The following is a 72,089-nucleotide window of genomic DNA, read 5'->3' as shown; positions in this document are numbered from 1 at the left end:
CTGCGCTTTAAACAGAACTCTAAGACTATCACAGAGCAGGTGCATTTATATGAAGACTTGATTACACACAGGTGGATTCTATTTATCATCATCAGTCATTTAGGTCAACACTGGATCATTCAGAGATCCTCACTGAACTTCTGGAGTGAGTTTGCTGCACTGAAATTAAAGGGGCCGAATAATATTGCACGCCCCACTTTTCAGTTTTTTATTTCTAAAAAAAGTTTAAAATATCCAATAATTTTCGTTCCACTTCACGATTGTGTCCCACTTCTTGTTAATTCTTCACAAAAATTACAATTTCATATCTTTATGTTTGAAGCCTGAAATGTGGCAAAAGGTTGAAAAGTTCAAATACTTTTGCAAGGCACTGTATAAGAGTCCACTCTCTCAATGTTCATACCCTGGATGTTCACTGATGGAGGTGTGTGTCTGCACCTGTGGAAATCCACCACCAGTTCTTTGGTCTTCCCTGCGTTTATCTGAAGGTGGTTCTGCAGACACCAGTCCACAAGTCCTGAATAGGTTCTCTGTACTCGCTGTCCTCCTCATTGGTTATGAGGCCGACGATCGCTGAGTCATCAGAGAACTTCTGGAGGTGACAGGTCGGTGAGCTCTACATGAAGTCAGCAGTGTACAGGGTGAAGAGGAACGGTGCCAAGACCGTTCCTTGAGGTGCTCCTGTGCTTCTAACCACCATATCAGAGACACAGTCCTGTGCCCTCACATACTGTGGTCAGTTGGTGAGGTAGTCCAGTATCCAGTTCGACAGGTGACTGTCCACTCCACAATGTCCCAGCTTGTCCTTTAGGAGCCCTGGCTGTATGGTGAAAAAAAAGGTAAAGGTGCACATATTTGTCACTGAACAGTGTACACTCAAATGTGTCCTCCGCATTTAACCCATCTGGTAGTGAACATACATACACACACACACACACACACACACACACACACACACACACACACACACACACACACACACCAGTGGGCAGCCAACTCCAGCGCCCGGGGAGCAGAGAGGGTAAAGGGCCTTGCTCAAGGGCCCAACAGTGGCAGCTTGCCGAGCCCAGGAATCGAACCCACAACCCTGTTATCAATATCCCGGCGCTCTAACCGCTGAGCCACCACTGCCCCAAGCACTGGAGAAATCAAAAAAAGGTGATCCTCACAGTGCTGCCAGGCTTCTCCAGGTGAGAAAGAGCTCTGTGTAGAAGATAGATGACAGCATCATCCACCCCGATGCCAGGCTGGTAGGCAAACTGAAGATTTTAACATAGTCATTAGACATGTTAAAATTCTGCTTTGCCATGTCACCTCCAATGCTCACTCATATTCTTAGATTGTTGATTTCTTGTTTTACTAATTGCTGATTGTGTAAAGCTGTGAAGCTGATTTGTGACAACACCAGTTGTAAAAAGTGCTATACAAAAAAGGAGTGGTACTTCTTAGAGCAAAAGCTTGCCATTTATGTCAATGTAATGTGTGAGTAGAGATGGCCTGGGCGCTTTGTATTGTATCAATGACAGGCCTACAGCATTCAGGTTCCACCCCTCACCATCTCATCTGGGTGGGGATGGTAGATTTCTCCATTCGCCTGTGACAATAGGTCCTTTCTTGGCGGGAGGGGCCAAGGCTGGCTCACAAGCATTTGGACAATCTCTGCCACCCAGCACCTGGGCAGCCTATTAGAATTAGAGACAAGCCCTGCTCTATCCCTCTTGTGTGTGAGAAATCAGGCTATGGCTACCTGTTCGAATCTCTGCCACAACTGAGTCACCACCAGGTGAAGTCTCCAGTCTCTGTACAGAGGGTTTCCCCTTGACAGAAGATTTGCCTGTTTAGTATGCACGGAAGCTTCCTATGCCAGTCGTCTGACATGACACGATGTTGAAAATCTCTCGTCAAGTCAAATTTATTTGTATACCGCTTTTTACAACTGTTGTCATCACAAAGAAATTTACATAATTAGTAGAAGACAGAAAAAAAGGAAATGACAAGGAAAAACTCCCTCAGAGCTGGAGGAAGAAACCTTGGGAGGAACCAAGACTCACAAGGAGGACCCATCCTCCTCTGGTCAGAACTATTTATAAATTATTGATAAAAGTTACCAAACCATCTATACTGTTGAACTGCTCTGTTCATAATCATAATATATTAATCATGGTGTAGTAGAACGTAATATAGTCATGGCAGTGATGGTCATAGTAATGATAGTTAATAGTGGTAATATTAATAGTGGCAGATAGTTAAGAGTTCATATAGGTTTTAACATGGTCATTAGACAGGTAGCAGTGATAGGAGGGTGTGCTGCTGGTCTGGCATGGGTGGTGGTGGGGCTTTATATGTTAATAGAATTTAACTGGAATTTAGCTGGGAGCCAATGAAGTGCTGAAAGAACTGGACTGATATGGTCAAATTTTCTAGTTTTAGTAAGGACCCTGGCTGCAGCATTTTGGACCAGCTGAAGTTTATTGATGTCCCTTCTGGAACAACCTGACAAAAGTGCATTACAGTAATCCCCATTGTAAGTCCCCACTGTACCACTGAATTTGCTGAAGCCATAAGCACCAGTATTCTGTAGACAAAGCCTTAACGAGACCACTACCTCCATTTGAAAGCGGGCTAGACACTGAACAAATGTCTTTACTTTGCTCTCTGACAGCCGGGCCCAAAAGGAGAAGGAGTTTAGAGTGATTGCCAAGTGATCTGTGTACTGAGGGCTCTAGACAACTCTTGTTCCAATTTATTTTGAACCCCAGATTCCTTAGGTGATTTAACACTGTATAATCTCTGAGCACTTGTTACCTCAATCAGGAGCAAGGTAGTCATCAGGTAAGAAAAAAATCGGATCACATTGTTTCTCAACAGGGCAAGTGCTGCTTCCACACACTTCCTGAATACTCTTGGTGCCAAAGACATACCCGAGAAACCATGGGTCTTGCTCAAGCAGAAAATGAGCCCCTCTCGCATTCTATGTGGACATTGCAAGTTGATGATGTCAGCTCCCAAAGAAGAATAAAATCATAGAGGGAGTGTGGGCAGTCCCACCATGCTTAGCCCTAACAACTGTGGCTGTAAGTTTTGACTGAGGCAATGGGGGAGGGTGTAGCACCTGTCTGTGTGGTAGACAGCTTAAAATTCACATCTTACTGCTTTCTGAGAGTGCTGGTTTCTCTCATTTTGTCCAAAGCTGGTCCAAAAAGGCCCTTAGTGGGGTCACAGGCTGCAATAATGACCTCTGCCTTTTGTGTGTCAGAGGGCTCTCTCACCAGACTCATGACTCATCCACAAAGAAGTAGGTCATTCACCACACATATCTCATCCCAAAGAGCAGGGTTTGTTGTTGCTGAATCCAACTGCTGGGCCATTTCCTCCAGGATCTTTGCCTGATATGCTGACAGGAGTGTGAAAGCGTTTAGAGAGCACACTGACTGAGTGGCATATTTGTACATGCACTGATAAATTGATGCCGTGAGGTGATTTACTGGGTAGGGAAATGTTTGAGATATGGCAGATATGGTGTGGTTCAACTAACTGGGGGTCCAGTTAGCCCTAGCTCCGTTATCCCATGGGTTTCCAAGGAATGACCACTTTGGCGGCAGCCCATTTACACACCTTATACAGGTATCTGTCAGCCTGAGAGCCTGTGTTGGACACGCTGGGTGGTCTGCGCTGTTGGGCAGGGAAAGTGGGGAAGTCATCTTTCTCATCCTGTTCGGCATATAAAGGAGATCGAGATGGAGACAGTGAAAGCATGTTTGTGGGTCAGCCAGGGACGCTTGAGCGTATTTAGTGCCCAGGCAAACATTGCATAACAGTTTAGGTTCCCTGTCTGAGATGGTGGCTCTGCATGACTCTGGACCCAGTTCCTTCCCTTTGCCAGGGTTGCAGAGGAAATAGTGACTGACTTGTCACATTAGCCTGAAGCTTAGTTAAGTTAGCAAGTTATGCCTTAATGTTTCTGGAACCCAGATGGTAGGTAATGGAAAAACATAAGCACTCAAAAAACAGGGACCACCTGGCCTGGCGGAGGTTTAGGATTTTGGCCAGACATAGGTACTCTGAGTTCTTGTGGTCCGTGATCACTGGAAAGGGGAAGGTGGCCCCCTCCAACTAATGGCGCCCTTATCCCAAGGCCATCTTAACTGCTAGGAGTTCCAAATCACCTACCCCGAAGTTGCCCTCGGCTGCTGCCAGTTTCTTAGAGTAGATGGCTACAGGATGGAGTTTGTCGCTCTCTTCATGCCACCACGAACGGGTATGGGTGCTTTAACAACGGGGCCGAGGTGAAGGCACGTTTGAGTGCCAAGAAGGACTCTTCCGCCTGAGGAGTCCACGACTTTTAGGAGGGACGTGATGGGTGTGGCTAGGGTACTGAAGTCGCATATGAAGAGACGATTAAAGTAGGCGTCTTCCATTTATCCCTCTCTCTGCTGCGCACTAAATTGTACGCACTTCACAGGTCCAGCTTAGTGAACAGCTTAGCCCCCCTAAGCTGTTCCAGTGCAGACGGGACCAAAGGCAAGGGGAAAGGGTATTTCTTGGCTATTGCATTCAGGGTCTGGTAGTCAATACAGGGGCAGAGACCCCCCCTTTCTTCTTGATGAAGAAGACACCTGAGGCCACCAGTGACTTGGAAGGGGGGCTAGGGCCTTTGAGAAGGTCCCATGGGTTGGCTGTCCAGAGAAGTAATCTGGAGGGCCCACCGGAGTGGCCTAACAGGAATCCCCAGCTGTGATACGACGTCAGTGCTCATGAAACTGCCTTCTGCATCGCAGTCAATTAATGCTGAAAAGACATGAAGTCTATTCTGAGAAGACACGGAAACCGGCAGAGTAAGAGTTTGAAACCAACCCCCAGGTGGGAACACGCACTGCGCTCTCCAGGGGGTTGGGTGTGGGCTCTCTGTTGAAGTTCCTCCAGTTTCTAATCAAACCAATCAGACATTATTAAAGTACACATTCCAGACTTAAAGTTAAGGTTATTTTACATAAATGTTGTTTTCACCATGTTGAAATTATGACATTTTTATACAGCCTCCCTCATTTTAGGGTTGCCAAAAGACCATGGTCGTCTTATTGACTTGTGTTTAGTAGTGTCTAAAAGTCGATCTGGATAAGAGTGCCTGCTAAATGCCCTAATGTAAATATCGTCTCAATGCCCCACTGCCTGGTCACCGTGGTCACGCCCCTTTCCCAAGGGGCTCGATCCAGTGTATACACATCAGTGTTTGTCCAGTAATGTTACTCCTATACCAAACTGATTTTATCAACTAAATGTCACCAGATAACAAAATCTATAAAACATTTATGTACAAATAGTTTTTGGTAATGCCATGGGCACTGGCTTACTAGCTATAAAAGGTGCGTCTCTCTAATGTTTCTCTCTCTCCCAATTTATTGTAGCTATTGTTACCTATTTACATTAACATTTAAAGCATTTAGCAGGCGCTCTTCTCCAGAGCAACTTACAAAATTCTCTATTCGAGGAAAAATATCCTTGAATAGTTTGTATAGGCTAGGATCCAAAAGATACCTCTAGGCTTCTAGATGCTACTAAATACAAGAGTCACTATGGAGGCCATTTACAGACTGACTGTTTACCAGCTGTAACATATGAAAGACTTGGTTAGTAGTGTTAGCAAGGTAAAGTAACAGACCATTAGCATATGTCTGTTTATCTAAAAGACTGCTTTTCTCTGTGTACATTTCAGCTGCACATCTAACTTACTGTAGCATTCTGTGTATATAAAGAGTTTGTGATTCACAGAAGAAATGTTTGTAGACCATTGAATTTTTGACGATGCTTTGCAGACCTACAGTAACATGCTGTATACATGTTCTAAGAATTTGTAGTAATTTGTCCAGTAATAATGCTGTGAAAACTCCAGAAAATTGTTACAGTGTAGAAATTATATATACAGTGATGCTTTAAAGTTTGTTAACCCTTTTCTATATTCCTGCATAGCTTGCATGAAGTGTTTTTAATTAAATGAGATGACAATGATATATCTAACGGAATGCTAGTTTGTAAAGATAAAATAATTATCTTCAAATTACACAGAAGTAAGATATAGAGTTCCGCAAGGCTCAATCAGCCAAATCTGACGATAAATTTTGATTACAGAAAATGGAGGACTGTGTAACTTCCTTCTTCTTAACAGTGACAAAACTGAGGTTCTCCTTTTAGGTCCAAAAGACACTAGTGTCGTAGAATTCTGTCAAAAAGCGATAAGGCAGACAAGAATATGCATTGAGTAGCAAGAGTTTATTGAATCTGCACGCAGCTCGTGACCACGGTACAGATTGCCTCAATGGTATTCAACATACATACTTATAGGAATATCCCCCTCCCACCCTCACATGTTGCATATGCACCCTGAAGTCATGACTTACGACACCTGGCACCTCCTAAGAAGGAGTGTATGTGATTAACACTGGTGGTGTGTGACCTCTGGCACACTTTTCTGCCTATTGTTGATAGATTTAAGACACTGTGACCCTGAGTGTGAGGGTGAGTTGGGGACCAACGTGAGTAACTGCTCTGTTTTAGCTAATGCTTATCCATGTGTTCCTTACCTGGCCTCGGCTGGCGCCAGACATAGCATCAGAATGTACCGTACAACTGTGCTTATAGATTATATAGAACAGAACATCATTTACTCATACGAAATATTAAGTAGATACAAGATTAAATGAGTCTATTATGAATCAACATACAATTATAATGTGGTTATAATATAATTTTCCATAACACTAGAAATAAACTATTCGACTTAATGTTAGACTTGGCTGATGCTTCCATTATTCCTGGTCTAGCAGCTAAAAATCTTGGCATCATATTCGACTCAGATTTATCATTTGAGCAACATATAGCTAATATTAGTAGGACAGCCTTTATGCAGCTTAGTAACATTACCAAACTCTTTATCTCTACAGGACGCAGAAAAGCTAGTACACACTTTTATTACCTCAAGGCTAGATTACTGTAATGCACTTTTGTCAGGTTGTTCCAGCAGGAACCTCAATAAACTTCAGCTGGTTCAAAATGCTGCAGCTAAGGTCCTTACTAAAACTAGAAAATTTGACCATATCAGTCCAGTTTTATCAGCACTTCATTGGCTCCCAGTTAAATCCCGTATTGATTACAAAATTCTTCTATTAACATATAATGCCCTACATGGCCTCGCTCCTGAGTACCTGCGGGATCTTATTACATATTACGAACCATCAAGACTACTTAGATCTCAGGGTGCTGGACTCTTACTCGTTCCCAAAATTCAGAAAACCTCATCAGGGGGACGAGCCTTTTCTTATAAAGCCCCCCAACTCTGGAATAACCTTCCAGATAATGTTTGGGACTCAGACACAGTCTCAATCTTTAAATCCAAGCTAAAAACTCATCTGTTTAGTTTAGCTTTTGGTAATTAATGTTTCTTAGACAAAGGTTGCAGGTGCTCCTGTGTCTGTGTTACCTTCTGGTTCTCTCCTTTTAATTAGATTTTTAGACTTTTAATTATAGTCAGACCTGCCAGAGTCATCAGACACAATCTGATACTGCCCAACATTCTCTGTTCTCCATACAATTCCTCTCAGAACTAACCCTCTCTTTTTACCTTCTCTGAGTAAATGGCCACCCGGCCTGACCTGCTGGAAGATTGCCCGCTGAGGTCCCCTCTACCTTCGTCAAACCAGCTGCCAGCTGTCCAACCAGCAGGTCCCCCACTCACCACCCATAGCAGACCAGCGGCTCACCCGCCTACCACTGCTACCTGTTTAGTGACCATGTTAAAACCATTTTTAACTATCTGTTATACCTAGTTTGGTAATTTTTATCATTAATGTTTAAATAGTTCTGACCAGAGGAGGATGGGTCCCCCTTGTGAGTCTTGGTTCCTCCCAAGGTTTCTTCCTCCAGCTCTGAGGGAGTTTTTCCTTGCCACTGTCGCCGTTGGCTTGCTCACTGGGGGTCTTTGATCCATCATATCTTATGTTATTTTCTTCTTTCTTCTTTGTCTTTGTCTTTTATTAATCACTATTTATGTAAAGCTGCTTTGTGACGACAACAGTTGTAAAAAGCGCTATACAAATAAATCTGACTTGACTTGACTTGACTTGACAATGAGGTGAGGAAATGGGATGACATCAGCAATGGTGTGCATGGCAGGGTTGCAAGATGAAAGTCGCTGCTCTCCATAAAAAAATACTGTCCATTTTCAGTTGTATTTATTTAGTAGGAGACAATGCATTTTATTATTAAATGAGGAATAATATAGTAGACTTATGTACAGAACTGTAAGCCAGTGGCAGCCAGAAAAAGAAAGGCAATAATGGTAATAATAATACTCAACAAATCCATAAATGTTTTGCTCACTTATATGTCATATCAATGTGTCATTTTGTGGTAACGGAAACATATTTTCAGCTCTTACATGTTTTGGGGCCTTGTCACCTTAGATTTTCCCTTCAGCACATGGAAAACATTCTAACTTGAATTTACGTTGGAAGAAAACTTCAACAACAGCTTCAGCATCTCAGTATACTACAATTACTTGTGTCCATGAACCCATCTACAATCTTTATCTAAGGGGAAACAATAATTATTAAACAGATTAGTTTTCAGCATAGACTTAAAGATTGATATTGTGTCTGAGTCTTGAACATTATCTGGAAGATTATTAAAGAGTTGGGGGGCTTTATAAGAAAAAGCTCTGTCCCCTGCTGAGGCTTTCTGAATTTTAGGAACTACTAAGAAGCCAGCACCCTTAGATATCAAGTATTCTTGATGGTTCATAATATGTAATAAGATCTCACATGTACTCAGGAGCGAGGCCATGTAGGGCTTTGTATGTTACTAGAAAAATTCTAAAGTCAAGCTGGAATTTAACTGGAAGCCAGTGTAGTGCTGATGGAATTTTCTAGACTTTAGTAAGGACCCTGCCTGTAGCATTTTGAACTAGTTAAAGTTTACTGTGTTTTCTGACAAAACAACCTGACAATAGTGCGTTGCAATAATCTAACCTAAGGTAATCTAATCCAAGGTAATAAAAGCTGTACTATTTTTCTGCATCCTGTAGAGGTAATACATTTCTTGGCAATGTTCTTAAGATGTAGAAAGGCTATCCTAGTAAAATTAACTATATGTTGCTCAAATGATAGATCTGAATTGAATATGACACCAAGATTTTTAGCTGCTAGACCAGGAAAAATTAGCAATGTTTAACAATAAATCTGAAGTTTATATCTTGTGGCTTTTGGACACAAATCTCTGAATTTTATGAATCTCTGTTTTGTTTAGGAGAAGTTAGTTATGTGACATCCAGCATTTTACATCCTTAATTTTCTTTAATCTAGAAAGGTTTGGCTGATATATAAAGCTGCGTGTCATCTGCATAACAATGAAAGTTAACATCATGTCTGCTTATAACTGTGCCCAGTGGTAACATGTATAATGTGAATAATAATGGTTCTATAGATCCTTACCGAACTCCATATCTCACTTTTGTATAATTTGAAGATAAATATTTTACCATATTTATAATATATAAATTAAAATATAATATATTGTATATTTGAAATATACAATATTTCAACACCCCACACACTGTACACTACAACACCACATAGTGTACAGCACATAATCCACACACCAAACTACACCATACGCTCAACACACTGTAGACACCATGCAACTTCATACACATATCCATGACATATACATGACATATGGATGTTTCACTGTAGCAAAAAAAAATGTAAAACTAAAAACTAGCAATGATTTTAGATCTGTATGTGATATACATGTGTCACAGTAGCAGTTTATTACATTACAGAAATCATTAAAAAAAATTCAAACAAGGCAGGTCTGAACTAGACCCTTTTTAAATATTTGCAAGGACTTCCAACCAGAAGGGCATTACAGTAATCCAATTGTGAAGTTTTAAATAAATGCACCAGCTACTCGGCATCAGCTTCATTTAACGAGAGTACATTACAAAGTTGGGCAATATTACGTAGAAGGAAGAAGGCCGTTTTAACTATGTGCATCAAACGAGAGGACAGAGTCAAAAACAACCCCTAGGGTTTTAACAGTGGTGCTGGGTATGACTGAGAATCCATCCAGATGTACAGTAATATTTGCATTTTTGCACTTAGCAACATTGGGATCAAAAAGTAAGATCTCCATCTTATCTGGATTATTTTATTTATTATTTTATTGAGACAAAGGTCCTCATTTGGTTTAGCTGATAAGCAAGTTAAGTTAAGGTTAGTCATTGATTTTCACCTGATCGATTTTTATTTCTACTCTTCAGTAAGTTTCAAGTCTTTATGATGGACACCAACAGGCACTGTGTCAATGCTTGATTTGTTCCAAAATGATCACAAGACCACTAATGTTCAAAACTTGCCTGATTCACATACAGATTCAAAAGGACGAAATCCTCGCACACGCTTTGAGATTGAGAGAAAAACACAAACCGAGACAGAGAAACTAAGACAAAAAGCGGGTACAGCTGTGATTAATTCAATTGTTATCTTAAATGTAAAGTTAAATGAGTTATCAAAAGGAGATTGTAGAAATTTTTTGCTTGTACATGTAATACTAAAGTAATGCACCAAGGGTTGTTGGAATGTATATAATGATGATATGTATGTGATTACAATATTAGAGCGAAAATATAAGTTAATTGGGGAAAACTGTACAACTGAAAGGAGGCACTAGAACCCTGTTGGGCCGCCTCTGGCCTGAAATCCTTCTGGACATTTTGAATGTGAGTTTGTGCTTAGTCAGTGCACCTCCTTTACATTATCACAAAACCACAACGCTTCACACATATGCTACCTACTTGGTTGAGTGAACTGTTAAACCTGTTTATATCTAGCTGATGACACACATTAGTTGCATGTTTCCAGCTCACTTGGTAGCCACTGGTTTAGTAATTTGACAGCTATCTAGCAAGCTGTGGGCTAGCTAGTGCTGATTTGTTTATAGTCACTGAAGTTGGGTTGTTGTATAGGGGGGATGTAAAAAATACATTGCTCAATTTTACATTGTCATAAAATTGTCATTGGCTTGGTTAGTTCGGCTTCGTCTATGCAAACCACACCATAAACACATTCACTACCTTGACTGTGTTTAGTACGTTCAATCGTTACCATGAATACCTTCACTACCTTGGCTGTGTTCAGTACGTTCAAAATTCTCGGCACTCAACCTCAAGTGAGACGTATTAACTGAACAATGAACATAGATGTGCCGGGACGTGACCGCCGAAGACGCGAGGGCGCAGCACCAGTGATCGCCCGTGAAGACCCCGCCTCTGTGCGGGACCAACACCATGATCGACCCAGGAGCGCACATCGGGACCAGACCCCTCCCAGACCATGGGTGCCACCGTTACTGGAGCTGAGGCGCTGGGCGCCGCCAAGACTGGAGTTGAGGCACTGGACGGAGCCACTGGGGTAGGGACCATGGGCGTAGACCTCAGGCGTGGATGTAGGCGTGAGGTGGCACACGCCCAGTTACGGAACAGGGCGACCAGTGCGGCGTGACTCCACCCACTACACGCGGCCAAGGAGTAAAACTCCAGCGCATACTGAGCTGCCGATCTGCTGCCCTGCTCCAGCCACAGCAGCAGGTCGCCCTTCGGGGATGCTGAAACAAATGTTGTAATGCACTGGAAAAAAAAATGCCCTTGTACAGCACTTTGTGCCTTGGACCACCAGATGCCGCTAATGTGTGTCATGAAGCTTCGAGTAATTCAAGTAACTTTCTTTTCGATAGTTAGAAAGAAAATCCTCTGTTTGCCATAAATACCTTATAGACGGTTTAAATATACTCTGCGAAACGGAAAGATCAGGAATTTTGAGCAAATATAATGGTTGTAGGTAGTTCTCTGTTCTCTGTTGCTCTCTGGGTTGTTTGTGGGTGTTTTGCCGATTGATGGCAAATATGTTTAGACTGAGAATATGCTAAATATATTGGGCAATTCTGATTCTAAGCAGACGAGTTAGCCAAAGTTGAGTTCACTTAATATAATTACTTTAAGAAACAACATCGATTGGTGCGATTTGTTAGCAACCTAAATAACCTTGTTACATGTCATAAGGCATTAGTTTCTGAAAACATTAAATGTTTAGTGCATTCAATTATAGTGAATTGTAGTTTTAATAGCGAATATATGATGTTCTATTAAAACAAAATAATTATTGGAATTTTCGATAGTTGTCAGAGGGTATTCTTTTGACCAACGGGCAACCTAACCTAATGAGGTTGTGACAACGTTGTGACAACGCTGTGTGTTTGATGGGTACTCCCATAGACATACATTACTACCTAGATGCCGCGTTGAGTCCTGCCAGGCATGTCAATGGTGCTGCCATCAATGGTGCTGCATGCCGGTCATTTGGAACTATTTGGATGCGCAGATTGATGAGCCGACTTTTAATTTAAAAAAGACACAGAATTGTGCAGCTTCGTGCTGTACTACGAGGAGAAATTAGCAGACAAGGGAAGAGGGAATCGCTTTTCACATGTAACAGTGATTTTATGAGGGATTCTATTCAGAATATTTCCGAAGCTGTAGTAGTCTTTTAAAGTGTAATTTTGTATTGAATTTGGAGAAAACGCTTGTTATGAGCAAAATGTTATTGTTTCATTGGTTTATTGCAAACAACTAGAAGTTTGTACATTTTGCTAATAAACATAATTTGCAGTGGGATTGACAATGCAAGGGGGGCAACGGGAACTAGTAGAATGTAGTGATAAATATTCTACTATCTATAAACATAAAAATATGGTTTCGTACATCGATTTTGAATATGTGAATGATAAAGCACCTATAGGTGCAATGCTTTTTTGTTTGTTTTAAACAGTTGTTGTTTATTTATTTATCAGGACAGTGCACGTTAAGATAAATGTACCAATGTTACACATTTTTAAGCCACAGATAAATAAATGTGCAATTCTATATATATATATGTGTGTGTGTGTGTGTGTGTGTATTGTTTTTTCACTTTTTCACCTTTGCATGTAGAAATAAGTAACATGCAGAGTCCCTGTTATTCCTGCATTTCTGCAATAAAGGTAAAGGTGCACCTTTACCTGCACCTTTACCTTTATTGCAGAAATGCAGGAATAACAATACTTTTGGTAAATGTCGTTATGGCGGATTTTATCATGAGAAGTGTACATGTGTATTTGTTTACAAGCGGATCTTGACCGCTCCAACGTGGCGTACGCGCAGAAGTATTACCTCCGATAAGTCTACAACAGACACGGCGGCGTCTACATCTGTACATCTATAAGTACTTCCGTTTTGCTTTGCATTCCACAACGTCACGAAAGTGTGCACTTCAAGGAAGGCTGTGTCGGCCAAGAATTGGGACAGGGCTACATTCCCTAGATTTATCTTCAACGTGGTCGTATATTCATTATACGCGTGGGAAGCCGAGGGAAAAGCGAACACTGACGCTCTGCCACTGTCTTTTTACTTGATGTGTATTAGCCGCATAATGTAAGTAATTTGGCGCTACCTTCTCCAGCGCACTATCTGTGAGAAATTCTAGCTAGTTAATTTCACGTAGCGCTATGTAGACTAAGCTATAATAATGTAGTTTAGTGTGAATATGTGTACAGGCCTTTCTTAAACACCGGTCTGTGTTTGAGAATAATACGGGTATAGCTGAAGGTTGCGCGTTAAAGGGGATAGACCGCTTAACCTGTAGGCTAGGCTGTAAATCTAGCTAGCTAGCTAAGCTAACGTCTGCACTAAGTGCTAGCTAGCTAGCTACGTTAGTTTGTAAACTATTTACTAATTCGTAAAATACGTCCCGTGGTTAGATGCTCATAATACTAGCTAATATTGTATATAACTAGCTAGCTAGCGCTAACTCAAATATTTCATCTTGACTAGTTGGCTAGCTAGTTAGTTAGTTAGCTAGCCAGGTAGCTAGCTAGCTACGTTAGCTGGCTTCGTCGCGCTTTTTGTGTGTAGGGTTGTTTAGCATCTAGCTAGCTAGCAATTAGCTAGCTAAGAAAGGCTAATGTTTTACGATTTGAATATTGTATCTCATTCATATTTTAGCAGTTTCCACGTATGATCGCTTCCAAGGAAAAATTAATCTGAAAAAAAGGCTAGCGGTCAAATGCGTCGCTGGACCAGTTTTAGGGAGGCCTAGTCCCCTCTGAAATGTTTGTCAGACACACACACACACACCCCCCCCCCCTTTAAAAGATTAGCTATGTTAATCAATAATCGATGCCGTTAACTATTTACTTGCGGTTCTATTTTAAAGTAAGTGGACAAATCAAGACAATCAGATATCTTCTGAAGAGTCATATATTACCATATATAACCTGTTGCCTACTGATTGGGGAAACTATTTGTATTTTGAATTTGGGCTGCAGATTTAGCTGCTAATGTTACAAAACAACCAACACAGAAATCTTTCTTGCGTGGCTAACATTCAAATGTTTTCTAGTGTTTTTTTTCTGACTTGTCGCTGCCTTGCTGAATAAATTGGTAAGTTTAGAACACCTAGCAGCTTCAAGTGCTTTTTTTTATTCTTTCCCTTCACATCTGTCCTCCTCTTATCCATTTTCTAGTAGGAAGAGCTAAGTACAAACTCAGCCATAGCTTTATTTCTGTGTGTGTATCCCACCCTGTAAATCCTTCCATATAAGTTGAGAATATGTAGTATGCAATATGCAAAGTTTTTTGTTTGTTTTTTGCCCCTTCTTCTGTATTCAATTAATTTTAAGCAAGTCAGCAGTAAAGGCCACATTACAAAGAACATCCGTAGAGTAGCACAGCTAGCCATTTAGATCACTGCTGTAGGGCTACTGAACTAATGAAGACAAAAGAAGATGGAGCACAACGACAGACCAATCAGGATGCTCATTGTTGCTGTCTCTGGCCATCCAAGCCAGCTGACAGGCCAGACCACCGGGAAATGTCCCAGGCCTGGCAGTGATGCACCATTGTGGGTTTCTGGAGTCAATTCTGATTCACTCCAGCTGCAGAATTCCAGCATGTCTGTGAAGTGAAGTCAATGAATAATTATTAATCAGTTAAACATATTTAAAGTAAACATTTCTTTTTGGAGTAGTTGAATTTTGCCTTGTTTCATTTGTCACAAGGCTCCTTATTCACCCACTTTTTTTATTTTTATTTTGGAATAATCTTCTAAAGTGTCTCACAAAGACCTGTGAAATACGTACTGCTATTTTCTTAGTTTTTTTTTTGTGTGTACCTTGTTTAAAACAAAAATATTTGAACAAAATCTTCAACAATATCAAATCCTAGCAAATGTCAAGGTTGTGTAGTGTTGATTGTAACACAGTTTTATGTTCCTCAACTTGTAGATGGATAAGCAGGTTTTTTTGAAGACACACAGCAGCTCAGTTGACCTATCAGGTGAGAAGAGTTTTTTTAGTTCCACCAAAAATTGGCAATGTAAGTTCTTGTAAATCTCAGTTTAAGTAAAATGGTTTATATAAACAAGGAAAGGGAGAAGAAGCTGAATGAGTAGGTGCAAGATTTTTCAGAGCTGGAAAGAAAGACTCACTTCATTGAGTCTTAGGAATGTTTTAAAAGTGCCAGAATTGTAATGAGGACATGCGTGGTAAAGGATCTGATGAAGCTGTCAAGGACAAAAATGCTGAGAAGAAAGATAGTGATGGTGAAAACATTGTGAAGGACAGATGGCACCCAAAGAGTTATGATGTTACCATTACTTCCTGAATGCAGTTTATCATGTGTCATGGTGACCACTCTAATATGTAATAATAAAAGGGACGTCAGGCCATTAGTAGGAAGTAGTTATTTCACAGAGATTCTATCCCTGTATTCTTTCTTAGAACTTTCAACAGTACCTTTTGAGGACATTATAAGGCTACAAAACAAAGTGGGGACCAAGGCGTATAATACAATTGCTTATGGGACTACGAAGAACAAACAGAGTGCAGAACCTGTGAAACGATTGAGCAAACACAGGTATGAAGCTTCTTAAGGATCCAGTTGTGTTTTAGCAATCATTCCTGTCGTTTTTTTTCATGGCACATTTTTTTTTTCACAGACCTGATGAGATTTCTGCTAAGAAGCCAGTTCCATTTCTCAGAAAAGTTGTGCCTGTTACAAAAACAGTAGGTACACTCTATTGTGTACAAATAAACTTCTTAAGCAACTTTTTAAGCATTAAAAAATCTTTATTTATAATACTTTGTAATGTTTGGTTTTCAGGCCTCAAGAGATCCTCGATTTGATGACTTGTCTGGTGAGTTCAGGCCAGATGTTTTCAAACAGACGTACAAATTCGTCAGTGAAATCAGACAACAAGAAACACAGGTTTGCTTAACTTTCTAAACTAACTTGGCTCCTGCTACTTCTAGATCCAGAATAATACCTAATTAATTTAATACCTGTTAATCTTATTCAGATGGTAAAGAAAAAGCTGAAGAAAGTTAAATCAGATGCTAAAAGAGAGGAATTAAAATCTTTGCTTAAGAGAATGGTAAGTGTACACTCTACCCAAAAAAAAAACACTTAAGAGAACATCCCCTGCATATGAAGTTATGGTGCATATGGTGATTCTGGTTTGCGTCTGTGGGTGTTAACAGGAGAATCAAGAACGTGCCCGTCAAAGACTCGAGCAACAGCGGGAGAAAGAGCTTGAGTTTAAAAGGAAGCAGAGAGAGTTGGCCGTACAGGGGCACCAACCTTTCTACCTCAAAAAATGTAAGTGTTTTTCTTTTCATTTTGTTTTAGAAGACATTTACTAATATCTGCCAGTGTTTTGGTGTTGCCCAAGGCATGGTTGCTTAGCATCACATGTACTGTTAGAGTGGAGTAATCTTTGTTACTGTTACTAGAGCTGCCACAACTAATCAACGTGGTCAGTTATATAAAATAGTATGTATGGCCTGCCCTTTAAAAAGAACAGTAGGCTACTTATACCTTGAGCAGAAGAGGGTCTCCCAGAAGTTGGTTGTTAACTACAATAGCAATTTGCCTAACTGTTGTGTTTATGTAGTTTGAACCAGTGGTTAGAAGCTAAGTTACCCTACCGGTAACTTAGAAAGCTGGTTTCATTTGTTGTGCCCATAAAGAAAATATTTCAAATGTTATATATGTATCTGATATATTTTAGCAAATTCTATTTGTTTTTTCCCACTTAAACAAGATATAGCTCCAACTGCATCTTTATCTCATATCTGAAACATGTTTTTACTATGTTAAATTCAATTTTAATTAATGCTTAAGATATACTACACACGTTTCCCTGTAGATTTTAAAATGGATGTATTTCTAACTACATTGAGTACATATAGACAGTATCCTCTGAAATACATTTTTAGTGTTTGAAATGTATTTTGGAATAAATACAATGAAGCTCTTTATTTCAAGCATTTATTAGAAGAGAATATAGAAATATTCAAGATATTTTAATGAATTAATTCTTAATTGCTTAGCGTTCATTGACATGTACTTTAGATGTTGGTTAGTTTAACAATGCATATCATGTTCAATGCTAGGCTTCGTCACTGTATGAGAAACATACCCCACACTGTCAGTCATTAATGCAAATGTAGTAGGAATGCAAAATATTTTAAAACGTAAAGCTAAAATTACTGTCTCGTTTGTTTCAAATTTTTCTTTTGACAGCCCATAAAATTATGGCAAACTTGCTTTGGGGGAAAACTGGTTCATTCTTATTTTATTTCTGCTACTTTGCACGTCCTTGGTTTTAAATTTTGACTGGTAAAAGACATTAGGATTTTATTAATCTGTAATCCACAGGAACATTTAGTAAAACAGTAAATTTTCAGTAAATATTAATCTTTTATCTTCTTTGTGCTATGCATTTGCTAACTAAAAACCTTGAGCAAATTTAAAAGCTACATATGTTATTTGAAAATTGAGTAATTATTTAATTATCAGAATAGTTTTGTTGCAGCCCAACTGATACATAATAACTTTTTTTTAATTATTTTTTTATAGCTGATAAAAAGAAGTTAGAGCTGGCTGAGAAGTACAGTGAACTGAAAAAGAGTGGAAAGCTGGAGAATTTCTTGAGCAAGAAACGGAAACGCAATGCCATTAAGGATCGCAGGAAACTGCCCTATTAGCTCAAGGTTCCTATAGGTGGAGACTTATTGGTGTTCCCAGCACAGTTGTGTGATAAGGACTTTGTATGAGGTTGTTTAAATTGTACAGAACTATTTTTATGTCTCTACCTTGCTTGTGAGGACAAAATTAGCTAGACTCATTACTAAATGAAGATTATTGACTTAGCCTACCTTTATTTATTTTCTATCCTTTACAGTAAATAAATGGTTTAGAATGTCAAAAGCTCCTTTGCTTGATTGCACAGGCTTCAATAATACTACAATAAAAATGCACAAATGATGCAAAATGTCTTTCTGGTCTCTTGCTTTTTGTGCAGCCATCACTTATCACATAATTGCAAAATTAATCTACCACACAAGTGCATTTTGGTTTATTTTGTATGTAGAGCAATTGGTATTTCTAGATAGTATTTGAGCATATCAAGTATAGACTTTTTATTGACCTCCATAGATTTGTTCTGATATTTGATTGCACAAAATGAGATTTTACCCCCTGTGCCAGCACAGCAACAGATGTAAGGTTTTGTTTTTTGTTTTTTTAGAACTACAAAAATTCAGAAATGTTTTTGAAAGAATTTGTGTGGTTCAGAAACACATTTGTCAGAATGTGCAGACCCACCTATGGTGATCAATGTAGGACACTTTTTAAGTGTAAAGAGATTTGATTTCATGAAGTACAGAAAGTGAGCATCAAGACCACTTTAATTTTCTTTTTTTAACAAGTGTTAATAAAACTAGAAAACCTACCAGCTTTTGGAAAAGTAGCCGCATCCATACATATTTCAAAGACAGTCTTTATTGTAGAGACTTAATCTTTTTTTCAGATCCAGGGGAACACATTTTAAAACTTGGGGCTGTTTAGTTCCAGTCTGGCATTTATATTTCACTCAAGGTAGCTTTAGGCCCCTCTTTCCCTATTGCACATTTACTTTACAGTATGCTTGGCAGTGTAGTAATTTTAATCATTAGAATCTTTTAATCTTTTTTTAATGCTTGGCATTAGGCTACATAGAGCGCTAGTCATATCATTATTCTGTAGTCGGCGCAATGTGGTTGTGACCGTATTTGGAACTTGGCTATAATGGGACTTTCTGAACAGGAAAATTAATGTTTTTGAACTGTGCTAATAAAAAATGTTCCAAAGTTGATCCATTTTTGTCAACCACTTTGGTAATGTTGACCAGCCTTAAAGTGGTTTAAAGTTTATTCTTTTCCCTTTTTTTTGTTTTGTTGTGCCTGTGGAGATACATTACCAGTCAAAAGTCTGGGCACACATTCTCATTCAAATTTTATTATTTATTATTAGCCAGGATGGTTAAGTGTGTTTTGAAATTTTGGGTAAATAGCCAACACTGTCATCAGAAAAACACAATCATACCTCCACCATGCTTCATGGTGAGAACCACACGTGTACGAACTATCCACTCATCTTTTTTTTTGTGTCTGCCATAGACTAGTCATGGCAGGTGAACCCTAAAAAAACCTTTGACTCATCAGACCAAAGTACGGATTTCCACTAGTCTATTGTCTGTTCGTTGTGTTTCTTGACCCAAGAAATTCTTTGTTATTTTTCCTCAGCATGGCTTCTTTGCAGCAATTCAACTATAAAGGCCTGATTTATGCAGTCTTCTCTGAACACATGTTGATGTGCCTGCTACTTGAACTGTGAAGCATTTATGTGGGCTGTCATTTCTCTTTACTTTGTTAATTGGTTGTTGCCATAATATGGGTTAGAACAGTAATCAGGGTTGTACTCTGCACAACACAACTGATGATGTGAAACACATTAAGAAAGAAATCTTCACAAATTAACTCATGACAAGACATGTTAATTTAAAGCCATTCCAACTACCTCATGAAGCTGATTGTGAGAATTCCAAGAGCCATCATCAAATCAACAAGTGGCTACTTTAAAGAATCTAAAGTATAACATTCTGGTTTGTTTTTAAAATAAATAAATTGTTTGAAATTTATTTTAAGAAAAAATAAAGTGGAGGGGCCGGAAAGTTGAAATGCTGGAAATGTCGCCTTACGCAACTAGTCAACTGCCTTCCAACAGATTCCTTCACATAAACAAAACTTCCAGAGAGAAGCTGCACGCAAATCTTCAATCAATACAATGAATTATGGGTATTTCATGTCTGTTAGGGTACATTATTTGTACACTGTATATTGTGGTGCATTGTGGAATTGTTACAGTGCACTGAAAATTCACCACTCTTTAATTTTTTTTAATTACTAAGGATATCTTGCACATTGTATAACTACAAACTACTCTATATAATAAATAATAAATCAGAGAAGCAATAACCATGACTTTCCAAATTCTATATTAATTTGGCTAGAACACAAACAAAAATGGATACCATATCACTCAGAACATATTTTTGCTTCAGTTGTAGAAATGTGTTAAAGATCTTTATTCACACACAAAACTATAGAACATTGCAAAATCATGCCACTGACTAGGGTGTATAGTTATTTTCATACTGTTTTTTATGAGTGATATCAGGGGCCTACTTGTCCTTGCTACGTTCACTGTTCTTGCTACAAAAACATTAAACTAACCCATGTTTCCTTTCATGTAATTTAAAAAAACAGTTGTGCAAGAACAGTTTAGTACCATATAGTACTCTCTAGTAGCTAGTACAGCCTGGAGTGTGTTGATTAAGCAGCAATGTGTAAATGTCTGTACAAACCTAAAACAGTTGTACAGGAACTCACAACTATGAGATAGTAAGTCACATATGAGATATCACATTCGAGATACTCTAAATTGTGAGATATTAAGTCATGTTATGAGAAACTAAGTTGTAGTTACTGTATGGGATAATAAGTCAGAATTGTGAGATACTAAGTCATAATAAAATACTAAGTCATAAGGCTCTAAGTTATTATTATGAGAAATTAAATCGTAATAATGCTATAAGTCGTTATCATGAGATAATGAACCATAATAATAATAATATAGCAACCATAATGAGAAATTAAGTATGAGATAATAATTGAGATTGCAAGTCATAATTATGAGATACTAAGTTATAATTGAGTTACCAAGTCATATTTAGGGGGTAATGTGTAAATTAGACTACTGAATAGTTACTTAAAGCTTACTTATGTGATTGATTGCAAACACATTGAGGAATATTTCAAACATGGATATACAAATGATAAAAACCTGAGCTTACTGTATGAACAACATAGGACTATTCTAAGCAAACACCCTCTTGAAAGGATTTTATACAAAAGAAAGCTTTGGCACAGGAAGACCAAGACTGTTGTGGCTGAGGTGGCAGATTTTATTCAACTGCAACTGGAAACCTCTGATCAGTGTCATTAATACAGATGTATGTACCATTGATTAGATGTTGAAGGAGGTCAAGAAATCGATTATGAAGATTGTGAAGAGTTTATTAGCGCCATGGTCCTTAATATGTTTGGCATATTAATGGCTACAACAAGCTTAAGCCATTTGGAATTGGAATACATTGATGTACTAATAGTGTTTCTAAAAGCCTGGTATAACTTGAATCTTAATCATTAGTTATTTTTGCCCAGAAAGATTGAGATTAGATATAGGAACAAAAAAAGTTAATGTGGCCAAGAGGCAGAGATTCAGAGATGCATTTTTCAGAAGACAAACCTGAAACAGACAATGAAACATTTGGTGCAAGTACTGGAAATTAGCACATTGAAACATGGTGGCTCATCCTGCGAAGGGAATTCATCCAATTTTGAATTGACCTCAAACTAAGAGGGGATGGATAGTTCTCAGACATTTTTCTTTGGACAAATCATTGATTCGGTTCTGTTTTTTTTTTTCACACAACACAGATATACTTATGTTGATGATTTTCAATTATGATTGTCTCCCTCCCTCTCTCCCTCCCTCTTTTACACACACCAGTTGTCATGAAGTTCCATGTATATACTTCTACAATGTACTATAATTATAAACATATTGTGGAAAATGTGCACACAGTAATTGGAGAAAAGACTGCATCCAGTCAGGAGGGCCTAAATAACTATTGTGTAGTCAATATGTAGTCATTGACTTTGCTTTACTATTGGGAAAGAAAATACTACTAATTAAATTTGTTTAATGTACATATGTATGTTTATGCACTTGTTAAAATAACTAAATGAGATTGCCTCAGCTTAGGACAACCACTGTATATGTCCAGTCCTCATGGCCACCCCTCCATAATGCATGCAGTACCTCAACTGTAGGTAGCCAGGCTATCTGCGTAGACCTAGAAAAAGCCTGTTTGGAAGATTGCTTGATGTGATGAAGATATGTCTGATATATATATATGTGTTGACCTTCTTTGAGAGCATTATCTTGAACTAACAAATTCTCAAAAAAATAAAATAAATAAATAATCAAATTGCACTGTAGTCATTCAGATTTAGATTAAACCTAAAGTTGACATTTTGCTGTACAGACAAAATGATTTAAATGCAGTATTTTGTTACAAATGCATGATTATGCTAATTTTAGTTAATTCAGCAAAACAAAATGGATAATTTTATAATTTGTTTCATGTCCCTTTTTTTTTACACATGGAAGTCTGTTTTACATGTCATATCACACAGTTTACACAGAATATCACTGGTTACGTTTCCAGTTCATTACATTTTGCTCGTTACTACAGTTTCTTTTAGACATGTTTTGACAATGTAAGGAATTGTTACTATGCTGTTCATGAATACATTGTGGAAAAAAGGGCATATGCAAATAGTTAATAAATCAAATTTTTATATTAAAAATAAAGGTATTTTTTTAAAGAATAGACTGTAGTTTTTAACAAAAAACATTCATGAGGTATTTCATTGAAGTACATCACAAAGCAGGACTTTTTAGTCAAATTACTTAAGCCTAAAGTTAAACCTGTGCAGGAAAAGAGTTACAGGACATTCCTATTGGATAGTCCTCCAGGAGACTCTAATGTGGTGTTCCCTATCCTCAGACAATTACTAGCCTTGCAGCTTTTTTGCTGCTTTCTTAAGTGAAATCATGTCTCTCCCTCCCGAGGCCAGAAAAGCACACAGGGTCAGACAGGAAACTGAACTGGGACATGGGCAAGACACTGAACTGGGGGCCAGACAAGAGACAAAACAGAAAACTGGAGACAGGACAAGGTAGACGGGACCCAAGAGATGACAGGAGACTGGACAGATGGTTGGAGCAGGGATTGGACAAGAGACTGGACACTGGACATGAACCGGGACTGGATATGAGACATAACTGGAGACTGGACAGGACAGAGGGACCGTAACCAAGACAGTGACAGGGACCAAAACAGGAATCGACATTGGAATGAACATAGAGTTAGGCCCAGGACTGGCAAAAGACTGAAGTGCAGTCCGAGGAGGCAGCCTGGGCACAGTTCCGAGGATCTGCCGTATGGCCAAGAAAGAACTAGACACCATGCATTCAGCAGAAATTACCTGCCGGTACCAGAAGCTCAAAACAAGTGTCATTAGCAAATTATAGTTGTTTTTTTTTTGCTAGCATTGAAGTTGGACCTATCTTCATTTGATGGAGTCCTTTGAACACTGAACCCTGATTGTGGTTCACAAGTGCAGTAGACATCATTTGGTTCGTGAAGTCTTCTTTTGTTGAACTTGCACCGATGCTTATCTCCAGAACAGAAGGAGGCATACCTACTCTTCTGTTCTCGCGGACAGGAACTCTCCCACAAACATTAGGACACCAAGTAGGACATAAAGGTAAATTAACACACACAAAAAAGATCACATTGGAATTCTATTTGAATTATCTACTGATCAAAACTGTGATTGAATTATATTGCTGAAACTGACTGGATTACTAAATTTAATTTTTGTTTCTACTCGTAATTGGTGGCATTTAAGAAATTGAACTTGGAGTTTGGTATCTCACTTCCCAAGGAGTAGCATTCAGTAGCCTCAGTAATGCTGGTTAACCTGCAGTGTCTTGGTGTCTTTCGTGTTTTCTCAATTATATTCAAGGTTAAATACAAAAGAACTTACTGTGTTAGTGCCTGTAATTATGACTCTCAAACTAGCAACACATTGTGTGTTGCGTAAAATGACCGCATATTCAGATGAATCTAAAACAAAAAAAAGCATATCCTGGTAACAGACAAAAAGCATCGCATTGCACAGGCTTTGTTGGTTCAAGACTTCTGGATCATGAACTGAGCAGATTAGCCGGCAGACAGGATCAACATGAACTGATGAGCTGATTCAGCCATCTAGCCATTTGATTTTTAAAGTCTTATCTTTACAAGCCATACTTACTACATGCATACATACTCGGGGAATATGTCAGAATTGAGTTCATAACGAAATGAAACCACTAACACGGGTTAATTCCAACCACTACCTGCTCTTTGGGTATGCATTTCTAATCCGTGTGATTACCCTGACAGACAAGTAATGGCAAATTCACGCTACACGATTTTCACCCTGATTTTCCATTCGCTGACAGGTTTTGGAAGTTGCAGAGAAAAACATCAGCTTGGAGGAAAATCAGTGTTCGCTTGGGACTTGAAAATCAGCTTTAGCTCGCTATGTGTGAATAGAAATATGCGACCTGACCAGCTTGCTGATCACTTGCCAAGTTTTTAAAAAACTAGCATGCTAAGTATTTGGTCGAAATCCTGTAGTGTGAAAAGCATCAGTGTCACTAGCAGTAAGTGTGGTGTCACGTTCCAGCCAAGAGAACGCAAGGAGAGAGGAAAGCAAAGAAATCCTGCAAAAATGTATATTTATTTACTTGCAACTCCTTCTGCAAAACAGACAATCCCTGCTGGCCTAGCTCCCAACCTACTCCTTAAAAAAGCCCTTTCTCATGCACAGTACCGCATCATCATCACTCCTCGCTTGTGTTTTCATGACCAAACGAGAGCAGACAGACTCAACTGTGATATTTTCTGGAATGGTCGTGTAATGTGTGACCTGCAATTGTTGAACAGTCATGTAGTGTGCAAACCACGAGAACTTAAACATTCACGATTACAAGAGATTGAGTTGTGTAGTTTGAACAGTACAGCATTCTGACAACTCTACAAGTCGTGTAGTGTGCCAAAGCCATAAACAGCTCCCCCCGACAGATTCGGATCAATAACAGGTTCGAGATTGGTCACAAATTGTGACCAAAATGTCTTTACAGTCATTAGGTGTGTCACTGTATTTATCTGGTTTGCAGTAGCAGCAGCTTCCTCAGATATAGTAAGAGGAGCACTCAACATGCTTAGTTGCTAATGCTGTCATTTCGCTCATATTTTTTAGTTATTTGGGATAGTTGTTCTTGTTTCTTACCCTGTTGCGCTGTAAGAGCCCTGATGAACTGGGTCAAAGACTCAGTGGTGTTGTCCAAGCATTTGTTCTTGTAAAAGGGCAATCCACAGGCAGTGTAAAAATTGTATAATTTAAATTTAATACACAGCTGAATGAAATACACACCTGACAAATACACAGGTGAATGAAATCAAAACTCAGGTGATGAACTTGAGAACTATGCATGATTGGCTGACAGAGAGAGTCTAGGGGGAATCAAGGGTAGTGTAAATCAGAAGTCAAGTTAAGTCAAGAGGCTTTTTATCATTTTCAGCTCTGTACAAGTACACAGTGAAATGAAATTAAGTTTGTTCCAGAACAAGGGTGCAACATGGAACAAAACAAGAATAAAAACAACACAGTACAGGACAGACTGTAGAAACTGCAACATGCAAAAGACAATAAATATGACTCAATTCTGAGTAGAGGTATTGAGTAAGGTGCATGGATATTTAACAAGTAAGTACTGATGATAAGGTGCATAGAAATTTAACATGCCGTGACATCATATGCAGCTTATAATGCACCTGAAACATGAAACACAGCAGGTACGGAGGTGGTAATGTATAGAATATATAAATAAGATAAATAGGATGCAGACAGGTTAAAATGATCTGGGTAGTGGGGTTTAGTTCAGTCTCTAAGTTTAAAAGTCTGACTGCTTGTGGGACAAAGCTATTGCAGAACCGTGCAGAGACAGCACGGATGCTTCTGTACCTTCTGCCAGATGGCAGCAGTGAAAAAAGTCCATGTGAGGGATGAGTGGGGTCCTTTACAATGCTGATATGTGACGGAGGGGAGAGAGACCCCTATGATCTTCTCAGCTGACTTCACTATTCGCTGTAGGGACTTGCGGTCTCACACATTGCAATTCCCAAACCAGGCGATGATGCAGCTGCTCAGGATGCTCTCCACAGTCCCCCTGTAGAACATAGGGAGGAAGATGAGCTTTCCTCAATCTCTGCAGGTAGTAGAGACACTGCTGGCCTTTCCTGGCTATGAAGCTGGTGTTGAGGGACCATGTGAGGGTCTCTGTGATGTGGATGACCAGGAACTTTGTGCTCTGTACGATTTCCACAACAGGGCCATTGATGTTCAGGGGGGTGTGGTCGCCTCACACTTTTCTGAAGTCAACACCCATCTCTTTAGTTCTGTCCACATTCAGAGACAAGTTGTTGGTTCTGCACCAGTCTGTTAGTCGCTGCACTCCCTCTCTGTATGCTGTCTTGTTGTTTTTGATGATAAGGCCCACTACGGACGTATTGTCTGAAAATTTCACAATATGATTTGTGTTGTATTTAGCTGCACAGTCGTAAGTCAGCAGAGTGAACAGCAGTGGGCTTAGCACACAGCCCTTGGAGGCACTGGTACATTGGTATGGTGGTACTGGAGATGATGTTGATTATGCTGACTGATTGTGGTCTATCAGTCAGGAAATCCAGGACCCAGTTACAGAGTTCGGTGTTTAGGCCCAGTACGCTTAGTTTTCCAACTTGACACAATAAGGCCAGGAGATTTCATGTCTTTGTAGCAAATTGTATTTAGTGTATCAAACAAAGCTCAAAACAGTGGCAATGTGTGAGCAACAACGTTACAATTAAACAAAAGTGAGATTCTGCAAGGCTCTATTTTAGGACTGCTATTGTTATTATTGGTGTTAACACAGCTGTATATATCACTCAAACCTGATCATTCTAAATTAAAGAAAATTAAGGACTGTGCAAAAGATATAAAATGCTGGATGTCCCATAACTTGCAGCAGCTTATATAAAAAATAGCTAATATAAAATAGCTTATTTATTATCATATAATATTATAATATTTTTCTCCGATAGCTTTTCTAAATGATCTTACATCTTACATGATGCTGTAAAATGAGTACACACTTTTATTACCTCAAGGCTAGACTATTGCAATGCACTATTGTCAGGATGTTCGAGCAGAAACCTCAGTATACTTCAACTAGTTCAAAATGCTGCAGCTAGGGCTCATACTAAAACAAGAAAATTTGATTATCAGTCCAGTTCTATCAGCACTGCATTGGCATTCAGTTAAATTCCGTATTGACTATAAAATTGTTCTATTGACCAACAAAGCCCTACATGGCCTCGCTCCTGAGTACCTGCAAGACCTTAATTCCTATTATGAACCATCACGATCACTTCGATCACAGGGTGCTGACCCCCAACACTGGAATAACCTTCCAGATAATGTTTGGAACTCTGACACAGTCTCAATCTTCAAGTCTATGCTGAAAACTCATCTGTTTAGCTTTTGGTAATTTCCTTTCAGATAAAGTTTGCAGATCCAGGGGTTCATGGACACGGGATTGTGGTAAACTGAGATGCTTGAGCTGTTGTCCCGCCACTTGTACACAATCACTCAGGTCTGTGGATGGTGGAGCAGACGGATGCCAGTTATTCTGGGTGCCCCCATGGCTGTGCTACCTTCTGGCTCTGTCATTTTGATAGGATATTGTAGTAAGATCTGCCAGTCTTTACCTTCTCGAGTTAATGACTGAATTATCTGGTCTGACCTGATGGAAGACTGACCACTGAGCTCTCCTGCACCTGCGACAGACCAGCTGTCCATCCACCAGACTGACTGCCAGGCTCCCCTGCCACCCGCGTCAGATCACCCTCCTGATACTGCTATCATATCTAACGACTATGTTAAAGTTTACATGGACTCTCACTATTTACCACTATCATTATTAATACCACCAATAACCATCATTACTTCTTATTATTCTTACAATCACTACTATGATTATATAGTATCAATGCTGTCTTTAAGTTTGTTGTGTGAAATACTGTATTTTAGAGATGAGTGCATATTAAAGGCACTGCAGTGTTGTACATGAGCCCTGGTTTTCTGAGTTATCCCACAACATCAAAGAAATACTGGCTGTTATTTCTGCTAATTCTGTTGTGAACTGATTGTCTTTCACTTCTTCAGCAGCAACACACAGCAGGTTATAAGGTAAACAAACTATTAAGCTCACATATCCATTAAGTACACTACTATCTTTGAGTTAACCATTTAGTTACAATTAGTTTGAATGACACCAATTTTAGTTGACCAAGTCGATTAGTTGTTGCACCCCTTTTGAACTGATGTTTACACTTCGCACATTTTTTTCAATAATCAGTTTTCTTTTTCTCTTTTAGATACCATTATTTTTAGCCACTCTTTCTTCCAGATCACATACATCCAGACCTAGAGGGAACAAGCTCTAGTAGTTTAACTTTGTCACACTGAATGAGGGGCCATACCCCTCCCAGTCCACCAGGAATTTGAGTTGAACACTTCTCTGGCAAGATTGACAAACAGCATAAACAGAGAGCCCACAATGACCTCAGAATGGGGCAATTTAATGCTGGGTGACACCTCTTCCAGTGGACTTTGGTCAACAGCTTTGAGCAGGGAGACAGGAAAAGAGCGAAAGACAATACTGACAGGGCAAATCGATAAGTAATTTCATTAATCCTTTTAATAACCTTGAATGGACCACCCACTGTACTTAGCTAACAACTCCCTTTAGCAAACCCAAAGTCCTAAAGCTATACATGATCTCCTGCTTGTCACTTTTGTTGTTGCTGGACCTGTTCAATCTGCTGATGAGTCTCATCCCTGACCTGTTCACTGGGTCTCATCCAATTGTCTACAGCAGGGACATCCAAGGGGTTAGCAGACCAGAGCAAAACAAATTGGTGAAACTGTAATATTTAGGTAGAGGCTTATGTTAACCTATATGGGGTTTTGCTTCTACCTGTACTGTATATTATGTTTCATAATTTATGTTTTTGTTGCATTTGTCTGTTGAAGATGGTTTCATGATTTACCACTAATTTATTGCAGAGAAGGCTGCTGTGAAACCTGCAAAGCAATAAAGCAATGAGGATGGATTTTTTTACAGGAAAGTTATAATAACGCCAGACAGAAGAAAATGGCATACATTAATGAACAAATATGAAAGTAGCTGTTCGAAACATAACCAGTGATAAAAGTAACCCTAATCACACATATTTACAGAAGAGAAATGGCATCCTCCTCTGTCATGACTGGTTCTGGGCCTATGCTTTTAAGTAAATGTAAAATTAGATTTGTTTGCCACCTGCTGGGTAAAAACATGATAATTTTATAATTTATAATTCACATCTACAGTTCTACAGTTTTAAACTATGAAGCTGAACAAAGTCGATTGGTAAACAACACCTTAAAACAAAAGTGTAGCTAATCAGTGTATTCGATTTTATTGATATATCTCATAAGTTGTAGTTCTGTACCTCTCCTCCACAAATACGTAAATGTCATGTTTTATTTTGACACTGTAAAAGGAAGGAGCGAAAATACTGTAAATGTCTGTTCTCAGATTTAAAGGTTTTTTTTCTATCCAGGGCAACTTTTGATTGCTCAACAGGAGGTAGGACCGGACAGGCCTGTGCATGCTGGTGAAAAAGCTTTGGAATAACGACTACATATGGCTAAAGGGAGAACGACAAAGACAATGTTATGTTTTGAATACAGATAGCTACCATCAGTGGAAAAAAGAAGTTTCCCAACCCTTTCACAAATTGGTAGCTACTTCTTTTCAGCATAGCACTTAGAAATATAGTATTGTTGTCTTTTCTAAAGGGGTGTAATTTTACGTACAAGCACATCATTCAGTATGTAGTTCTTTTCACTGTACATGTAATGGCATAAAAAAGTCAAATTATAAGATTAGGATTACGATTTCAGTTTTTTTATCATTCCCATGCTAAACACAGGGCGTAGAGATACAAAAAATTTTTCTTCAGTCCTCCAGTCAATGCCTTTTACGAACAGAAGATAGGGCTCTGCAGCAAAACAAAAATTATTAAATTAGTAAATACAATCCCACGTTTTCTTTTTATCTGACCTGTTCCAAAAATTTAATACAACAGTTATACAACTACAAATACTCGCTTTTGCGTAAATATTAAAGTTTATGCCAACAATCCTTCCCCCGACGGTCATGGTGGCCTACCGGACTAAAACGAGAGTCTAACCCCCCCCTAGCGGCAACAGATCATAGCGTTCCGTATTTTTCCTTGAATGAAGCCCCTCCTCTGGCTGTTGCGAGCGTTATTTGTGTATGCCCGTCCGAGATGAGCTTCGACAAGGGGTTAGAAAGCGTGTTGGAGATAGCAATCAGAGAGTGAGAGAGCTAGAGACAGCTTGGGCTGCAACCGGGGAGAAGCGATGATGGCGGCGGCCGTAGAGAGAGGTGGGGTTCGGGCCGCCTTCTTGAATCCAGGGACCGGTGGGGGTGTTGGTGGATTTGCACCGTCGCCCGTGCTCGCTGCACCCGGAGCCATGACTGGTTCGGTGGGTTCGGGACCCATGCCTGTTCCTATGAACCTCTTTGCTACGTGGGAAATTGACCGCTCATCTCCAAGCTGCGTTCCGAGGTAAATAAAGTCACCGTTACTGGATCTAGTTATAAAAAACGCGATTGGCTTCAGTAACTGCTCTGGCTATATTTCTGAGTTTCTTTTATATACAATGTAAATCTGGAAAAGGTCTAAAGCTTCGATGTTTGCATGGTTAAGCAGGTCGACCAGTTGGCCACAACACTAGCTAATAAGTATAACGTTGGCCAAATCCACAATCTTATCTTTTCACGGTCCAAGATAACCGACAGCTAATATTATAGTTTAACAGAATCCTATTTGTTGTCGGATGCATCGTAATTTGTTTATCTGCCTGTTGGCTCATACGCCCGATTGAGACGAACCATTTAAACAGCTGAAAACCTGACGGTTTGTGTGTCTAACCAGATATAACTGTAAATGTGTAGATCTTTGGACATTGCAACGTTGATAATAATTTCCGTTCTGTTCAGTTTGTAGCTTCTGTTCTTCTGTTGAGTTTTCGTTATGACCATTGTCTTTCTTGAGCAAGAATGGATGTGACCTATTTTACATGCCGTTTTAAGCATGCCATCGCCCTCCCGTTGGCTGCTCTTTCTGTGGCGGCCTTTAACGACCTTTTGCTAACACATTGATTTAATTTCAACGCACTCTGCTTGCGTTTTCTGACATAATATTTTGTATATTTATCAGATATATCAAACGCCTCTGATTGTACAAAACCCATCAGGCTACAGGATTACCAATAAAGCTAGCTGTGCTTTTTGCCAGTCAATGGAAGTTGCCTCGAGAATGTTAGTCGTAGTAGCGTAGCTACATTAGCCTAAGTATTGTATCTGTAAACCAGTGATACCCGGATCGTGATCGCAAATGTTGCCATAATAAGCATCATTTAGCTAATTCTTAGTAGTTGATTAAGAGTAACCTAAGGCATCATTCATAGCCTTATTAGTTCAGTAACAGATTCTAACAAAATGGCATTATTGTAAGTTCCTGTATAGCGTAAATAAGAAACACTGGGCATAATTTTTTGTTAATTGGACATTTGACATTTTGCATTGTACACTAACGATGTGCTTAGCAAAAATGTGGTTGCTATATTGAATAATTTATTGTTTATTATGAGTTTCTTTAATGAACCATATATAAGCATAAGAACCAATTAATTGAATAGTTTTTTAAGTTGTCATAGATCAGTATTGTCATTGCTAAAGAATGTTTAAAGACCTTTTGTGAAAATGTAGAAGGGAGTTTTAAAATCTCACTCTTGATCTGTGGATGTGGATAGGAGTGCAGCATTTACCAAGTGAGTCATATTCCTCAGATACTATATTCGCATAACTGGGGAATCTAAACATGCAAGAGAGACAGAAGCGATTTTGTGCTTACCTATTCAGAGGTTAGTAAGATGGTAATGAAATATATGAACAATGAAATGTATGCCATCTAAACAAATAAATGGAAGCCATTGGCAATAGACACCCCTGTCTGATGTCAGCAATAGCAAAATCACAGATCAGTTGTTGATATCAAGTGAAGACATGCCAACTGGCATCACACCAACATTTGCTGCCTAGCTGTAATCTTATTGTTGTTTTTGGCCATGTTGTTCTGCATATCCTTTACTGAAAATCAAGAACAACCTGGCGCAGTCAAAAAACTCTATAGGGAATTCCACTCGATCGGTGGACTGGGACAGGAGATTTGTCATCCTGGACCAGATATGGCTCTGGAATGATTGTATGATCAGAAAAGAATGCTTTATGTTATGCCCTGTAATCACTACCATCCGAGAAGCAAGGGATGAAGAATCTCTGGGTTAGAAGAATCTCTGGTGGTCTTTGTGAAGATGCCATCCCAAAGGATCAGAAATTGAATTAGATATGTAAATACTACAATTAAGTTTCTATAGCTTTTAATTATTTGCAAAAAAGAATGACATGGCATGTGAAAGAGATTCAAACAATGATAATTTCCATAACATTGACTCTTATTTACAAAAATATCTATTATTGGTCTCAGACTGTCTGTGACATCCGTGTGTCTGTCACCATTTGCCAAATTACACCATATTAATCTTATGTTTGTGCTGATTTAAGGAATAAGGAAACATAATCTCTCTCTCTTTTTCACTATACTCTCTAGCTGGCTTCACCATATTTAAGTCTTTACCTTGGTGAAGTCCTAAGAGTCAGTCCATTGAATGGTCAAAAGAATGTAGTCTTGTTTACACTGTGTGTAAAGCTAATCACCTAAGCCTCCTACTCCTCACAAGGAAGAAAAATAACTGAGCACACCCAGAAATTAATAGGGGATTCCACTAATTAAACATGTACCTTAAATGAGGTTAACTACCCAGTACCTTATCAATTATTCATGCTGTTTCATTGAACTGTAATTGTTGTGGGACACCATGTGGGGCTGTAATTTTTATGGAACAGATTAGTGTTGCCCAGGGAGATGAATGCCTGGCCCAGGTATCATCCCTATGTTTTAAAATCCTGTTGTATCTTAAACTTCCCCTTTTAATGTCACTCTTTTACAAATAGAAACAACCTTGGGACACCACTGGTACCTCATGTCAGGCAATACCTTATTATACTACCAATAGTAGTATAATAGCAATTGTTTAGATATCCTGTCTGGCAAGTGTACATAAAGCTGTAGGCCAACTCCTCTAGTCTTTCTCTGTCTGACTTGAAAACCTCAGCCTTCACAATTTTGAATTTTGAGACTAAGGTAAGCTAACTGCTTTGGCAGTTTATGTTTATGAGAAAATTGCTGTTTTTGTACTCCATGGGGAGGAGTCTTGGTTGTCGAATGCATCTTGGAGAGGCAAATTCATTTACACTGCTGAAACATCGGTCAAATAGTTCTCAGCCACCTCCTAAAGTGATTTGAGCAATAGGATTAAATTTTTTAAATGTCTTGGGTGTGTTTACACTTGCCTTTTGTTGTGTCTTGGCCTTATCCAGATATCATCTTGATACTTAAAGCTAATGAAGTGACTAGATGTAAATGGGATCCAAATGTCCTAAATCCTGCTATATTTCACCTTGCTGCACTTGCAATACAGTGTATTTGCGTTGGCAGTCACAGACCGGCAAAGTGGATCACAAACCCAGGCAAATATTATGGTGGAAGCTGAGGGAAAATAAGTGGCAACATTTTAGCTTTTTAGCATTTTATAAGATTTACGTTTCTTCCCTTCATTTAAAAAAAAAAAAGACCATTTGTGTGCAGCAAATGAGCCGTTATCTCCTTTCATAATGTAGCAAATAGGCTTTTTAATTGTGTGCCTATACAAACAATGTGTAGTAGGGTTGACCCGATTCAGTTTTTGCCCCCCCAATCAAATCTGAGTACTTTACGGCCAGTACTGGTCTTTGTTCCTACACAATCGTCAACTACCCAACCATACATATTCTACCTCTATTACATACAATGCTCCTGACACTGGGAGGGTGAAGACAACCAATGCGATCTGAAGCGCTGTGTACCTGTTTCTGATGCATTGGCCAGCAGACGCCAGTGCCAGCCAGCATTGCACTGGAGTTTCGTGGGGAGAAAGTGCCATCTACACACCCTGGAGTGAGCAAGGCCAATTGTGCTCTATTGGGGCCTTGGATGCTGATGTCTAGCAGCACAGGTTTTGAACCAGCGATCCATTGGCCATAGTAACAATACCTTTTTCTGATTCTTATGATTATAAAAAAACATAATTACAATAATAAAATGGGTCATGAGTAAATGTTTATTTTCTAGCTGGTAACTTGCATTCTTGCTAAAAACAAAATATCATGTGACAGTATGAAAAGAATGCAATTAGCATTCATCAACACCCAACATGGCAAACCACTTCTAACTTGGGTAACTTGTATAGCTAGACAGCCAACCTGCAATTTTCGTTTTAGATTTACTATACATACACATTACATATAATGAAAGCCCATATAATAAAGTCCATTTAGGCTAATTTAAAGTGAAATAAAAATAGGCCATTAGAGCATGATTCATACAGTGACTGCATCATATGCAGCTGTCTTTTACTGATTTTATACTGATTTTATTTAGCAAAGCAGTGGGCTGTGGGTTTAATACCAGAGCTCGGCAAGCTGCCACTGTTGGGCCCTTGAGCAAGGCCCTTGAGCAAGGCCCTGAAGTGCTAGTTTATTTTTTCAAACATTGTGTCAGCTGATATATTATGGATTCATCTGGAAATTGTATTGTCTGAAAGCGAGAATAATAGTGATACGGATGATGTGTGTGTGGCATGTTCAGAAACTCAGTAGCTATTTTTGATAGCAGTTTTTCTCATCCTATTCACCTGCTTCTCAGGTTGCTCTTTCAGTCACACAAAGTTTTAGTTGATGGTGACAATGCATTAGACTGCTGAGCCAACTCGTAACCAACAAAAAAGGTTTTAAAAATGTATCTTTAGTCAACATGTTTTCATCTGTCCATTCGTCAGATGAATGCTATACCAATATCAAAAGGAGTGCATTGAGAAGAAGACACCACCATAAGCTCCTTCAGCCTTATGGTGGTGTCTTCTTCTCAATGCACTCCTTTTGATATAATATTTAGTATTTCTTTGCTCTTTAGGAATCATCTGAAATTCATTTAAATGACACTGAAAAACTGTGCTGCTTTACACACCAAAATAAACTCCAGCTATGGAACAGAGAGATATAATGTCTAGTTATACAATATAACTAGACATTATATTATACAATCCCAACTTGCTGTGTTTCTTTAGTGTTTTGTAGCTAAAGTGGAGGCTCTGCTGCTATCCTCATTTCTTTGTCTGGTTTTTAAAGGTTACCCTCAGTGCACAAATATTGCTCAAGTTTTGTTCGATTCCCAAAGCTTGCTCTGCTTCTTTTGTGAAATTTTCTGGATTAGACTTGTCTATGGATGATCGTAAATATATGAGAATATCAAAAAGAAAGGTTGTGCTTTTGTGGTGGATTGTTTTTTCTTTGGAATATACCTTGATGAGATGAAACAGGTCAGAACAGATGTTAATTAAAAATTGCACTGATAGGTAGGGAATTACTAATAGGTACTTGAAATGTATGTCCATTATAACAGTTGTTACTCAGTTGTTATTACAGTCAGAGTACAGTTTGGGAATCCTTGGTCAAGCTACATGTGTCATTGGTGTAAACAATAATCAAATCAGCAAATTTGCTTACTGTAGAAAATTTTATCACTTACTTTCAATTGGACATTCAGCTAAATGTGTCATTTGTATAGGTGTGCCCAGACTTTTGCATATGTTTCAGGGATTTATTTCTTTGTCGTTGTCAAGTCAAGATTCTAAATGAGATATACTAAGGAGGCTGTTTTATACCTGCACCTTGTGATAAGATGAGATGTGATTATAAGATTACTTTCCCGCATAAAAGCATGCCAAAATGTACATAATTTACATTTTATCAATGAGCTTAAGGTGGTACAGCTCTGAAAGAGAGTGAATGGGTGAAAACAGTGGGGGGGTTCCACAGTAAAATGGAACAAATCACACATTCTCGTAATGGCTCTATCAGAAAATGCAATGCATTGCACTCTAATACTGCCAGCTGTTGTCGGTTATATAAGAGTTTGTCCTAACCTCACAATCAGATTGCTTTTGAAGCATTCTAACCGTGTTGATATTTGTGATTTTGACTTTTTCACACACACTGTCTCACTCCACTGACGAGTTGACAACAATTAAAAAAAGCTGAGCTGAACAAATATCCTTATAGGCAAGTCTGCTGCCATTTATGCAATACTACCATACAGTAATTTCCCACAAGACCAGGCTCCTATATCTATTAATGGAGAGAGAGCAAAATATTTTAAATTGAAGGTCATATGACCATTTCAGAAACACAAGTCAATCTGGAAAAATAACCTCATGAGTTTTTTTTTATGCATTTGGCTCAATAATGCAAAAGACACATTTTTTGGCTTGTTCTAGCTACTGCACATCTAGAGTGGGTTCCCTCTCTAGCACATCAACCCACCTGTGCTCGCTGCGTAACCAGCAAGCAGATTGTCTCTTTTTGTTAAAACATGTGACATTATACCATTTAGATTTGAACCAGTTGATGGTCTCCTCATTTAAAATGTGTCTGGCTGAACTTGATACTCTGACAGTTCTATGGCGCTATCCACAACAGGTAGCATGAACTCATTTGTTGTGGAACTACTTTTTGATTTTTTTCTCTTCTTTATTTTGTAAGAACTCTTGTATAAAAGCAATAGTATACTCTATTGTTTTCTGTTGTCTGGTTGTTTTATCATGAATAACATCATGGCTGTGAGGATATTTAGGCCGTAATACAGAACTTGTTTTTGTCTCATTCAGGGTATAACATTTAGTTACAGATACCCCAAATTTGAATCCAACCTAAAGGAGTTCCTACTGCTCTATTTCCATTGTCTCCTGATTGGAACTGAACTCCAATTTTAAGTTCCCTGTGTTATTGGAAAGACAACTGTGAAGAATGTAAAACCAATAACCAGTTTTGCCTTTAATAATATTGGCACATTTTAATTTTCCCCTGAAATCAGTTTTTAATCAGTTATTCTCCTGTATTGTAAGAAGGAGCCTACACTTAAGAATAAAGTGATTGACAGCCTTTGCTGAAACAGACCGTCTGCAGCGCCTTTCTGTTCATTACATGTAGCTGTGAAGTAGTCAAGCTATCAGTTGATCATAGTAGTAGTGATCTTGTCATGTTGTGCTATTGGTTGCATTAGCAGACACTCTGTACAAAATTTTTTGCAGTTTTTACATTTACATTTACATTTATGGCATTTTTAGCTGACGCTCTTATCCAGAGCGACTTACAAGGTCACACGTATTACAGATGTGGGCCAATGTAGTGTTAGGAGTCTTGCCCAAGGACTCTTATTGGTATAGCACAGCATAGTAACCCAGACTGGGAATCGAACCCCAGTCTCCCACATGGTGTAGTAGCTCACTGACAGCTAGTGGTGTTATCTGTTGCGCCACACCAACCACTACCAGTTTTACCAGTAAGTCTGATGTTGATGTAAAATTGCCAGTGTGGTGGCATCAACTAAATGTCACCAGATAACAGAATCTATTAAGGTTTCATGTACAAATCTTTTATTTTAGTAATGCTGTGCATAATGGCATACTGGCTAAGGAAGGTGTCTATAAAATGTCTCTCGCTCCCAGTGCAGTGTAGCTAGCGGTACATAGCAGTGCAGTACCTTAGAATGACAAAAAGGAATTTAAGCTTTTAACGTCACTTTTTGCACTTGGTATCAGTTTACTGATGATGAATCTGACTGATACATCTCAGACAGTGTGGTGGTAGTGTAATGGGTGTTGTGTGTTTGGAGATTCTTTGCTTCTCTGGGTTTTGGTTACTTGCCAATTGATAGAACCTGCTCTTTACCAAAAATCATTAGTCTGTGATCTGAAACTAAGATAAGATAATCCTTTATTAGTCCCACAGTGGGGAAATTCTCAGTGTCACAGCAGAAAGAGATAGCAAGACAAAAAAATTTAGATAAATAATTTACACTATATACACAATATAAATAAGTAATAGCAATATTATTTACAGGTTATTTAGTCAGGCTCAGTTTGGTTATGCGGCAAGATATGAATCCAAAGCACAATTTGGACAGTGACTCAAAAGCAAAATGAAGGTTACGTAGTGACTTAGTCAAAGTCCTTACTTGAACCTCATTGAGATGATTGGGCAGCAGTGGTTAATGCTCTCCAATGTGGCAAAATCAAAGCTGTTCTGAAAGCAGACTGATCTCTAGCTGTAAGAAGCGTCTGGTTGCAGTTGATGCTGCACCAATAAATACTCATTTGATATTTTGTGTTCACTGACATGCAGTGTATGGTAAAGTAGGCAGGTTTGAACTGCAAATGTTTTGCCATATTGCCCACCCCTATCTGAAGGTGTTTTTTTCCCCAAAGACAGCATAATTGCAGCCAGAAAGTTTGGAAGAGTAAGTCCAAATGGATTTGAAGCTATGTCAGCTTGTTCATTAAATATGTCAGCATTGTCTAAAAACAGTGGTTTTATATAGTTAGGATCTTTAAACATTTCTTTGTTACTATTTGCATGTCTGAATGTTCTTAATGATTAAAAGGGTGTTTATTATGATCTGATAGTATCAGTATATCAGTGCCATAAAATATTAAAATGACTATTGTTATAGTTATTTCTATTGTATACAGTGGAGGAAATAAGTATTTGACCCCCCACTGACTTTAAAAGTTTTAATACAAACAATTAAATGTAACGTCTCATCATTTTATGCCAGCTTTATTTTAACAGTGACACATAGAATATCAAAATGAGAAATAAAAATGAACTTGAATTTCATTGAAGGAAATAAGTATTTGACCCCCTAGTAAAACATCATTTAATACTTGGTGGCAAAACTCTTGATGGCAAGCACAGCAGTCAGACGTTTCTTGTAGTTTTTTATAAGGTTTGCACACACTTCAGGAGTAATTTTGGCCCACTCCTCTCTGCAGATCATCTCCAAATCCTTAAGGTTTTTAGGCGTGCATTTGGAAACGCGAAGCTTCAGCTCTCTCCATAGATTTTCTATGGGATTGAGGTCAGAAGACTGGCTAGGCCGTTCCATTGAGATCATTAACCAGCTCCTCCTGTGTAGTACTTGGCTGATTTTTAACCTTTCTCATGATCAATGAGACTCCACGAGGTGATATCTTGCATGGAGCTCCAGGCCTATGTCAATTGACAGTAATGTTGTACTTCTTCCACTTCCAAATAATTGCACCAACAGTTGTCACCTTCTCATCCAGCTTCTTACTTATGGCTTTGTAGCCCATTCCAGCCTTGTGTAGGTCAACAATTTTGTCCCTGACATCTTTAGACAGCTCCTTAGTCTTGCACATGGTGGAGATGTTGGAGTGTCACTGTGTCTCTTGGCAAGTGGCCTTTTACACAGGTGACAATTTGGGACAGGTGTCTCTTATGCAGGTAATGACTTCACTGAGATTAGGGTGTCAGTGGTCTGTGGGAGCCAACATTAGTCATGTTTTTTAGCATGTTTCTTTGGCTGTATCACTGACAGTGACTTTATGGTTTGATACTGAGGCTTATTCATTAACGTTTTTGTGTTAGAAAGTAGACCCTATACATGAAACAGTGGGATAAGTGTTTGTTATAATTTTTTTTTTTTTTTTAAGTTTTATTTTAGTCAACATTTAGGTCGCTCTGTCCAGCAGTAGCTGTTGTGTGCTATGAGCTGCTGTTACATTAAGCACCCTGGCTAAATAATGTCAGTAATCAGTAATCTCAATATGTTATAAAAAAAAATAGAATCACAATAGCCCACTGAATAATCAGTGCATTACTTATGAGTCAAGAACGTTCCTTAATGAACCAAGCATGTTTAAGATTAAATGTTATATTTGGATCAGAGCTGCTGGTACTGTCACAGGCCACATATCTAGAGAAAAAGCTGTTTGACTAATTCCATGTCCAGGGTACAAATAGTTTTAAAACCCTACTAAACCCTACTAAAAATAAATAATGCTTTAATAAATTAAAGCATTTAGAGAATTTAGCCTACACAAATCAAATAAGAGCTATTGTGAATCAGTTTAGTTTTTTTATTGATGCACAGCAAGGTTCAGCTGCTCCTCTGTGAAAGGTCTTTTTTTCACCTAGACTGGGTTTGGTAAAGGTCTGCTGGATTAGGGGCAGTGTTGTTTTTTTTTTTTTTGTGAGTGGTGTCAGAGACCTATCGTAGGCCCTACCTTCTAAGCTTCTTAAGACAAAGCGTTTAAGGTAGCAACCTTGTTTCCGGTGTGCCAAGAGTCTGGGAGGAGATTAAGCATTGGTGCTCCCAGATGAGAAATGCATGGATAATATGGTCTTTCTGTTACATATTATAGTCAGATGTTCTCTGCAAAATACTTACCCGTCTTCCAGGTTTAGGTTTTGTCATCATGATGAAACTCAATGGGCACACTGGACTTTTACTGGTTTCTTATTTATTTTTGATGATGTGAAAATCACAAAATGCCGATGATGAGAATGCTGATGTGACCGAGATGTCCTTAGTGATTGTGCCAGACATGAGAAATGAAAATGAGCTGCATCCTGTTTGTAAAAAGCTCTAATATGTATTTATTTGATGTTCTGTAGTCTGTTGTTGTCCTGTGATGGAAATTAATGGTTATTTCTAAATAAAACAGGAATCAGTTGTGCCCATACTGCTGGGTGACGCAGTTGTGTTTTTGCATGATGTTTGGTCTGATACAGTTTTTTCAAAGGCAGTGTTTTTGTTTGTTTGTTTGTTTGTTTGTTTGTTTCATTTTCATTTTGTTCTGATACCTTTGTCTGAGGGCGTTTGGTCTAAAAACTAAAACTCTGTTCACACTGTGTGCATTTCCAGAGAAAGTTTAGTATAAGGAATAAGGCCGTTCTGTTGTCTGAGTACTGATGCTGAGGTCTGAGGATGTCATAAAATGTTCTAAAGATGTCCTAAAATTTTTGTTGCATCCCTGTATTATGGAAACTAAGAAAGGCACACATTAAGATGACTTTTAAAGGAAATACCAAATGAACCAGTATAACGCCAACTATTATTGTTCAGCAGCTTTACCTTTAACTTGACGGGAGTTTCACTGGACCAAGTTTAGGAGGCAGGATTATATATTTTTTTATATAATAGTCCCTATTAATAAAAGTACATTATTTTTTAAAAATGGCATTACTCAGTAGAGCAATAATGTCTACATATTCAATTAACCATTATTAACCATTTAAATGTTTAAAAGTTCCTATTCTGGAGCAGATGTTTATCTTTTTCTCCCTTTCCCAAGGATAAAGTTTTTTTTGAGCTTGTTTGAATTTTCTGTTCCACCTTGTTCTGGCTATCTAAAGTCAAATGTTTGATAGTGTTGAATATTTTTAACATACAGTCCGACAAATCAACAACCAATTTGTAGTCATCCACCTGCAATCATTCTTAAGGAATATCATACTGAATTCACCCTATCTTTCCATAATGGTTTACACATGCAGCATGCCTACCCCAATAACTTAAATAGCATTTCAAAATATGCTTAGGATATAAGATAACTGTAAGATTTCTTACATTGAATTTTACTTTTCATCAAAGCAACTGTATGGCACTGTTGAACATCAAGCAAATAAGAACATTTACAGATATATGATCACTTCTTCTTATGCTTTCATTTCCATCATAACCCGGAACAGTATGGTGTTGGAGAGGTTTTGGGTACATTTTTACATTTTGAATAAGGTAATCATTATCTTGAAAGAATTGACTTACATCTGTCTGTTCTCTGGACTCTTAACTATCTGCCACTATTAATATTACCACTATTTACTATCATTTCTCTCATTACTCTTACCGGCATTGAAATGACTATGTCAAGTTCTACTACACCATGATTTTTATATTATGATTATGATCAAAGCAGTACAACAGTATAGGTGGTTTGGTAACTTTTATCAATAATGTTTAAATAGTTCTGACCAGAGGAGGATGGGCCCCCCTTGTGAGTCTTGGTTACTGCCAAGGTTTCTTTCTCCAGCTCTGAGGGAGTTTTTCCTTGCTACTATCACCGTTGACTTGCTCACTGGGCGTCTTAGATTTTTCATGTCTTCATGTTATTTCTTTTGTTTTCTTTTTGTTGTTTTGTGACAACAGTTGTAAAAAGCACTATACAAATAAAATTGACTTGACTTGACTATTACAAAGGACCAAAACAATCTTGCACACTTTCGTCTTCCTTTGGGGATGTTATGGACACTTTGGGGAAGCCTAGTGGACACTTAGTGGAAATGCTCCTAGTGACAAAGGGGTCCTGCTAGGTGTTATAGTGTAGCTTCGGAATACTTTAATGTATCTGCTCCAAATGTTGAACTTTGTCTTGCAAAAGAATTTTTTAAGAATACAAGGTATGTGTTTGAATGGTTACTGGTTTTGAATAGTCTAAGCTGGTTTTTGATTTTCAAGGTGGTTGAAAAGTTGGGAAAACATGCTGTTGCCCAGCATGGTGTATGTTGCATTTGATTTTGATGGACTTGGTTGAGCTGGTCTATCAGTATGACCAGCTCAACCAAGCTGCTCGTCAAGGTTGTCAAACTGTTTGGGTAGTTTGGTCAAGCTGAACATTGTGGTGGGCCAGCATGGTCAGGCTCATTGTGCTTGTAAACCAGTGTGGTTGTGTTGTTGACCAGCATGGTCAAGCTTGCTCAGGTTGTTCATGTTTGTAGACCAGATAAACCATGAAACTTAAATAAATACATACCCTATGCTGGTTGAGAGGTAAGCCACTGGACAGTGGTTGGTATGACACAACAAATAACATCACTACCTGCTAGTGAACTATGACACCACGTGGGAGACTGGGGTTCGATTCCTGGTCTGGATAGCCATTCTTTTTTTTAAACCAATAAAAGTCTTTGTCCAAGACTCCTAACACTATGTTGGCCCACCTCTGTAATGCAAGTAACCATGCTCTGGAGAAAAGTGTCAGCTAAATGCCATTAACATAATGTCAACCAGCTTGATCTGACAAGGCTTTTTTTTTCCAGCAAGGTTAGCAACATATCAGCACGTAAGGTATCAGCAACGTAATACCTGTGCTACTCTGAACGTTTTCTAAACTTTTTAAGGGCTTTATTTATTTTTGAAGGATGCCTGTTCAAGAATGATTTCTTGAAGGACTCCCCATCCATACATCTCTAGTGACACCTGGGTGTTTAAACATCATACTCATGAAACAAGGAGAGATCAGTTGACTGCCACATACTTCTGTTGTGGTGATGTGGTTAATGAGGGGCATTAAGATCACCACAGCATTTTTGATCTGCCCTGCATTCGTATAATATGAAAATCAATGTGGATTTATTGTACATATTCCATCAGGCATTCTTATTGATAGCCAGCAGCCAGTAATAACTTATTCGGTTAACTGTATTGTTTCTGTTGGAAATCTTTATTTGAGGCTATGCTGCACATTGCACTTCCAGTACTTTACATGAGTAGGAACCTCTGCTTTGTGCTTATAAGAATAGAAGATTGAATAATGAAAAACTGAATATGCTGTTACATCCAGCAAGATTTGATTGCAGCAAATGTCAGCTTGGTTGTTAAAGTGTGACAGCTGTCTCTTCTCGTGATTTAATCTGTGCTCTCAATCCATGTTTCAAGGTAAATTGGATTGTTCCCTTTGGAACATGTTTTGAAGGCCTTGCCCACATCTTTTCATTGAGATTCAAATCACGTCGTGACCATCCGGCTTGTACATTCCCACTGCTATAAAATGGTTTCTGCTCTGTAAGCTGAGATGATGTTTTTTTTTCTTCTTTTTTTGCCATGTGCTCTTCCCCACTAACTGTGCTTGATGCACTGATTTTATTTATTAATCTCTCTGTCTCTCTTTCTTCCTTAGTGGTCCTCTCTCTCTTTTTTACTGTTTCCACCATTCTGAAATGGATCTGAGAAAGCAGTCCACCTGTTTCTTCAGTCAGGCTAATTAGGCAGTCTAGCGGAGGCGTTGTTAGCAGTTAAGTCCTGTTGTTTGTGTGTGAGAAATGTGTGTGGTAAGGGGAAGAGAAAGAAGGTGGGTGAGCTATAAGTGATTTTATAGAGCAAATAGGCTAAACGTGGGTGACTGTCAGAGGTCATCTGCTGCAGGTTGTGCATCCTTAAATGTTTGCTTTTTGTCAGTACCTGTTTCCACAGTACACCCCCAAGAAATACAAACTGTATACTTGAAATTATTTATCAAAGAAAGTAATTGTTTTAATAACACTTTACTTTCACATGTTGTTACACTTTGTTTGAAAGTATACAATGTAGACTAGGAGTTTCTGGAGCAGATAAACATAAAAATTTTGGCACACCTAATGCCAGGCAAGGGCTAGAGGGGTATAAAGCCCCCAACATTGAGCTGTGGAGCAATGAAACTTCGTTCTCTGGAATGATGGAGCTCCATTCAGTTCTTTAGGGATGAGGTGGGGACGTGATCATCCAACATCCTCAATAAGTCTCTTGTCGCTGAATGTAATCATATCCATATAGCAATGCCCAAAAAGCATTTAGTAGTGCAAGTCTGTTATTTAGTTTTGCATCTAACACATGTGTAGCCTGGGAAGTCTCAATCCTAACTACGATACTTTTTCTGGCAGCATTGATGATTTCTCTTGACTTGAAGTTAGCAGAGTCTTATGTAAGTACGACAGTGGATCTGAAGAGTGTGAACGTTGCGGTGTTTTTGTTTGTTTGTTTTCCCCTCCCATGCTGCCTGGCAAGCAGCATGCAGTCCTTTCAACCCTCTTCTGCCATTACTGGGCCTCTCGCAGAGGCCGGTACTGAATAGTTTCAGTCAGGTGGCTGTGCTTAGTGCTGACTTAGCACAATCTTTTCTCTTTGTTCTGTATCTGTGCTTCTGTGTGTGTGTGTGTGTGTGTGTGTGTGTGTGTGTGTGTATGAATATAGCTTCTTTCCTAGCATTTCCTTTTGATTGTTGAGGTGTGTGTCTGTGTTTGGGTATCTCTTGTAAGGGTTCAGTGAGTTTAGGTTTGCAGCTTAGTGTAAGGCAGGGGTGCCAAACTCATTTGAGGTAACAGGCCACAGTATCTGCATTGTATTTATATCTGTCAATACCTTTCACTTCTATTCTCTACAATTCAGTAACATTAAATACTAGAGTTTCATATAATAATGAGGTAATAATATAAGTAGTACATATCGGCAAAGAAAGAAAACAAAAGGGATGAAAAAAATAAAAACAGATGATGATGATGATAATAATACAGTTTGACTATCCTGTTTCTGGTTTTGCATGTTCACGACTAAGAAACAGAATGAAAACTATTAAAATCTTGTTTCATAATCATATAATAGCATCGTTTTAAGCTTTCTTTTTTTTGCTACTTTTCCCCCTTTCCCCTATTCTTCCTGTCTAGGCTGTGCAGCCTCACATTGAAAAAACTCATTGTTTTGAAGGAACTGGACCGGGATCTTAACTCTGTGGTCATCGCTGTCAAGATTCAGGTATAACGTGTCAGTGTGTTTCTGTTATCGGTTTATTTCTGGGTGTTTTTTTTGTGCAGCTTAGACCCCTTCGCACAAAGCACAGTGATAACTGTGAGCTGTTGCCAAGGTGACAGCTTGTGCAGTGAGAACTGTGAAATGAAAGATAAAAAGGGTGGGATCTAGGGGTGACTCAAATAATGCGTGGTGGGATTCACAGAGGTTTACTTCAGAACACTATATATAACACAGAATATTTTTTACAGGTCCTTTGACCAAACTCTGTAAGTAAAATATTAACTTGGATACTGCAAGTTTAGGGTTATGTTTAGATGTAGGTTACTGAGGTTAGGGTTAGCTGTAAGTATGGAGTGAGATTTGGGTTAGTATAGTTATGGTAAAGATTAGGGCTAATATTATGGATATGTTTACTTGAAAGCATTTAAAAAATGCAGTAATGTAACTAATGTAAACTAATGTAGTAAAATGAATGCGGGTGCCTGTGTGCACACACACCGACATCTCACCCAAACAAACTTGAATGCCATGCTCAGGATAATTCATACTTTAAGTCAAAAACCAGGAGTTAGTTGTTTGGTAGTTCAGAAGTTCAAATGTAGCAAGAATTTTATGAAAGGTTACTCCATGTTTTCATATATCATCAGGTAGGAGTGCTGAGTTGCCCCATCTAAACATACTCGCTCTTAGCCTCTAAGCTTATTTAGGATCGGAAGTTAAATCCCTAAGGTCTTAATTAAGGGAGCAAGTCTATTTAAGTCTGTTGAATGAGCTGATCTGGACAGTCTTATAGTGTTACATTATTCTGCAGCACCTGAGAGCCCAAGCCTGCAAAGTTTAGTTCAAACCCTTATGGAATTAAGTTACCTAATACCATTGTTCTAGGGCACAAGGAGTCAAAATAAACAAAATATGTTTTTACATATGAACTTTAGATAGCACTTCTCACAGACAAGAGTCACACATTGCTTTACAAAATAGCTCATACTACACAATCTAAAATGGACAGACATAGCATCAAATCATAAAACACATTATAAGACCATAAAATGCAAGACAGTGAATCTGATGCATTATCCAAACGCCTGCTCAAAAAGATGAGTCTTTAATTGTTTTTTTTAAAGACTGAACTTTGGTAGCTTATTCCATAATTTAAAGGCAACAACCTCCCCACGAGTCTTCAATCGTGAACGATGAACAGACAGCAGATTTAAGTTACTTGACCTAAGAGAAGACGCTGATATGTATGGATGAAGTAGATCAGATTTTTACATGAAAGCCTGACCATGCAATGCTCTAGAGTAGAGTGACGTTTGCGAAAACCAGACTAAAACGTATCATATATATCATACTTCTCCTAAGCAGCATTAAGTTAATAAGCTACCACATTCTCTAAAATCTTTGACATAAATGGGAGTTCAGATATTGGGCTGTAATTCTTGAACTTCAGGATCCAGGTTGTTTTTTTCAATATTTGCTGACCTTGCTTAAAATGGAACACAACCTGTAGATAGTGAAGAAATAAGAGCTAATACTTCAGGACCTATATCTTTTAATACTTTTAAAAATACTGAAGGTGGTATGACATCTAAAGGGTAAATGGATGGTTTTATTTTCTTAATCACTTCCATCAGACCATCTAAACTAATGGTTTGAACGAAATCCAAAACTGCAAAAGAATGTTGGGGACCAATATTGAATGCACATGTTGAATACCAGATCTGATAGCCATTACCTTATCACTGAAGAATTGTATCTTTCTTCAGTGATAAGGTAATGGCTATCAGATCTGGTATTTATAATTCTCAACCCAAAAAACATGGCAATGTTGTGATAGGTGGAGCAAATATATTATTTATCGTATCAAATAAAATCTTTCTCTTTAAAGATAAAATTAAATTGGCAATATAAGTGGACCTGGCTTCCTTTACTAAAACATTGAAAGAAGAACAAAGCTCATTAAGATGTAGGCAGTGCACTTTCAACCCAGTAGCTTTCCATAATCTCTCAGCCCTGCAACACTTCTGCCTCCAGTAACAGACCTCCTGCATCATCCATAGGGCAGTGTTGTGGATAGACTTAGACCTGGCCTTAAAAGGTGCCACTTTGTCCATTATTATAGAACAGTGTTTATTAAAAGACTGCATTGTACCAGTTCCAGCAGAAGAGCCCCATTCCACCACCACAACACTTAGGAGTGGGTACAGTGTTCTTGAGGTTTAATGCCTCACCTTTACTCCTCTAAACACACCTCTAGTTATTGTTGATACCAGACAAATGAGACAAAGACTAAAGACAAAGACTTTGTCTAATTTGTCTATAGAACTTTCCTCCAGAATTCTTTAGCATTTAATGAAGACTGGGTTGATTCATTGTGTTTTCAAGCAGCAACAAAGATAACACAAATGAAAGCATCAGTGTGTATTGTGGAGAGTGAACCCACTCTCTTTATCTGAATTAGTACGTGTTTGTCTTAATTAATTATTAAGTTTGTTTTACGATATTTCGTTTTATTGGTTTGGGAAATCAACATATTTTTTAGTCTTAAACGACACACTATTATGGAAATTCTGGTCTTATCTTATTATTTATTTATTTTTTCTTTCTGATTTCCAAACAGTAAGAGGGTTACATTTTAGTAAAGTTGGCACAGTAGCCCAGCATTGCCTAAAACTTATGTTCTTCCAGAATACAAGACATGCACCATCAGATCATTTAAACCATTCAGATAGTTGTCAAATCAAGTAATTTGTCTAATCCTATATAAAATTGAACTTGCTGAAACATAATTTAAATTCTTACTAATATTAGTTTTTATAAATAATAAATAAATACATGTGAAACCTTTTGTTTGCAGCTTAAGGGTAAACTCTTTTGCTATTTCGGATCATGGTTATATTGGCCCAATTTTAATCCCCATACCAAATTTTATTTTAGGAATATCCTATTGTTTGTGCATTGTCGTGTTTGCATTCAAGTCTGCTATGGATTTGTAAACACGTATTTTTACCATACTTGCATGCTGACACACTGCCATCAGGTCCCTTTACGACACTGGGTGCACAGAAAAATGCTAAAGCTTTTTGATAGCTTTGCGTAGAAGGGTGTAGGAAGTAATCGTTCAGTAGATTGACTGGGGAACGTTCAGTAATTTTCTATATTTACAGCTTGGAAAAACTTTGATGCAGTAAATCAGTCTTTAAATCTGCAGCATAATGTAAACAGTGGTGGCTCAGCGGTTAGAGCGCCGGGATATCGATAACAGGGTTGTGGGTTCGATTCCCGGGCTCGGCAAGCTGCCACTGTTGGGCCCTTGAGCAAGGCCCTTTACCCTCTCTGCTCCCCGGGCGCTGGAGTTGGCTGCCCACCGCTCGGGGTGTGTGTGTGTACTCACTGCCCCTAACGTGTGTGTGTGAGTGTGTTCACTACCAGATGGGTTAAATGCGGAGGACACATTTCGCTGTACAGTCCACACTGTACAGTGACAAATATGTGCACCTTTACCTTTACCTTTACCTTTAAACAGTACTTGTTTATTGTTTTCTGTTTTCATGTTTTGAATGACAAAATCCTCCAGTTAATATCAGTGTATTAGTGTATTTATTAGAAAATGACAAATGACTTTAAAAGCTTCCACTAAGTATGCTATGTTTAACACCTATATTTTTGTGTTCAGGGCTCCAAACGGATATTAAGATCCAACGAGTATGTTCTCCCTCCCAGTGGCCTGATGGAGACAGACTTAGAGCTCACCTTCTCTTTGCAGGTAGAAACCATCCAAGCTCAATTAAATGCAGAATTCATACTTTTTCTTAATGTAATCAAGGTATTTAGAGTGTTTATGCTTGTGCTTTGGTGACCTTGGTCCGAACAACAATGTGTTCTGAAACAGTGTGTAATGTGGTAGTATGTGGTTTGACCAAGGTAATTCAGACCGCTAAACTACAGCATCAAACAGAAGCACAGAATGGTGGGCATGTCTGCATGGAATCTGGCATTGGTGTAGCAGGCAAGCAGACTTGATACTAGATTTTGTGAGCAGGAGTGACCCTGTGCCCTTGCACATCTCTAACTGCAAGACAGCACAACAATCTTGTGACATCCTGTGTTTGGTTCCTTTAGCTGCCTATGATTCATATTATGGATATCACAATCTTTAGTGTTATTTCTTAAAAAACACTAATAATAAAAAAAGACATAACTACACTGCTCAAAAAAATAAAGGAAACACTTAAACAACACAATATAACTACAAGTAAATCAAACTTCTGTGAAATCAAATTGTCCACTTAGGAAGCAACACTGATTGACAATCAATTTCACATGCTGTTGTGCAAATGAAATAGACAACAGGTGGAAATTATTGGCAATTAGCAAGACACACTCAATAAAGGACCACTTCTCAGTACCTATGCTTTCTGGCTGATGTTTTGATCACTTTTGAATGTTGCTGGTGCTTTCACACTCGTGGTAGCATGAGATGGACTCTACAACCCACACAAGTGGCTCAGGTAGTGCAACTTATCCAGGATGGCACATCAATGCGAGCTGTGGCAAGAAGGTTTGCTGTGTCTGTCAGCGTAGTGTCCAGAGGCTGGAGGCGCTACCAGGAGACAGGCCAGGGCAACAACTCAGCAGCAGGACCGCTACCTCCGCCTTTGTGCAAGGAGGAACAGGAGGAGCGCTGCCAGAGCATGTTTGTCAGTGGGTCAGTAATGGTGTGGGGTGGCATTTCTTTTGAGGGCCGCACAGCCCTCCATGTGCTCGCCAGAGGTAGCCTGACTGCCATTAGGTACAGAGAGGAGATCCTCAGACCCTTTATGAGACCATATGCTGGTGCGGTTGGCCCTGGGTTCCTCCTAATGCAGGACAATGATAGACCTCATGTGACTGGAGTGTGTCAGCAGTTCCTGCAAGATGAAGGCATTGAAGCTATGGACTGGCCCGCCCGTTCCCCAGACCTGAATCCGTTTGAGCACATCTGGGACATCATGTCTCGCTCCATTCACCAACATCACGTTGCACCACAGACTGTCCAGGAGTTGGCGGATGCTTTAGTCCAGGTCTGGGAGGAGATCCCTCAGGAGACCATCTGCCACCTCATCAGGAGCATGCCCAGGCGTTGTAGAGAGGTCATACAGGCACATGGAGGCACACACAATACTGAGCCTCATTTTGACTTGTTTTAAGGACATTACATCAAAGTTGGATTAGCCTGTAGTGTGTTTTTCCACTTTAATTTTGTGTGTGACTCCATTGGTTAATAAATTTGATTTCCATTGATGATTTTTGTGTGATTTTGTTGTCCGCACATTCAACTTTGTACAGAACAAAGTATTCAATGAGAATAGTTCATTCATTCAGATCTAGGATCTGTTATTTGTTGTTTTGTTATACACTGCTCAAAAAAATAAAGGGAACACTCATTGTGCCAAAATAATTCAAAGAAATCAGCTTTATGGTGGCAAAGCATATTTCACTGCCTAGCCACTTGAAATATGGACAAAGATGCAAATAGCATAGTTGTAATAAATAATAAGACAAAATATTGATATTCCACAAACAGTGGCATGTAGCATTCAAGTATTTAAAACAAAACAATTGCAGCGTTAGCCTAAGCAAGCTAATGATTGCCTCTCTGAATGCAATTAGCTCACCTTGAATTCTGTGGACAAATCTGGGTGTCTGTTTCCTTTTCTTCAGTCCAAACAGTCCAAATGGTGCAAATGTTGTGACCCCATGTTCATACTAATCCCTAAACATCCAACTTCACTCTCTACACCATTTTACATAATTTTATGGTTAAATTTTTCCTCCTCCCCAAATTCTTGTAGGCTCATAATGCTGCCCCCATCAGTTCCAGAGAAATTAGTATTGCATACTTTTTTGGGGGGGATATTTTGGTATGGACTTGGTACTATAGTAGCGGCTCTCATGACCACTCTAGTTCGTATTGTGTTTATATTTCAAACAGACCGCTCCAAAATTCACCTCAGTCTACTTGTTTGGTTCTCACCTGTTTAAAAGGCATGGTTCATGCTTACTTTAATTAACAGGGCAATCGCTTTAGAATTTTTTCAATGTAACCAAAGCTGACATCTTTAAATCAAATCAAATTTATTTGTATAGCAGCTTTACACAATCAGTAATTAGTAAAAAGACAAGAAATCAACAGCATAAGAAATCCTAAGACCCCTAGTGAGCAAACCAACGGCGACGGCAGCAAGGAAAAACTCCCTCATTATAGTAATTATTATAGTAATAATAGGTGTGTACTAGTTTTTCAGCATCCTGTAGAGATTGTCTTAGTTCGGCAATGTTCCTAAGAGTGTAGAAATGCTGTTTTAGTAATATTAGCTATAATGTTGCTCAAATTACAGATTTGAATCGACTATGACGCCAAGACTTTTAGCTGCTGGACCAGGAAAATGGAAGAATTAGCCAAGTCTAACATTAAGTCTGATCTTTTACCTTTACGAACTGATAATGTTTGGTTAGATATGATTTTCCCCTAAAGCTTCCCAGTTTTCAGGTGTATGTGTGTGAGAGAGAGAGAGTGAGAGAAAGATTGAGAGAATTCTTGTGGTATCAGGGACACTTCATTGCTTCATACTTAAGAAATGTAACATTTCTGTTCTTTCTTTTACTTTTCACTTTTAATCTACATCTTCCTTATTCTTCCTTTGTCCTCAGTATCCACATTTTTTAAAGAGGGATGCTAACCGCTTACAGATTATGCTCCAGAGAAGGAAACGCTATAAGAATCGGACTATACTGGGCTACAAGACCCTTGCTGTGGGTGTCATCAACATGGCGGAGGTGAGAATTAACCTACATATCCAGTCCTTCTTTGTGCTAAGTAAGTATTTGTTGAAAACATTCTATGCTTACAACTGTAACTTATGCATCATAACATCACAGTGCAAAAATGTGTGCTGGTGAGAGTGGGCATTCAATTAATTCTGCCATGTAATGCAGTTCTATTTTTTGAGCACCAATGTTCACAAACAACCAGCACCAATCAACAACCCACTCTAGCACATTCCTGTCATATGTAACTCTCTTGCCTTCATTCATCACTTTTCTTCATTATAAAACGAAGTGTGGCATTACATCATTAATAATAAATTTAGCTAGAATTACTTTAATTGATCCATTTAATTATGAATATCTTTAAATGCTTCTCCTTTTTTCCAACTTTACCTCTCATTCAGGGAAATTTACACTGCGTCAAATGTTATTGATCAGCCAAGACCCTGTTTGAAGTTTTATTAGTTTTGGCCTGCAGTTATGAGGCTAATTAATTCAATAAGAATCAAAAGATTATGACCACTAATTATCATTATGCTAACTGCGTTCATAAATTCACATTTTACAAGTCATCAAGTAACATCAGAAAGAGAAACACGGAGACAGAAGTTTGTTAAATTATTGCCTATATGCACAAGATTACATCGCTCAGTTAGCTGTTACGGAAAAAAATCAGTAGTTTTTTCACTGCTGTAAAATTGGACACAGTCAGTATTAACTACACGCCTTAGTAAATTAAGCAGGTGGTCCATTATAGAAATTGTAAATTTGTGAAGCAATCAGTTTTAGTCATTCCTCTTATGTCATATATCTTTACACTGATGACATACTGTATATTGAGATTGTAATTCAATAAACCAGGGGTGGGGTACTCTTTGTTTGCACACTTCTGAAGGAAAAAAACAAACAAACAAACTTGCACTCCAGTAGATTGTGCTGTTATGTTTGTTTTTGTGCAGGCATGAAATTTACCACACAATGATGATGATAATTAGATGAAATGTGGGAAGATTAACTCTTATATTACGACCTAACAATTACACTTCAAAAGAACCTTTTGTCATTTGATAGAGTTGTGCCTTTGCTAATTTCCATGGCACATTGTTACACCTGGCACTTGGAGTTAGAACAAATAATTGTTTTTGTCTGTGAGCAGTGTATTTTTATTATTATTATTATTATTATTAGTAGTAGTAGTAGTAGTATAATCATAATATTATTGTTAGTCTATGTTAGTTTGTAAGATTAGCAGGTTTGCATGTTAAACTCAATGTGTGCAAAGTTATTTCTATGCACACTTAAATAAATCAGCTATGAGTAATCTTGTGCACAGAAAATCTATTGGTGGCAGCACAAACATTTAGTAAAATTGAGTCCTGAGAAATCAGAGGAGCAGTGGAGTGTGAACCAAAAGTGACAAGATACAGAAGTGAAATGGGATGAGATGTTTGTAAAGGTTATTAACTTATAAATTATTAGTACAGCATAATTTCAAGCTTGTGTGTGTTTATACAGCAATTTATACAAAATGCGTTTCTGTGTCTCTAGGTAATGCAGCACCCAACAGATGGAGGACAAATCTTAGGTCTCCACAGCAACGTAAAGGAAGCCCCTGTTCGTGCAGCAGAACTAAGCGTGTATTCGTTGTCCAGTCAACCCATTGACCCTGAAGACGGCAGTGTTCAGCCAGGAGCAAAAGCCAAAGCTTCTGGTGAGTTTACTAAAACAGCTAAACTGGCACATGTCTGTGCTTGTATCTGATTTGTGGAATGTATTTAAGAAAAATAAAGGAAATCTTGAAACTAGCACCAGTTTATTTGAAAGCTTCATTTGTTTAGAACTTTGCTCTTGTAGTTAAAAGTGAGACTGAAAGCTAATTCCTAGAACAGCAAAGTAAGGAAAAATACTAAAACCCCCAGACCTGGTAAGAGTGCATTAAGGCACCGGAAAGATGTCTTGCATTTTTGACTGAAACTTCATAGAAGGGTGTTTGTTAAAGGGTGTGAAGATGAACTTTTTGTATTTATTTCCTTCCCAGACCGATCTCCAGATATGGATAACTATTCTGAAGATGATGACGATAGTTACTCGTCAGAGCAGGAGGCAAGTGATGATGCAGTTCAGGCTCAGGTTAGAGCTGTTTCTTAGTTCATCACTGCAATATTTCAGTGGACAGTGTCAAGGCTGCCAAGTCATAAACAACCAAAACAAATCCAATTTTAAATTTAATTTAACACTTTTTTGTTTATCCACAAATGTATGTAATGAAATACAAAATTGCTGACTAATGCAAAATCTTTTGCAGGACCTGTATGATGAGGATGATGATGTTCAACGAAAGTCAAAGAAATCAAGAAGGAAAATGATCCGGACCACTTCTATGACAAGGGTGTGTAGGAAGAGAATAGGCCCCAGAATGGAGATGTGGGGCACGCCACTCATACAGCTAGCATCTTTACATCAGGCGTGAAGTGGGGCATGCAATATTATTCGGCCCCCTTGCGTTAATACTTTGTAGTGCCACCTTTTGCTGCGATTACAGCTGCAAGTCACTTGGGGTATGTCTCTATCAGTTTTGCACATCAAGAGACTGAAATTTTTGCCCATTCTTCCTTCTAAAAACAGCTTGAGCTCAGTGAGGTTGGATGGAGAGCATTTGTGAACAGCATTTTTCAGCTCTTTCCACAGATTCTCGATTGGATTCAGGTCTGGACTTTGACTTGGCCATTCTAACACCTGGATACGTTTATTTGTGAACCATTCCCATGTAGATTTTGCTTTATGTTTTGGATCATTGTCTTGTTGGAAGATAAATCTCTGTCCCAGTCTCAGGTCTTTTGCAGACTCCAACAAGTTTTCTTCCAGAATGGTCCTGTATTTGGCTCCATCCATCTTCCCATCAATTTTAACCATCTTCCCTGTCCCTGCTGAAGAAAAGCAGGCCCAAACCATGATGCTGCCACCACCATGTTTGACAATGGGGATGGTGTGTTCAGGGTGATGAGCTGTGTTGCTTTTACGCCAAACATAACTTTTTGCATTGTGGCCAAAAAGTTTGATTTTGGTTTCATCTGACCAGAGCACCTTCTTCCACGTGTTTGGTGTGTCTCCCAGGTGGCTTGTGGCAAACTTTAAACGAGACTTTTTATGGATATCTTTGAGAAATGGCTTTCTTCTTGCCACTCTTCCATAAAGGCCAGATTTGTGCAGTGTACGACTGATTGTTGTCCTATGGACAGAGTCTCCCACCTCAGCTGTAAATCTCTGCAGTTCAGTTCTGCAGAGTGATCATGGGCCTCTTGGCTGCATCTCTGATCAATCTTCTCCTTGTTTAAGCTGAAAGTTTAGAGGGACGGCCAGGTCTTGGTAGATTTGCAGTGGTCTGATACTCCTTCCATTTCAATATGATCGCTTGCACAGTGCTCCTTGAGATGTTAAAAGCTTGGGAAATCTTTTTGTATCCAAATCCGGCTTTAAACTTTTCCACAACAGTATCTCGGACCTGCCTGGTGTGTTCCTTGGTCTTCATGATGCTCTCTGCTCTTTCACAGAGCAGAGCAGGTGCATTTATACGGAGAGTTGATTACACACAGGTGGATTCTGTTTATCATCATCAGTCATTTAGGTCAACATTGGATCATTCAGAGATCCTGACTGAACTTCTGGAGTGAGTTTGCTGCACTGAAAGTAAAGGGGCCGAATAATATTGCACGCCCCACTTTTCAGTTTTTTATTTTCTAAAAAAAAGTTTAAAATATCCAATAAATTTTGTTTATCCAATAACTTTTGCTGCGATTACAGCTGCAAGTCACTTGGGGTATGTCTCTATCAGTTTTGCACATCAAGAGACTGAAATTTTTGCCCATTCTTCCTTCTAAAAACAGCTTGAGCTCAGTGAGGTTGGATGGAGAGCATTTGTGAACAGCATTTTTCAGCTCTTTCCACAGATTCTCGATTGGATTCAGGTCTGGACTTTGACTTGGCCATTCTAACACCTGGATACGTTTATTTGTGAACCATTCCCATGTAGATTTTGCTTTATGTTTTGGATCATTGTCTTGTTGGAAGATAAATCTCTGTCCCAGTCTCAGGTCTTTTGCAGACTCCAACAAGTTTTCTTCCAGAATGGTCCTGTATTTGGCTCCATCCATCTTCCCATCAATTTTAACCATCTTCCCTGTCCCTGCTGAAGAAAAGCAGGCCCAAACCATGATGCTGCCACCACCATGTTTGACAATGGGGATGGTGTGTTCAGGGTGATGAGCTGTGTTGCTTTTACGCCAAACATAACTTTTTGCATTGTGGCCAAAAAGTTTGATTTTGGTTTCATCTGACCAGAGCACCTTCTTCCACGTGTTTGGTGTGTCTCCCAGGTGGCTTGTGGCAAACTTTAAACGAGACTTTTTATGGATATCTTTGAGAAATGGCTTTCTTCTTGCCACTCTTCCATAAAGGCCAGATTTGTGCAGTGTACGACTGATTGTTGTCCTATGGACAGAGTCTCCCACCTCAGCTGTAAATCTCTGCAGTTCAGTTCTGCAGAGTGATCATGGGCCTCTTGGCTGCATCTCTGATCAATCTTCTCCTTGTTTGAGCTGAAAGTTTAGAGGGACGGCCAGGTCTTGGTAGATTTGCAGTGGTCTGATACTCCTTCCATTTCAATATGATCGCTTGCACAGTGCTCCTTGAGATGTTAAAAGCTTGGGAAATCTTTTTGTATCCAAATCCGGCTTTAAACTTTTCCACAACAGTATCTCGGACCTGCCTGGTGTGTTCCTTGGTCTTCATGATGCTCTCTGCTCTTTCACAGAGCAGAGCAGGTGCATTTATACGGAGAGTTGATTACACACAGGTGGATTCTGTTTATCATCATCAGTCATTTAGGTCAACATTGGATCATTCAGAGATCCTGACTGAACTTCTGGAGTGAGTTTGCTGCACTGAAAGTAAAGGGGCCGAATAATATTGCACGCCCCACTTTTCAGTTTTTTATTTTCTAAAAAAAAGTTTAAAATATCCAATAAATTTTGTTTCCACTTCACGATTGTGTCCCACTTGTTGCTGATTCTTCACAAAAAATTTCAATTTCATATCTTTATGTTTGAAGCCTGAAATGTGGCAAAAGGTTAAAGTTCAAGGGGGGGGCGAATACGTAGCTTGCCAGATGAGTTTTTTTGGTCTAGCTTAGTGCCCTGTGTTGCGTTTACTACCTGGTGCCTTCTCTCTAGAAGGCAGTGGAAGGTGTTGACTTAATCCTCTGAGGCTAAGCTATAGAGTATCAGGAACAGAAAGTTCATTGTGTCATCTGAAGCATGACCAACATAGGTTGCGATCTCTTAGACTCACATACACCATACAAAAAGAAGGTACACATTCTTTTAAGTACTTATGAGTGTTCAACTTTTTTTACTTTTTTGTCAATGGGGCCATGAACATGACATTTACTGGTATGACCTAAGTTTTTGTCTTTTAGTTTTTAAATATTTTTCTCCCGAATTTATATTCTGTGTGACAAAAGATAACAGATTTTTGTGAAATTTAGTTTAATAACCATTATTTTCAACTTCTTTTTGTATGTTATATTTATTTTTTCAGTTGAAACTATACTTAAGTGTTTTTTTTTTCTTCGCCAGCAACCTAATTTCAAGCAGAAGTTTGTTGCCCTTCTGAAAAGGTTCAAAGTTTCAGAAGAGGTGAGTAAGACACTTTCTTTTTACTAATAGTTTTTTTTTATTATTATTATAAAAAACGCATCTTCTTCTGCTAATGACACATAACACATTTTTCAGCAAGTCTTTCATAACAATACAAAAATCATCAATTTCAAGCCTGTGAAAACATTTGGACTTAGACTTGGCAAATGCGGTTATATTTATTTGTCTCAGACCTAATGATGTCCTAAATAATGTCACCAGTTGTAATTGGGCACTGTCCAGTGAATCAGATTTCCAATTTCCCTATAGATTTACTGACTCCCTTTAAACGTTTGTACTACCACTCATCAAGCACGGGCTCCTCTAAGCAAATGTCTAAAAAAAAAATTAAGTAGTAGAAGTCTGCAAGGCAAGGTAAGTCTGTAAGAAGATTGCCTTGGGTTTTAACCTTGCCGACAGCTAAGACGTGCATGAATGTTTAGTTGAGTCAAGAAGATAAGGTACAGCACTGCTTGTGCAAACATGATTTTGCTGATTCAAAGTATATATGATATATTTTTTTTCATTTTCAGTTATTTTCTTGTGTATTTTATGTTATTGTATATGTGCATTTATATATTTTGTATATGTTATTGTATGTACATAGTATGGTGATCAATAGTGTGATATCATAAACATCATGAAACTCTAATTATTATGATGGGACTTTTTTAGTAGGGCCAAATACCTACTTGGTTGTGTTGTTCGAGTGTCTTTTTTTGGTTTAGTTATGTTCACATCTGTAGCATTGTCATTGGAACCAGCATCATCAGCTTAGCTTCATAATGGCCTTTAATCAGTTATGAAATATAGCTTTAATAACAATATTTAACTGGGGGCTTCAAACCGTCCATTACTTCATTAGTAAATATATAAATCCTATCTTCATTGATAGTCAGCATTCTCTGAGCTTGTTAATCATGAGACAGATTACAGGAGGAGTTGCTTGTGATTAAAAACATTATTAACTTGGGTATAAATAATGTTATTGCAAGTCTCTATAGTCACTCACAACTTTCACAGCCATAACTGCAACTGTAAAACAAGAGTATCATGCAACCAGTTCATCTCCAGATGTGCTGAAGTCAGATCGGTAGTAAGTAACTTCATGCATTCTGAGACAAGGCAATGTTTTTGAATTTCTGTAACACAGCTTTTGACCAACTATTATTCATGCTATGCATCTTGCTCCATTAATTTCCATAAGAGACACATACCAGTGATACCAGTGAGTTTGTGATACCAGGTTCTGGACTCAGACCCAGTGGATCAGACCCAGGAAGTGGAGGAAGATCTGGACCTGCTATATGATAGTCTAGAGGTGTATAATCAAAGTGACAGTGGCCCTGAGATGGAAGACAATGAGAGTGTCCTCAGCACCCCCAAACCCAAGCTCAAGTAAGAGGCATTTTCACAAAGTAGTATTGTGATTTCAATGATAATACTTCTTAGAGGTAATCTCTGTCTGGCATTTGACTTCATAAAATGTGATCACAGAAAGCATTTACATAAACATGAGTGCTGTGTTTCAGAATGTGTTTGTGTGGTGTCTTCCAGGCCATTCTTTGAAGGCATGTCTCACTCCAGCTCTCAAACTGAGATTGGCAGTTTGCACAGTCAGAAGAGTCAGCCCAACCCAGAGCAATCTTCTGTTGTAAGCCCTTAATGAAAGCCAAAGACAATTCCCATTACGTACAGAAGTAAATTTGTAAATCTCCAGTCCCAAATTGATACAAGGGTTTGCTCACTATTTGTCTGTGTCTGTGTGTCTCTGTGCTTGTGTGTGTGCATGTGTGTGTAGGGTGGAGACCTGCTGGCTTTGGAAAAGGACAAAGCTGTAGTCGGGCGATACCAAGATGAGGCTTTAGTCGTGGACTCTGTAGCAGGGGTCAGTGTATCTCTTAATTTTCCCTCTACTCACTTACTCATTTTTCATTAATTCTATCACTTCAGTTAAGTGTTTTTACCGCAGCATAGCTCAGTACACAGTTAGTTTTTCCCCTATATTTACATCTTGATGTGTTGATCAACTTTGAACCTTTTGTTTGAACCTACCCATTTTTCAAGTAAGCAAAAAAATATTGGAACATGTGACTGAGGGATGTTTCTTGTGGCCAAGATGTGCCTTGTAAAATTGTTAAAACAATTAATAGTTTTAAGTTCTCCATGTGAAAACTAAAAAGACTAAAAGAGAATTGGACATAGGTATTGTACATGGTAAAACAACAGGTAAAACAACTGTTTTGAAAGTCCTAAAAAAGCAACAATTGGACACCAAACAGGTCAGTCAAAGAAAAACAGCAGCAGTTAATAAAAGAAAAACTATGGCTGAAAATAAAAAACAAAACAACAGTCAGTGACCTCACCAACAACCTCCACATGTATCATCAAATCAGCATATGAAGACTTTGAGAACAGAACTATAAAGGCTATACCACAAGAAGCAAAACCACCCATGAAAATCAGTCAATTCTAATGGACAGATTAAATTCACAAAGAAATACAAAGGTCAGACATAATTCTGAAACAGAGTTTTATGGACTATTTAGACTGAGATTAGCCAAAGTGATAGCAAGGCCAAAGTGTGGTGAAAAAGGATATGATCATGATATAAAATATACAGTGTTGTAAAAGCATTTAAAATATGAAATATAAAAAATATTGCTTCTACCTTTGCATGTTTGTCACAATTCAATGTTTTCAACTGATTCAACTTATTTTAATATATAAAGACAACATGATTAAACACATAATGCAATTGCAGATTTATTCAAAACCTGTATCACCCAAGTAACTACCCCCTTAGATACAAGACTTAAGTTGGATTGAAATTCATTAGCCATGCCCATGCATGAATCCTGCCTGGCTTGTTGAATCTAAACGCCACTTACATAGAACCTGTATGGCAATGTGAAACAGGGTAGAATGTCTTAAAAAGTGGCACAGGATGCCATGTTCTAAAAAGATTTAATACCAGATGCAAAACAAAGTCACTGAACTTTTAAAAAGGGTTACAAAAACAATGCTAATGCTCGGGGACTCCAGCAAACCACAGTGAGAGCCGTTATCCACAACTGGAGAACTGGAAATGAAACAGTGGTAGTAGACGTACACCTAAAGAACTGTAGGCCTCACTTGAGATTGTTCGGGTAAACATACAGGATTCCACAAGTAGAAAGGCACTTGGCAAAAATTGCATCAATGGGAGAGTCCCAAGGTACAAAAAAGACATCTAGATGACCCCAAAAGTTTTATTCAAAATTATTTCACAGCAATAAAAAGGACTCATTGCATGTTATTGCAAACGTTTGATTGCAGTTGTTACATTTGTTTGCAGTTGCAGCGGCTAAGGGTGGCACAACCAGTTATTAGTTTTAGGGGGAAGTTGCTTTTTAACATGGGTCTTAAATAAATATTCAGCTTCAATAAAGGCAATGATAATTAAAAACAGAATTATGTGTGTACTTATGTTGTCTTTATATTTTATTAAAATTAGTTGGACAATCTGGAAAGTCGAAACAAAATGTACCTCATATCAAAGGGTGTGCATACTTGTGTAACTGTGATATTTTGTGACCAAAACTCAAAACTATAGAATTAGTCTGTATGTGTGTGTGTCTATATTGGGGTATTATGGGGAAGTTGATCACAGGAGAAAAAAAGTTAGTTGATAATAGTGTTTTAGTGTGCTTCTTTCTCTGTCACACACTTATGCCAAAGTACCCTGCTCATATTCTGATTTGTTGTCCATGGTTTGACAAAGTGTCTGTCACCATGGCAATGTTTGATTTTCATGCAGGCGCACTCCTGCTTGGTGTGATGTTGATCTGTTTCTTCAGGAGATGCCAGAAGAGGATACTGGAACAGGAGGTCTCCTATGTGATGCAAACATGAGCTGGGACATCAACACAGAAAAACTAGCTAGCTCAGTGGGCAAGCTCTGCAAGACCGAGTCTCAGACCCACATGTCACCTAGGTACACTTTATTCCTTTATTTGATTGTAAACAAACATTTTTTTGTGTTGCAAACTTTGTTAAATAGTTATTTCATATTTTTAAAACCTTGCATTATTGCCTAATATGATTTATTTTTCTTTTGTAAATTTAAGTATTCCTTAAGCAGTCTTCCTTATTTCTGTGGGAAAATCTGTTCGTTGTCTCTGTTTTGTAATGTAGGCAAAGCTCTCAAGAGCTCTGAGGTGTATTCGAAATTATTGCCTGTGTGCGTACATTTGACTATCAAATACCTAAAAAGTTTAAATCTTTGACAGCGTTGTGATTGTTGTTATATGAAATTAGGACTGAGCAATAAATATGTGTAATGAAATTGTAATTCTTTCTGAAATGTCTTTATTATTTAGGCCAAACAATCTTTATTCAATGTAATGAGAGGTGTAGATTTGCAATTCATTTGTAAGCATTAAATAAGTATATCCATTTTTGGCATGTCCAGTAAAACAGAGAGCAAGCTACAGAGACGACCCCGTAGTACTTCTATGAAGGACAGACAAAACTCGAAAACTCAAAGTGACAGAACCAGTAGCATCGACAGTGAAACCTCCCCAGACTCTAGACTCACGGTACAGGTATGTGTGTGTCTGTGTAAGACATTGATACATTTTGTCATTGTGTGTGTGAACAATTTTTTATAAAACAGATAGTTCTGGTTCTGTCATACAGCCAACTGTTTTAACCTTGTCAGTTAGCTGCACCATAATACAAATTATACAAAAACACTTTTCAGGTAAATAGTGTTTAACATTTTCTGTTAGACTGCTTAACTACCAGTTTACACTGACTGGTGGAGTGAACATTATGCACATATGTAATTTATATGTAATTTATTAATACTGAATACAGCCCCAGGCTAGCCCTATATTTTCTGCAACTGTATTTCTGTTCAACTGAAAATCTTGAATACACACAAATATATTTTGTTTCATGAAGTGGCTGTGCCACATTATTATAGCTTCTTTGTAAAGAAAAACGTTTATTAAGTAAACATGGTGTATTTTATTATATTTTATGTTACCTGCCATTTTATTAAAGCTATAATCCATATGAAACATTGCATTACTGCAATTTTATTTTAAGTTTTAAAACACTTGACTTCATGTTGTACCAAAACCCTTCCTTGTGATAAAATCGCAGTAATGCACAACCTCTTGTGACTTATTTTTGCTTTATTTGTTCCAGGTTCCTAGGAAGTCAGTGTATGACCAGCTTAATCAGATCCTCAACTCTGATGAGCAGCTACCTGAGAGCATAATCCTCATCAACACCATCGACTGGCAGGGCCAGGTGTGTGTGTCCTGTGATATATATTTTTTTGTCATGAATATCAGCTATGTTAGCTTTTTCGCATATGCGGTTGTGTGTATGTGTGTGTGAAGCGGGTGAGTGTGAGCAGGTGGTGCTCTCACTATGCCCACTATCCCCTGCTGTAAATCCAGTCCGATCTCTTCCTGGTCCTGTAGTGCTGCGTGCACTTCTCTCTGCTCAAGCTATGAACCAAACTACAGTTACTGCCATGATTACAGGACCTCCACATTTAATGTGCAGTAATTAAGAAAACATTTGTATTTATTGCATTTGGCAAACATTACTATCCAGATGTAATTATGTTACAGAGGTATGTAGTGTTCAGAATTTTGCCCAAGGACTCTAATGCTGTCTTTGTTTGCAGTATCTGAATGAGATCCTCCACGAGCACGATCAGCCTATTGTCTCCACCATCTCTGCTGCAGATGTTCAAGCTGCCTTCAACACTATCGTTACCAGGATACAGAGATTGTAAGGGTCTATTTTTAAGTTAAAATTGTTTGTAAGCAACTGTACCTCTCCATATGGAAGCTTCAGAAAAGTATTTAAAAAAACAGCCTCATGCCATTTCTGGACTATAATGCTCTTACATTTAGCAACTGTTGCTAAGCATTCAGCTTTCATCAGCAAACCTCAGTAAGAACTATTTCTTTTATAAAATGTATCACTCTCCTCCTCAGCTGTAATTGTAACGCGCAGACACCACCCACAATTAAGGTTGCAGTCGCAGGAGACCAGACTTATCTTAGCACCGTGCTTAGGTGCTTTGTGGAGCAGCTTGCTAACAAGACTCCTGACTGGCTGAGCTACATCCGTTTCCTGGTCATTCCTGTTGGTAAGTAACAATCTTTCACTTGTTTTTTTTTTTTTTTCGCTTTTTCCCCCTCATTTCCCCTCAAGATTTTTATTTTATTTGTTTTGCTAGGATGCCACCCTGTGGCGAAGTATATCTCATCTTTTGACAGCAAGTTCAATACCATTTTTCTGGATTCAGGTTGGAGAGATGTTTTTGGGAGATTAGAGGCCCCAACATCAGGTTTGATCTTTTATACAGTCTGGTCCATATGCATTTGCACAGTGACACAAATTTTGCAATTGTAATTGTAAATCTTGTAAACATTTTCTGTTGTACACCACCATAATGGATCTGAAAAGAACCAGTCAAAATTGGATTGAAGTGTAGACTTTCAGCTTTTATTCAAAGGGTTTGGGGCTGTAAAAAAAATATTGCATTAATCATTTAGGGATTACAAAGATTTTTACATACTCCCCCAAATTTAAAATGAAGTTTAAAAGAAATGAGACAGACTGACAATTTTCTCAGTTTAGATTCTTTGCCAAGCCTGCAGCTGCCTTTACTTGCTGCTTGTTTGTGGGCATTTCTTCCTCTTGCATTTTGTAAACCCTATGTATGTGAATTGTTGAAGGTGATTGTGGACTTTTACTATGACATACTTACTTACTCTGAAGTGTTCTTAACTAGATGTTTTTAAGAGAGATTTTTTCGCCACTAAAAAAATTTTGTTCCTCTGCTTTGGTTGGTTTCTATGGTCTTCCGTATTTGGCTTTGCTGAACTTGCCAGTGGATTTCTTTTAAAAATGGCCTTACTTTTTGGGTGTTTGGGTGTTTCTATCCATACTTTTTAAATAACAAGACCACAGACCACACCTGGCCATGAAACTGCATTACAGACATTTGTCCAATTTCTTTTGCACCATTGGAAGTGGAGGGACTATACAAGAAATGGATGTTATTCCTAAATTAATGTTAATCCAATATTTTTGTAAAACCCTTGAAGTAAAGCTAAAAGTAACTTCAGCTTCATTGCAAATAAATTGAGGTGGTGTGTAGAGGCAAAATTCCAGAAGTTGTCACTGTCCAAGTGACCTGTATTTACATTATTTGGTTCTAGTGAGATTTACTCAAGACTTGGATAATGTACGTGTTGGAGAGTATTACGTGTGTAGGGCAATTAATGTCTGTGTTCTATCATCCCAGACAATATTGATGTGGCTGGCCGAGTATCACAGTACCTAACTGGAGCGAACATGTCCCATCAGTTTCCTATCTCTGAAGCTATGCTTACCTATAAGCAGAAAAGGTACTCCTGTGTTTTTGCAAATGTGTTTTCTATCTATTGTTTTCCCAAAATATTACTATTATTTTTCTGTTATTTCTGGTGGTTTGTACATTTCACCATTTTATTTCATATAAATGGTACAAAAATGAAGTGTTGAGTTTTTTTTTTGAACTTCTGCAGTGATTCTGCTATTTCTGAGTTGTTTTGTGTTTTGTTTTTTTTTCTGTTGAGAAAGTAGTACTTAATGGCAAAGACCACTTTTGTAATGCTGCTGTGCTTTGGGTTTTTCCCTCTTCTCTTATGTTTGCATTCAAGGAAGAGAAGTTTGTATTTTGATTTTTACATCAGGTATCTGATTGTGTGTGGGTTCAGCACCCAGTTTGCCCCTCTTGTGTCTAACCCGGTCATTCAGTGTGTCACACAGCTGTTTGCATCACTGCTAATCTTGTGTGTATGTTTAGTCTTTGTCTGTTTTGTTTTCTTGGCTTTGGTCTGGTTTGATTTGAATAAGTGCACTGGAGTGTATTAACAAAGTCTGTTAAAAAAAAAAACTTAATAATGATAATGAATGATGTCTGTCAAGGAGAGAAAACATGAGTGATTTCCCTTGACCTAGCACTGCTGACATTAAAAAATGAAACACTGAGGGGACTTTTGTAAGGATAAACACAAACAGAAAGGTCATACAGCTACTACTTAACACAATGAAAGAGTGCTATTGCAGGTTAGTAAAAAGAGAAACAGTGGGGTATGGAGTTATATGATCAATAAAACTAATATCAGAGTGTTAGAATGAGAAAAACTTTGATTAATTAAGAAACATATAAAAAGAGACAAAAATGCTGAAACAGATAGGTAACTTTTTTTCCTTCTCAGCTGGAATCTCCACCAGTACGCATGTGCCTTGCTAAGAAGGAGGGCAACAGCAGTTATACATATCAATTCTCTCCTCTAGAAAAGGCCACTGCTTTATGATCACATTAGCCAAGGTACTTTCATGTACTACCATTGAAGCAAACAGAACATCATAGGATAACAGGATATTTTGAGCAGCTTTCTTCTGGTTGCCTTGTTGCCTGTTTAACAATACCAACAGAAATACTCTTCTGTCATTCCATGTTTTTTTTTCTTTGTTTTTTATTATTTAAAAACAGCCTTTAAAACAGACATGAATGGTAGCCACCCAAGTTACTGTAATGATCGTCACATGAAATAGACACTAATGGAAAGTTTGTGCAGGCCCCAGGTTAACCCCCATTCTGCCTTACACCACCCCGATTGGTGGAGGTGTAAGCTCTTGCAGCATCCAATCATGACTACATGGCATGACCCCTGCTTCTTCACTGTGACCTCACAGCACCCGTAGGGGGATGCCACCATGCCTCACTCAGTCAGATGTGACATCCTCCCTCACGCCTGGACACCTGAGCACTCATCCCACCTTCACAGACTGCCATAACGTTAGATCTGTATTTGAGTTTACACCATTGTAATGTTTCTTCACTCTTTTTTACACAGCCCTGATGAGGATTCCTGTCAAAAGTTTGTGCCATTCATTGGGGTAAGAGTTTGACATTTGAATGTAGATTGGTAGGACTCTCTGAGAGTGAAGAATATGTTCTTTTTGCTCACTAGAAAGAAGCTGTGGCTGATGCTGAATGTGTTCGGTCTCTCCACAGTTGGTGAAAGTAGGCATTGTTGAGCACAACCTGTCCACTTCAGGTAGGGTCAGCATTTGCACACCAGCTCACATAGACCTACACAGCCACAAACAGTGGATTGTTTTATAGTTTAATTTCCCTTAGAGATGGCCATTCTATTCCAAACCACCACATATAACAGTGGTAAATATTACTATACACTTGTGTCTGTTGTTTATACACACTCTGTAGTCATTCTAAATTTTCCTGTTGGTGATGCTTGCAGTTGTTACTCAGGAAAGCGTACAGTGATGTAATTAACAAAGAAAACATGTTGCCCCAAACCATACATGGGCCTGTGTTTGTCTTTCTGTTCCCTCTGTGTAGTGGACTCTGATGATGCCATGATGATGGGCAGTGTAAACATGCTGTCTTCACCTCCAGCCCAGACAGGGGCACCACACAGCAAAGATATGACCTGCACTCCACCGTCATCTCCCTCTGTGTCTGCCAGTCTCTCTGGAGCAGGGTACTTTGAACTTTTTTTTTCCTTTTGTTATCTTTCTGTCTGTCTTTAGATTTCTCTGTCTTTCAGAACTTCTATTTGACAGATGTGGAAGCAGCTAGCCTGCTGTGTCGTGAGGACCAATTTATTGAGTGACTTTGGTTCTGAATTTTTCTGAATTTGTCATTTGGTGTGTGTAGTTCTCCAGGTTCAGGAGGAGAGGTGATGGGCCTGCAAGTAGATTACTGGACGTGCCAGGGTGCGGAAAAGAAGAAAGAAGGAGAGAAGAGAGACGTGGGTATTAAGAACACACTGAAGAGTAACTTCCGTTCCCTGCAGGTCTCCCGTATCCCCAGTGGAGGAGAGCTCACCCCACCGCCTGGCATGTCCATGACTGTTGTAGTGAAGGAGAAAAATAAGAAAGGTGACACATGCCCCCATTCCTGAAAACTTCAGACACAAGGAGATCAGTTGCTAACTAATCTTACAGTTTTTAATTCCAGTTGTACTAACAGACATCACTGCTGGCTGAGGCTGCTATAAATATTCAATTGAACTATTATGGACTTAATTAGATATAAACTTTTATAAATTAATTGCATCAATGTGTTTTAGATGTTTCTGAAGCACAGATGCATGTTTACTGTTTTAAATGCTTGTGTAAATGTGCATGACATACACTATATGGACAAAAGTATTGGAACACCTACACATTTATGTTAATTGGCAGTTACTAAATAGTGTTGAGTGTTGAGTGTAGTAGTGAGTGTTGGCGACTTTTACCTGTCTACCTACCTACGACCCCACTCAACTTTTTGTGGTCTGCTATTTTGTGGCTGAGTTGCTATTATTTCAAAAATGCTTTCACTTTCAGTAATACCTCTCACAATTGATTTTGGAACATCTAGGAGGGTAGAAACTTGACTTCCAACAGTGGCATCGTTTTATAGTACCATGCTCGAATTCAGTAAGATAGAAGGTAACACACCATGATATGTGAATTGTCTCTTTATCTACAGTGATTTTCCTCAGTAAGAAGCCGAAAGAGAAGGATGTGGATTCCAAGAGCCAGGTGATAGATGGCATTAGTAGACTAATCTGTACGGCCAAGCATCAGCACACAATGCTAAGAGGTAAAAAAAAAAAAAAAAAAAAAAGTTACTCTATATATATATATATATATATATATATATATATATATATATATATATATATATATATATATATATATATGGGGTTTGGTTGTTTTAAGATCCTACTGCCATCTTCTACAAGGCAAAATATGGCATTTTTGCAGTTTTCACCTAGAGAATTTTGGAGTTTATTCCCGTCTTATTCCTGTTTTCAAACTTTGTTTGTCTCTGTAGTTCTCATATTCCTCTTTCCTTCCTTTTGATGTCCAGTCTCAATTGATGGTGTGGAATGGCACGATGTGAAGTTTTTTCAGCTGGCCGCCCAGTGGCCCACTCATGTAAAGCACTTCCCTGTGGGAATCTTCGGCTACACCAAGCCCATGTGACAAACTTTTTTCTAATCTAGCATCCTAAAATTCTCTCTGGCAAACACTTCACTAAATGTGGGAGAGACTATCTGAAGAAAAGAGTGAAAAAAGATACCTGATTTCCTGTGGAAACACTCCGAAGCCTGTGTCCCTGAAGCAAAATTAATGTTGTTTTTGATGTAATTGTATTGTTATTTGCTGTTGCACCAGCAAAAGGAAACAGTTTCTAATGATATATATATATATATATATATATATATATATATATATATATATATATATATATATATATATATATATATATATATATATGTATGTATATGTGTATGTGTATATATATATGTATGTATGTGTGTGTGTGCACTGCCTAATTCCAGAGCCACCAAATAATGGCAGCTTGGTTTGCACTTTGTTTGGTTACAGTTTTATTTAGGTGAAATCCTGTGGTTGTATTTCTTCATTGTCCAATGTAGTGAAGGGCAAAAAAGTGTGATTGTGCTGAACAGGGGTATTGTTTGTGCATTTGTACCCACATTTGGTGGGGTGGGGTGGGGTGGGGTGGGGTGGGGTGGGGTGGTTGGTGTGTTGGGTGGGGGGGTTCAAAGTGATTCAGCTCTTGCTATGAAATTTTAAGAGCAATCGCTCTTCCTCTAGTTTTAAGTTGAGAGAAGTGACTTAACAGCCTGCATATTTGCCTGGTTTGATTTTTAAAAGCACAGTCTTCTGTATAAAAGATGAACTAGATGCTGGTCTTATTGTGTCTGAGCTTTCTGTAAATGATGGAAGCTTATGTTGGTACAGATCTAAAAAGAGGTTTTAGGTGTTGATATAATTACTGGCCCTAACTAATACCTCTGTGTAAGGAATGGTGGATTTAGACCAAAAACTGTTGTACAAGCACATTGCAGTGTAAAATATGCCCTTTAAACTTGATCTGCTTTGTGTGTGTGGCTAAGGCAAGACTGCTTAATTTTCTTATTTAGCCCTCCATTCTGACATGCGTCATGAGTTAATTAGGGAATGGCACTGCTTGCTTTTTTGACTGTATTTGGTGAGTGCTGTTCTGATAACAGGGTCCAGTAAGTCAGCTGTTGACTGCCATAAAAGGGCTCTTGCTAAAAAAACAAACAAACAGCAGAATGCGAGCAGAAAGCAAGGTGCTCAATCTTTTGATTTGTTGAGAGCTATTTTTTGTATATTCTTTCTTTTCACTACAATCCCTTTACAGATGTTTGTGTGTCTAAATAATAAACAGGGAAGAATAGATTGATACACTTTGGTTTGGTTACCAGAAGTGTTTGCGGCAGAGTTCAGATTTAGTTTTTGCGTGCGTGCGTGCGTGCGTGCGTGCGTATGTGTGTGCATGTGTGTGTGCGTGTGTGTGCGTGTGCGTGCGTGTGCGTGCGTGTGCGTGCGTGTGCGTGCGTGTGTTAGAGGTTTTCAGTATTATTTGGGTCATTACCTGAAGGATATGACCCCATTTGCAGTGTTTTTGTGGGTTTTTTTTTGTTTTTTGTTTTTTTTGTTTTGTTTCAAGACTGGTACACTGTTAAATATAGAGGGATACTTCTGTGGTCTAATTGTCACATTGTTACACATTCTGGAAATAGTTTTTCCATATTTTGTAATGATGATGGCTCTATAGTGCATTTTATTGTATAACTGGGCTTCTTTTGTTTTCTTTGTGCAGGCTGTAAAACACAGATAGAAATACATAAGAAGTTATGTTCTGCAGTGTTTTATAGCTAATTATTCTTGCCTGCCATTTAAACTTTGTTTTTAAACACTACCTTTTGGGCAATGTTGTAAGCCCTACCCTTAATTACAGCATTTGTTAGAATGCTTAAGTGCAGCCAGTCTGTTTGTCAAGATATGGATTTGCTCACATATTTGCACAAACCTAAGTTTTAAGTTATATAACAGTATTCTTTTGAGGTAGACCACTGAGACAAGCCTTGCTGTTTTCCTGTACCATATGAGAATGTTTTGTCATTTCATATCGTTTTTACTTCGTTCAGTCTTAAAAACTGTTGTGAATACTGAAACAATTTTAACCTTGCCTGCATTATTTTTAACTGTAATTAATATGTTGTTTTGTATTACCCTTTTAAGGAGATGACCTCTTTTATAGAATATTTTGTGTTGCAATAAGGTTTTAAGACATTTCACATGTAACTGAATACAGGACAAATGACAGTTTTACGAGTGCACAAACGTTTATTTTGCTTTTTTTCTGTATTTGATAAATACATAAGAAATGTTGTGTAAATTGAGTTCAATAAATGATAAAAGCTAATTTAGGGTACTCTTACAAGCTTACAGCTTTTATAAACAGGCCTTGGTAAATTTTTTAGTCCAGTAGATGGTGCTGTGACCTTTTTAAAATCATGTGATTGTGGAGAACTTGGTGAACTGTTATAAGCTAACCAAGCTTTTAAACTGTGACCGAGTTTATAGTGAAATAATAATAGTCAAATAGACAACAATAATAATCTAAATTATGTAGTATTTTATTTATCCTACTTATCCTGCTTTTGTTGTCGTAACTGTATCTACTGTTCAGAAAAGGCTTTCTTTTAGAGTCTGGACCTCATCCCCAACTCATCCTAAAAGTATTGAATGGAGCACC

At 38.4% G+C, this 72,089-nt stretch overlaps 2 protein-coding genes across 4 annotated transcripts; both read left to right on the top strand.

The window, feature by feature from the left end:
• Positions 1–13,283: 13,283 nt before the first annotated feature.
• rrp36 (ribosomal RNA processing 36) lies at positions 13,284–18,420 on the top strand. Its single transcript, XM_072660697.1, has 8 exons — positions 13,284–13,516; positions 15,367–15,418; positions 15,862–15,997; positions 16,080–16,146; positions 16,244–16,348; positions 16,440–16,514; positions 16,621–16,738; positions 18,002–18,420. The coding sequence occupies exons 2-8, from the start codon at positions 15,367–15,369 to the stop codon at positions 18,127–18,129; spliced, it is 681 nt and encodes a 226-aa protein (XP_072516798.1). The 5' UTR covers positions 13,284–13,516; the 3' UTR covers positions 18,130–18,420.
• Positions 18,421–30,535: 12,115 nt separating this feature from the next.
• LOC140537818 (phosphofurin acidic cluster sorting protein 2) lies at positions 30,536–69,707 on the top strand. Of its 3 annotated transcripts, none has more exons than XM_072660077.1 (25): positions 30,536–30,890; positions 45,824–45,911; positions 49,585–49,674; positions 52,602–52,727; positions 54,267–54,429; positions 54,757–54,821; positions 55,024–55,107; positions 58,352–58,411; positions 59,658–59,809; positions 59,969–60,065; positions 60,213–60,299; positions 62,251–62,387; positions 62,865–62,997; positions 63,608–63,712; positions 64,098–64,204; positions 64,414–64,568; positions 64,659–64,769; positions 65,733–65,835; positions 66,130–66,162; positions 67,333–67,375; positions 67,494–67,536; positions 67,842–67,983; positions 68,160–68,383; positions 68,979–69,092; positions 69,363–69,707. In XM_072660077.1, the coding sequence occupies exons 1-25, from the start codon at positions 30,682–30,684 to the stop codon at positions 69,476–69,478; spliced, it is 2,787 nt and encodes a 928-aa protein (XP_072516178.1). In that variant the 5' UTR covers positions 30,536–30,681; the 3' UTR covers positions 69,479–69,707. The 3 variants fall into 3 exon arrangements, with proteins under 3 accessions (XP_072516178.1, XP_072516177.1, XP_072516179.1); XM_072660076.1 differs by having other exon boundaries at positions 54,757–54,848; XM_072660078.1 differs by lacking the exon at positions 66,130–66,162 and having other exon boundaries at positions 54,757–54,848.
• The last annotated feature ends 2,382 nt before the right edge of the window (positions 69,708–72,089 follow it).

The sequence above is a fragment of the Salminus brasiliensis genome, chromosome 17 (genome assembly GCF_030463535.1).
Source record: "Salminus brasiliensis chromosome 17, fSalBra1.hap2, whole genome shotgun sequence".
Classification (NCBI taxonomy): Eukaryota; Metazoa; Chordata; class Actinopteri; order Characiformes; family Bryconidae; genus Salminus; species Salminus brasiliensis.
Note: the sequence above shows the minus strand (reverse complement) of the source record. Positions and strands in the feature narration are given on the sequence as shown.

Coding starts and splice junctions, on each gene's coding strand:
- rrp36 (XM_072660697.1), top strand. CDS start 15,367: ATGGATAAGCAGGTTTTTTTGAAGACACACAGCAGCTCAGTTGACCTA. Junction 15,998..16,079: donor AAACGATTGAGCAAACACAG/GTATGAAGCTTC, acceptor TTTTTTTCACAG/ACCTGATGAGATTTCTGCTA. Junction 16,739..18,001: donor ACCTTTCTACCTCAAAAAAT/GTAAGTGTTTTT, acceptor ATTTTTTTATAG/CTGATAAAAAGAAGTTAGAG.
- LOC140537818 (XM_072660076.1), top strand. CDS start 30,682: ATGATGGCGGCGGCCGTAGAGAGAGGTGGGGTTCGGGCCGCCTTCTTG. Junction 49,675..52,601: donor AGCTCACCTTCTCTTTGCAG/GTAGAAACCATC, acceptor CTTTGTCCTCAG/TATCCACATTTTTTAAAGAG. Junction 60,066..60,212: donor ACCCAGAGCAATCTTCTGTT/GTAAGCCCTTAA, acceptor ATGTGTGTGTAG/GGTGGAGACCTGCTGGCTTT.